Below are 72,089 nucleotides of genomic sequence, written 5' to 3'. Positions count from 1 at the left end.
AAATCTTGCCATCAAATCAGTGGCGTAGATGTAGATGTGCTTTTTTGATAGACAGACAGAGAGATAAATAGACAGATAGACAGACAAACAGGCAGATAGACAAACAAACAGATAGTTATACAGATAGATGTGAAATCAAATATGGACAAACCCCCACACCTGCTAGGAGAAAGCCCAGCGAGCTCAAACCTGGCTGTGTGATGTCCTGTCACGACGAAAGAGCCTCCAGCGGGACAGAGCTACCAACACACTCACTATACGCCTAGAGACACTGATATAAATATTAGAAGATTAAACATTTTTATTGCTATGTTTATTTTCATGTAAAAAAAAAAAAAAAAAAAAAATCTTTTTTATTGTTTTATTATTATTAATTTATTAATTTATTTTTTATTGTATAGTGTTACTAATGTTTTGGCAATGTAACGATTTCTTTCACCATGCCAATAAAGCTATTTGAATCTTTGAATCAGACAGACACAGAGACAGACAGACAGATAGTTAGACAGATAGATAGATAGATAGATAGATAGATAGATAGATAGATAGATAGATAGACAGACAGACAGACAGACAGACAGACAGACAGACAGACAGACAGACAGACAGACAGACAGACAGATAGATAGATAGATAGATAGATAGATAGATAGATAGATAGATAGATAGATAGACAGACAGACAGACAGACAGACAGACAGAGAGACAGACAGACAGATAGAAGGACAGGCAGACGGATAGAACGATAGAACGATAGAACGATAGATAGATAGATAGATAGATAGATAGATAGATAGATAGATAGATAGATAGATAGATAGATAGACAGACAGATAGATAGACAGACAGATAGACAGACAGACAGACAGACAGACAGATAGAAGGACAGGCAGACGGATAGATAGATAGATAGATAGATAGATAGATAGATAGATAGATAGATAGATAGATAGATAGACAGACAGACAGACAGACAGACAGACAGATAGAAGGACAGGCAGACAGATAGATAGATAGATTTAAAGATAGATAGATAGATAGATAGATAGATAGATAGATAGATAGATAGATAGATAGATAGATAGATAGATAGATAGATAGTGGATCTCTGTGTTTGTCTTTGTTTGTGTTTCAGTTGTTTTTTTTTATGTTGTATACATGCGGATTGAGTCGTAGCCTTATGCTAGCGATGCCCTCTTGTGTGGCCATGTGTTGTTTTGTGTAGCGCGGTTGTGTTTAGAGCTGTTGTTGTGTAGTCACTCCATGTGGGAGGGGGTCTTTGGTGGTGGTAGTTTGTGGTGCCATTTGCCTCCTCCTTGAAGCCTTGGCTCCATCCCATTCCCTAATGGGATTAAAGAATGGATGATGAAAGAGCGAAAGAAACGAGGAAGAGGAGGGAATAGCAGTCTGCACAGCAGAGAGGGTTAAAGCAGGGCTTTGCCTGGGAGCGAGGCGCCCGCGTCTGGGTTACAGCGAGGCTCTGGATGTTGGCAGACTGTCCCGGGCAGCTGGGGTCCCGTTTGGCTGGAGGAGACAAGACCCCTCACCCTTCCACTCGCCAGTCGCACTGTTACTCTTCATGCAAATGAGAGCGTGTCATGACTTCACATTAGGGTTGTGCTGATACTTATTTTATATTCTCGTGCAACTTAATTTCAGATCCTTGTACCAATGTTTTATTAATTTATGTGCCTTCATACCATTTCCTACTATCCAATTAATGAAGAAGGAGGTCATCTAAAAATCTGGAAGTGATATTTCACAGTGCGCCTCTATGAGGTGCCGTATTGGACAGAGTTGAAGCAACAACAACAAAAAAACACGCAGTCTCTCTTACTTGTGGCCGATAGACAGACGGATAGTTTGGGGGCTCTCTTGGCAATTAAAAATTGATACATCATCTGTGACGAAATCTTATGTTAAAATAAAGGCAATTAAGAGGCTTTTCACTTGGATAGCGTGTTTGTGTGTCTGCATAATAAATTTGAGTTTCAGAGAGAGGCTAAAATTGAGTGTGAGAAAGAAAGAGTGGACCACGTTTATTTTTTTTTTTTCTGCAGCACAGTGTTCAATTTAGTGTGATCACTTTATGATTCATACAGCACTGATGCAATGTGATACACACACACACACACTTAGATTGATTGTTTTTATATAAAGCTAACTGAAGTCTACAGAATAAAGGCTTAACCTAAATCCTTAATCCAACTAGAAGAAACCTTTAAGCATTTTGGGATTTAAAAATTAGATTATATAATGATGTATATTTCATATATATTCATATATTTGTGAATCATTTTTACCTATCAAGACATCGCCTGGGATCCTAAGAGAGGGTTTTGTCCGATTTAGCTCTGTTCTGGGAACAGTTTTGTCCCCAATTATAGTGTACACACACACACACACACACACACACACACACACACACACACACACACACACACACACACACACATTTTTCCTGAACTGCTTTCCATCACTTCCATCTCATGTCATCTGTTGTATCCTTGTGTGTCAGTCTTGCTTGTACTAATTATTAATATACTACTGTACTTGTATAATATCTGTCACTAACCTCTCTCTTTGTGTGTGTGTGTGTGTCTGTCAGCAGGAAGTCCCCGTGCCTCAGCTTCTTCCCTGCACTTCCCCTCGCCATCCATCATCCAGCAGTCCAGCCCGTATTTCACCCATCCCACCATCCGATACCACCACCACCCGGGACAGGACCCGCTCAAGGAGTTTGTGCAGTTCGTGTGCGCCGACGGATCAGGACAGGCTAGCGGTCAGGTAAGAGGAAATGAGTGTTGGTGTGAACGTCTGAATTTAACTCGTCATGCAGCTGTTCTCTGAACAAACACACACTGGTTTAATAGTGAATTTTGGGAGTGCCGTCCTACAGTATCATACTACTCATACTATACAGTATACATTATACAAGAGAGAAGAACGCATGAAATACTCTATCCCATAATGCAATGTGTTCAACTTGATCTTTTAGGACACTTTATACTAATACTCCATTTTGAATGCAGCCATTGTCACAATCCACTGTATAAAACATTTATCATTGCTTACTGCATATTGTTTCACATGCTGTTTGTTAAAATGTTTGGAAATATGGAGTATATAATGTGCAGTATGCAATTGTTTAATGATAAGTCATTCATCCTTCCAAACCAAATGTTGATGAAACAGAACTTAGTTTTCATTTTAAGCAAAAATACTTTATTAATTGATATTGAATGTATTATTTTTCTCTGTGAAACTAACATTATCAAGCATTTAAAGTAATGTGTGAAGACACAGGGCTCCAGACAAAAAAAAAAAATCAATTAAGGACCCTTTGGCTCCTATAAGGGAAAGAATTAGGCGCCAAAGTAATTTTTTTTAAGTGCCACAAAAGAATAAACGTATTGTAATTTTGTCATGTGTTGTCACGTCTGCCCTCCTTTTACAGCATCAGCATTTTCATCCATCTTGTGGATGTCCTCGGAACTAAGATTCACTTAAAGTAGGAACTGAATTGTTTTTCCAACTTGACAGTCACAAAGAATCGTTCTTTAAGCAGAATCTGAACCAGTCACAGACCATAACAATGTCATATAAACATTGTTGTATATCTTGCACAAACCCAATCTAGTTTTCTTCATGAGTAATATCTGAGAGGTAAATTTGGTGAAAGGCAGCTCTTCATATGAAATTATACGGGCGGTGTTGAATTTCATTTTTAGCATTTTAGTCTTTCTTATGTAGACAACAGGTTAAGTAAAAAGTATTGTGTGATATAGTGCATATATTTAGCAAAATGCCCTTTTCTATAGTTATTTTTCTTGCTGACTACTGAGTTTGAGGATTGAATGGCTTTTCTGAGGAAAATTTGACGTTACGTGACATGATTGTTCTCAAGCTGTTTTGTACAAGCTCTTTCCAAGGTCGAAATGCTGGTTGAGCGATCTGTCTGTCAGGCCACATTAAAAAGCGCCAAAACGACATTTATTGCTTGTATTTCGTGACAAAATTGACAGAATTTGAAAGCTGAAAGTTTGTTAATTGTTTACTAAAATTAAAAAACACATTACAGGTGACAATTAAGTACAAATCTTACTGTGATTATGGATGGCTGCGTGGCAAATACTGTGAAGTTCAGGCAGTAACAGAAAAACAGCAAAGATGAAAAGATATTGAGAATAAGAATCCATATCAGTATCAATTAAAAACAAGAATTGTTAACATTTAGTCCACACAGCTGACATGTTTATCTTTAGTAGTTTATCCACGAAATAGACACTGCCTTCCTGAATTTTTACTGTACTTGCATGGTTCAGTCATTGACACGTTTCCGTCGTTTTCTCTCTCACAGCCGTCAGCGTTGTTGCTCGATAGAGATGAGGGCTTTAAAAAGGCAGATATTTTTCATTTTGACATGCGTTTCTGACGCAGAAAGCTGATCCTCGCTGTCCCTGTGCATATATTTTTTTTTTTCCACTTCAACTTTGCTGCGCGTTGTCTCATTTTATTACGGCAACACAACAAAAGATGTGATGGATCACAGAACATGCAGGTCAAAAGGCATGAATTTTTTAACCATAACATATAAGTTTATATTGTCGCCAGTGGCAATCTCGGCAAAAATATCACTCGCAAATTAAATTGTGACCATTTTATTCGCAGTCTGGAGCCCTGAGACATCTGTCGCAATTAACAGACCAGCTAAGATTGAAGTTTGCTGTTATCAAGCATCCAAAAACTTTTTAAATAATTCACAAATGTAGACAATGTATGTACTTTTTTACTATATACACACAGTAACTGCATACTGTCTTTTCCGATGGAAACAAAAGTGTGCGTTCCTTCCTTGTCTTTGAGGCCGACTAATCGGTCACTGTTATGTATCTTGTGCTTGTCTAGACAATCTTGAGTTAATCTCTCCTTCTCTGTCCACTTCCACGTTAAAACCCATCTGAGCAACAGCTGACGACCTCTGCGCATTACAGCGTAGCGCATCCCTCCTCAGTTCTGCTTCTGCCATTTTCAGGGTTTTGAACGTGGCTTTTTTTTTTTTTTTGCGCCCAGATTTTGATTTGGAATCATTCCATGGACCAAAGCTCACCTCACCATTCGTGCGCCCATTTCTTCTTCTTCCTCACCTTCTACCTAAAGTCCTCCATTTTTGTTTTTTTCCAGCTCCTCCACTGCTCCTGTCTATGCCTGTGGTGAAGTCGACACACAAACACGCACACAAACACACCCTTTCATAAACAAAAGCAAACAGACATTCACCATCCTTTTGGTTGTTTCCCTCTCAACTCTTTCCACTACCAGCCACCCGCCATTCCTTTATTTTTGTTTTTTTTTAAACGAGTCTGCGTTGTTTTTTCCATTTGTGGGGTGTCGGGCGTGTCCGTACTCCTCACCCTGTTTGTGTCGTCTGCAGCCGAACGGGAGCGGCCAGAGCAAAATGCCGGGCTCCTTCTTGCTGCCTCCACCCCCCCCTGTGGCGCGTCCAGTGCCCCTCCCAATGCCAGACTCTAAACCCAGCAGCACGCCCCCCGATGGCGGACTCACCTCACCCACATCTCCGTGTAAGTGACCCGAACCCCCCCCATTCCACCAAACCCCTCGAAGGCTGGGAGAAAGCCAGTTGTCTGGCCACAGCTGGGCCGATTTTTGCCATCTAGTTTGTGTTTCTTGAGTTAACATCTACTGCCCATTATTCGTAACTATCGTGTTAGCACTAACTGTTGGGTCAGACCTAGTCCTTACTACTTTTATTTTATTTTTTCAATCTGAATGAAACCAATGCAATTTTCATGCAGGTCTTTTTTTATGCATCCTAATTTTCAGGCATGAATTTTAGTGGTTTTTAGTGGTTTAACAAAATGTCACTAAAGTACGGAGCCCATAAAGGGAAATAACAAAGGGGGAAAAATGAGTTGGGAGTAAAATATATATTTCAATGGTTTTGCGTTCTCTCTCAAAACTTTTGCGTGTCCCTGAGAAACTTTTGCATTCACTCTGAAAACTTTTGTGTTCTCTTGCGAAACTTTTACGAGCATTTGCCCATATAAATTTTGCATTCAATCACAAAACTCTTCCTTGAGAAACTACTTTATCTTGCAAAACATTTGCGTTCCCCCGAGAAACTGCGTTCTCTCACAAAATGTTTGCGTTCCCCTGAGAAACTTTGCGTTTGATCACAAAATTCTGCCCCAAGAAACTGCGTTCTCTCACAAAACGTTTGTGTTCCCCTGACAAACTTGGTGTTCTCTCAAAAAATGTTTGTTCCTCTGAGAAACTTTGCGTTTGATCACACAATTCTCCCCCAAGAAACTGCGTTCTCTCACAAAACGTCTGCGTTCCCCTGAGAAACTTGGTGTTCTCTCAAAAAACTCTCCCCCGAGAAACTGCGTTCTCTCAAATATTATTTGCGCTACTCTGAAAAACTTTGCGTTCAATCACAAAACTCTCTCCCGAGAAACTGCGTTCTCTCAAAAAACGTTTGCATCCCCCTGAGAAACTCTGCGTTCTCACAAAACGTTTGTGTTCCCCTGAGAACTTTTGCATTCTCACAAAATGTTTGCGTTCCCCTGAGAAACTGCGTTCTCTCAATAAACATTTGCGTTCCTCTGATAAACTTTGCGTTCTCTCACAAAACGTTTGTGGTCCATTGAGAAACTTTTCGTTCGATCACAAAATTCTCCCCCGAGAAACTGCGTTCTCTCAAAAAATGATTGCGTTCTTCTGAGAAACTTTGCGTTTGATCACAAAATTCTGCCCCAAGAAACTGCGTTCTCTCACAAAACGTTTGTGTTCCCCTGAGAAACTTGGTGTTCTCTCAAAAAATGTTTGTTCCCCTGAGAAACTTTGCGTTTGATCACACAATTCTCCCCCAAGAAACTGCGTTCTCTCACAAAACGTCTGCGTTCCCCTGAGAAACTTGGTGTTCTCTCAAAAAACTCTCCCCCGAGAAACTGCGTTCTCTCAAATATTATTTGCGCTACTCTGATAAACTTTGCGTTCAATCACAAAACTCTCTCCCGAGAAACTGCGTTCTCTCAAAAAAACGTTTGCATCCCCCTGATAAACTTTGTGTTCTCACAAAACGTTTGTGTTCCCCTGAGAAACTGCGTTCTCTCAATAAACGTTTGCGTTCCTCTGATAAACTTTGCGTTCTCTCACAAAACGTTTGTGGTCCATTGAGAAACTTTTCGTTCGATCACAAAATTCTCCCCCGAGAAAATGCGTTTTCTCAAAAAAATATTGCGTTCCTCTGAGAAACTTTTCGTTCGATCACAAAGCTCTCCCCCCAAAAAACAGTGTTCTCTCAAAAAACGTTTGCGTTCCTGTGAGAAACTTAGTGTTTGATCACAAAACTCTCCCCTGAGAAACTTTGCGTTCTCACACAAAACGTTTGCGTTCCTCTGAGAAACTTTGCGTTTGATCACAAAACTCTCCCCCAAAAAAACGTGTTCTCCCACAAAACGTTTGCGTTCATCTGAGAAACTTTGCGTTCTTTCACAAAACTCTACTCGAGAAACTGCGTTCTCTCAAATAACGTTTGCGGTCCAATGAGAAACTTTGCGTTCTCCCACAAAACCTTTGTGTTCCCCGGAGAAACTTTTCGTTTGATCACAAAACTCTCCCCCAAAAAACTGCATTCTCTCAAAAAACGTTTGCGTTCACCTGAGAAACTTTGCGTTCTCCCACAAAACGTTTGCGTTCATCTGAGAAACTTTGCGTTCTTTCACAAAACTCTACTCGAGAAACTGCGTTCTCTCAAATAACGTTTGCGGTCCAATGAGAAACTTTGCGTTCTCCCACAAAACCTTTGTGTTCCCCGGAGAAACTTTTCGTTTGATCACAAAACTCTCCCCCAAAAAACTGCATTCTCTCAAAAAACGTTTGCGTTCACCTGAGAAACTTTGCGTTCTCCCACAAAACGTTTGCGTTCATCTGAGAAACTTTGCGTTCTTTCACAAAACTCTACTCGAGAAACTGCGTTCTCTCAAATAACGTTTGCGGTCCAATGAGAAACTTTGCGTTCTCCCACAAAACCTTTGTGTTCCCCGGAGAAACTTTGCGTTCTCTCACAAAACTCTCCCCCGAGAAACTGCATTCTCTCAAAAAACGTTTGCGTTCACCTGAGAAACTTTGCGTTCTCTCACAAAACTCTCCCCCGAGAAACTGCATTCTCTCACAAAACGTTTGCGTTCCCCTGAGAAACTTTTCGTTCGATTACAATACTCTCCCCCAAAAAACTGCAATCTCTTTCAAAATTTTGCGTTCCCCTGAGAAACTTTGCATTCAATCAGAAAACTGTCCTCCGAGAAACTGCGTTCTCCCAAAAAACGTTTGCGTTCCCCTGAGAAACTTTGCAAATGCTCGTAAAACCTTTGTGTTTTCTTCTAAGAAACTTTGTTCACTTACAAAAACCTTTGTGTTCTTTTGCAAAACTCTAGTGTCCTCCCGAGACTCTTTGCATTTGCTCTTTTTGTGATGAAAACAATATGAAGTGGGAGGAAAACTATAATTTAGAGCTTTTGCAAGCGAATGCAAAATTTCTTGGAGGGAAAGCAATTATTTTACTTGAGAACGCAAAAAGCGCTCAAACATAGATTTCCTCCCATCTCATATTTTTCCCTTCAAATGTCCCCTTAGGGCCTCCGTACTGAAAGGTGCAAATTTAGGGCAGTAAAAGTGGACTCCGAATTGTTTTTAAATTTTTTTATGCATTTTAGTTCAAACAATTTTTGCTGACTTTTTGTAATGCAGCCTCTGATTATTGGTCAGTGCTGGCGTGAAAATCAAAACAACATAGAAGAGTGTGTATCCACCCGACTAAAAAGACCAGCTTAGACCATCTTGAACTTTCATTTTGGTCCAGGTTGATTTGTGCTGGTCAGTGTGTTGAAGAGTCGATTGTGAGACACGGAACTCATGCTTTGTAATTTTACGTTGGTTTGATTTGAGTTTGTTTTGGTTACATTCACATTGCTGGTTAGCTTTTGGCTTGTGGAAATGTGATAGTTGAGCTCCAGTGCTGGTCTAAAGGTCAGTTTGTCCCGTACTCAAACCAAATTTAGGCCGTTCAGAAAGGAGGTGGCGTATCGGGGTGGAGAATCAGACAAAATATTTTCACTCACCACAGACGGGGCACTGGACGGAGCACTTGCATTTCTTTTCCTCTTTTCTTTCATGTTTCTTATTTTTCCTTCCGTTTCATTTTTTTTTTTTTTTTTTTTTTGGGCTCCATTGTTTTTTTTTATGTTGTTTGTGTGTGTTGTCTTTTTATGTGTTTATATGTTGCTGATTCTCCAGAATGCACTTACCACACCTGCTTACAAATATATAGAATGGTTATTGCTTATGTTAAAGCATTAAGCATATAGTGGTCATGCATTACAATAAGTTCACTGCGGTTAATGCGGATTATTAAGGGTAAATATACAAAACGAATGGCCTAAAACCCCTTTAGTTTCTTTTAGCAAAGTAAATCCTAATCATTTAGTGCTTAGCTTAACATGTAATCTCCAAAATAAATTGTGTATTATATAATGTCTCTCATTAAACAAATGGCATCTAATTGCAATAATAAAAAATAAAAAAATTAATGAATGAACAGATCAGCATTTCATATCTTTTTGACTGTTTGCTAATGAAAGCGCTAACAAATACGGCTCTTTGGCTTTGATTTTTTTCTTGTTTTAGATATCCATATTTGATGAACGGTTTCAGAGTCCATCAAATAAATCCGAAACCCAAAACTGCCCTAAATTTCATAATGACTTCAAACCTGCAGATTCAAATTCAATTTTAATCGATTGATCTTCAACTGTGTGAACCAATGACAATCAAGCATAGTATATCTTTGATGATAAGTTCTTGCAGTACATTCAGTACAGGAGTTAATAAATATTCCATGAAATTCACTCAAAGCATCTGCTGAGAATATTTTTTTTGTTCAGATTGCTCTTTAAATAAATAAAAGATTTTATATTGTATAGGGTCATTCATGAAAATGCTAAATGTCGTGCTTTTCTGATGATTTTCTGAAATCTTTGTTTTTTATTTATATTTTCTGTCTCTCTTCTTCTTTCTTTCTTTCTCAGCATACTCCACGCCAGGCTCCACAGCTCCCAACAGGTTTGTCAGCATCGGATCACGGGACAACAACTTTCTGAACATACCCCAGCAGACGCAGGTGATTGTTATAATCAAAACAAACCTTGTTTCTTGTGTTCGAGCGTTTAAAATCCTCTTTCTTAGCATGTTAGCCTGCTCCTCCCCTCCTTTCCCATGATGCTCTCTGCTATGCGGTGACGGGCCCATCTGGAGCAGGCCTGCGATAACTCAAGCTGATCGGCGCGGTGTAGTTGATTTGAGCGTTGCGAATGTGCGGCCACCACACTGCGCCTCCTCCATCATCCAGTACACTTTACTCATTAATGTGTAAACCACACCCGCCCCGGGCCGGCTCCCTGCTCCTCAACACATGGTGACCATCTGAAGTCGCTAACTCGCCCGCTCTCACCTCCTCCCTCTGCTGGACGGCCTCTCTGGATTTGACCATTCATTTCCCTCTCTTTCTGCCTAACCTTTCCTCAATTCTCAGTGTTTTTTTCACCTTCTTTAACTTGTTTCTCAACTCGCTATCACCCTCTGCTGGTGATTTTTTTTTCTCTTCTCTCCCACCGTGACTTCTTGGCTGTGACTTCGCTTTGTCTGATTTTTCACATTTTCTAGTGTGTTCACCCTAAATTTTTTAAGGGTAGAGGAACCACTTTCCTTTTGTCCTCAAAGACTTAAACAACTTTAGTGTGCAAAATAGCATAGCTGGGTATTATAAGTAAATGTTTTGCTTTGTTGTTCTTGGTGAATGTATATATATGATTATTATTATAAATAGTATTGCACTTTTCTGGGTGCAATAATTCATTTATATAAAATTATTAAATGTAATGTAGACAATGACCGTGACAATGAAAATAGCTGGTCATTATAAGTAAATGCTTTGCGAAGTTTCATTATTTGCAGATGAATATATATATATATATATATATATATATATATATATATATATATATATATATAGGATATATTTCTATGCTATGCAATGCAAGTAAAGAAATAAGTATACAGTGCAATAATAAAATATTAAATGTAATATAGACATTTATAAAAGATAAAGAGGCAGTGAGACAATAGTGAAATAATACTTTATAAGTAATAAATAATACATTTATTATTAATAAAAAAATCAATTCAATGTAATACAAACTTTGATAACAGCTAAAAGAGGAAGAGATACAATGCCGAAATAAATTAATTTATTTTGTTTTTATTTATTAATTTTTAAGTAAATGTGCATTGAGAATGTGCATTAATAATTATAATTCAGTGTAATTTACTTCAAAGAGCTGTTTCTTGAAGGATTCAGTGAACTTTCAAGTGGCCTAAAGGGTATTTCAGCAGTTAAGTTAAACTTTAAAATGTTTGTTGACAGAATATCAAAGCAAGTTGCATGTATTTTGAAGAAACAGCAAAAGAACACTTTTCAAACATTCCACAAAAAGTACTTTGTGAGGTTTTCAAAGATAAATCAAAAGAACTAGAGTTTTTGTTTTAGGTGATAGAAGCTTTATGTCAGTGTATCATGTTCATAGTCGATGAGATTTTCTTCACCTGAGTGAACTGACTTCATACATCCAAGAAAAATCACCACAACTCTTGTCAAAAGACTCAAAAGAAAAGTGACGTGATTGAAGAGAAAAGATCCAGTAGCGTTTCAGACGCACAGATACAGACAGATCATCTCATGTAGTGCCATTCAAACCTGTGCCTCTTAAGTGTTTGAAAACCTTTTGGGCCCACTGTATGTCCATACATCTCCGTATGGGGAAGTTCTCTCCGTTCTCTCCATTCCCATCCTAAGGAACAAGGAAATAACTGCGGAAAAGTGAGACAGGCCCGGAGGAAAGAGAGGCAAAGTTTAAGCACGGCCCCTAAACTGAAAAGTCACGTCCCAACTGTCTGGTTGCCCGCAGCAACGAGACATGATGTCACAGGCAGTTGAACTTGAGAGGTGTGTGTGTGTGTGTGTGTGTGTGTTTGAGTAGAGCTGGTCACTGCCAAGGATTACAGGGGGAAGATGGGATTGCGAGAGGGAGGAGTACAGCTTAGACGGGAAGAGTTACTTTGCCCGAGTGGCTGTTGGGCTTTAGCCAGGGGCGAGCAAGCCGTGGTGGGGGGTGGGGGGGGGGGGGGGGGGGGGTGGGGGGGGGGGGGTGGGGTAGACGGGATGTGCCGGGGGTGTTTGTGTGACCTGCAAGAGTCACCCAGAACAAAAGTTACCCACAGCCCCTCCTCCCAGACCCTCTCAGCCAAAGTGTTTCCAGGATTTGACTTCTAGAGGGTTTTGTTAAAGCCAATCAGGAGAAACAATCCCGCTCTCTCTCACTGAGCTCTTACTGTAATCCGGAGCGGCATCTCTCCTTCTCCATCTCTCTTCACCCTGATGGAGCCGAGCTCTCGCCGTAATCCAGAGCAGCATCTCTCCTTCTCCATCTCTCCTTCTCCATCTCTCTTCACACTGATGGAGCCGAGCTCTCGCCGTAATCCAGAGCGGCATCTCTCCTTCTCCATCTCTCTTCACACTGATGGAGCCGAGCTCTCACTGTAATCCAGAGCAGCATCTCTCCTTCTCCATCTCTCTTCACACTGATGAAGTCGAGCTCTCACTGTAATCCAGAGCGGCATCTCTCCTTCTCCATCTCTCTTCACACTGATGGAGCCGAGCTCTCGCCGTAATCCAGAGCGGCATCTCTCCTTCTCCATCTCTCTTCACACTGATGGAGCCGAGCTCTCACTGTAATCCAGAGCAGCATCTCTCCTTCTCCATCTCTCTTCACACTGATGGAGCCGAGCTCTCGCCGTAATCCAGAGCGGCATCTCTCCTTCTCCATCTCTCTTCATACTGATGGAGCCGAGCTCTCGCCGTAATCCAGAGCAGCATCTCTCCTTCTCCATCTCTCTTCACACTGATGGAGCCGAGCTCTCGCCGTAATCCAGAGCAGCATCTCTCCTTCTCCATCTCTCCTTCTCCATCTCTCTTCACACTGATGGAGCCGAGCTCTCGCCGTAATCCAGAGCGGCATCTCTCCTTCTCCATCTCTCTTCACACTGATGGAGCCGAGCTCTCGCCGTAATCCAGAGCGGCATCTCTCCTTCTCCATCTCTCTTCACACTGATGGAGCCGAGCTCTCGCCGTAATCCAGAGCAGCATCTCTCCTTCTCCATCTCTCTTCACACTGATGGAGTCGAGCTCTCGCCGTAATCCAGAGCAGCATCTCTCCTTCTCCATCTCTCCTTCTCCATCTCTCTTCATACTGATGGAGCCGAGCTCTCGCCGTAATCCAGAGCAGCATCTCTCCTTCTCCATCTCTCTTCACACTGATGGAGTCGAGCTCTCGCCGTAATCCAGAGCAGCATCTCTCCTTCTCCATCTCTCTTCACACTGATGGAGCCGAGCTCTCGCCGTAATCCAGAGCGGCATCTCTCCTTCTCCATCTCTCTTCACACTGATGGAGTCGAGCTCTCGCCGTAATCCAGAGCGGCATCTCTCCTTCTCCATCTCTCTTCACACTGATGGAGCCGAGCTCTCACTGTAATCCAGAGCAGCATCTCTCCTTCTCCATCTCTCTTCACACTGATGGAGCCGAGCTCTCGCCGTAATCCAGAGCAGCATCTCTCCTTCTCCATCTCTCTTCACACTGATGGAGCCGAGCTCTCGCCGTAATCCAGAGCAGCATCTCTCCTTCTCCATCTCTCTTCACACTGATGGAGCCGAGCTCTCGCCGTAATCCAGAGCGGCATCTCTCCTTCTCCATCTCTCTTCACACTGATGGAGTCGAGCTCTCGCCGTAATCCAGAGCGGCATCTCTCCTTCTCCATCTCTCTTCACACTGATGGAGCCGAGCTCTCACTGTAATCCAGAGCAGCATCTCTCCTTCTCCATCTCTCTTCACACTGATGGAGCCGAGCTCTCGCCGTAATCCAGAGCAGCATCTCTCCTTCTCCATCTCTCTTCACACTGATGGAGCCGAGCTCTCACTGTAATCCAGAGCAGCATCTCTCCTTCTCCATCTCTCTTCACACTGATGAAGTCGAGCTCTCGCCGTAATCCAGAGAAGCATCTCTCCTTCTCCATCTCTCTTCACACTGATGGAGCCGAGCTCTCACCGTAATCCAGAGCGGCATCTCTCCTTCTCCATCTCTCTTCACACTGATGGAGCCGAGCTCTCACTGTAATCCAGAGCAGCATCTCTCCTTCTCCATCTCTCTTCACACTGATGAAGTCGAGCTCTCACTGTAATCCAGAGCAGCATCTCTCCTTCTCCATCTCTCTTCACACTGATGGAGCCGAGCTCTCGCTGTAGTCCAGAGCAGCATCTCTCCTTCTCCATCTCTCTTCACACTGATGAAGTCGAGCTCTCACTGTAATCCAGAGCAGCATCTCTCCTTCTCCATCTCTCTTCACACTGATGGAGCCGAGCTCTCGCTGTAATCCAGAGCAGCATCTCTCCTTCTCCATCTCTCTTCACACTGATGGAGCCGAGCTCTCACTGTAATCCAGAGCAGCATCTCTCCTTCTCCATCTCTCTTCACACTGATGAAGTCGAGCTCTCGCCGTAATCCAGAGAAGCATCTCTCCTTCTCCATCTCTCTTCACACTGATGGAGCCGAGCTCTCACCGTAATCCAGAGCAGCATCTCTCCTTCTCCATCTCTCTTCACACTGATGAAGTCGAGCTCTCGCCGTAATCCAGAGCAGCATCTCTCCTTCTCCATCTCTCCTTCTCCATCTCTCTTCATACTGATGGAGCCGAGCTCTCGCCGTAATCCAGAGCAGCATCTCTCCTTCTCCATCTCTCTTCACACTGATGGAGCCGAGCTCTCGCTGTAATCCAGAGCAGCATCTCTCCTTCTCCATCTCTCTTCACACTGATGGAGCCGAGCTCTCGCCGTAATCCAGAGCGGCATCTCTCCTTCTCCATCTCTCTTCACACTGATGGAGCCGAGCTCTCGCCGTAATCCAGAGCGGCATCTCTCCTTCTCCATCTCTCTTCACACTGATGGAGCCGAGCTCTCACTGTAATCCAGAGCAGCATCTCTCCTTCTCCATCTCTCCTTCTCCATCTCTCTTCACACTGATGGAGCCGAGCTCTCGCCGTAATCCAGAGCGGCATCTCTCCTTCTCCATCTCTCTTCACACTGATGGAGCCGAGCTTTTACTGTAATCCAGAGCAGCATCTCTCCTTCTCCATCTCTCTTCACACTGATGGAGTCGAGCTCTCGCCGTAATCCAGAGCGGCATCTCTCCTTCTCCATCTCTCTTCACACTGATGGAGCCGAGCTCTCGCCGTAATCCAGAGCGGCATCTCTCCTTCTCCATCTCTCTTCACACTGATGGAGCCGAGCTCTCGCCGTAATCCAGAGCGGCATCTCTCCTTCTCCATCTCTCTTCACACTGATGGAGCCGAGCTCTCACTGTAATCCAGAGCAGCATCTCTCCTTCTCCATCTCTCTTCACACTGATGGAGCCGAGCTCTCGCTGTAATCCAGAGCAGCATCTCTCCTTCTCCATCTCTCTTCACACTGATGGAGCCGAGCTCTCGCTGTAATCCAGAGCAGCATCTCTCCTTCTCCATCTCTCTTCACACTGATGAAGTCGAGCTCTCGCTGTAATCCAGAGCGGCATCTCTCCTTCTCCATCTCTCTTCACACTGATGGAGTCGAGCTCTCGCCGTAATCCAGAGTGGCATCTCTCCTTCTCCATCTCTCTTCACACTGATGGAGCCGAGCTCTCGCCGTAATCCAGAGCAGCATCTCTCCTTCTCCATCTCTCTTCACACTGATGGAGTCGAGCTCTCGCCGTAATCCAGAGCGGCATCTCTCCTTCTCCATCTCTCTTCACACTGATGGAGCCGAGCTCTCGCCGTAATCCAGAGCGGCATCTCTCCTTCTCCATCTCTCTTCACACTGATGAAGTCGAGCTCTCGCCGTAATCCAGAGCAGCATCTCTCCTTCTCCATCTCTCTTCACACTGATGGAGCCGAGCTCTCACTGTAATCCAGAGCGGCATCTCTCCTTCTCCATCTCTCTTCACACTGATGGAGCGCTGCGTCACTGTCACGTGTCAAACACTCAAGCACTTCCTGATTAGTCAACGCAAGGGTGTTTCAGTAAATCTCTGAACAAGAGCTCTTGAGCGGATTGTAGAACAGTATTGTTTTAGAGCTATTATAATATTTATTTGATTTAAAACAATAATTTTATATATTAGTTTAAATATATATTTATATATTAAATATATATTTATATATTATTTTATTTATAAATAATATAATTAGTGCTGTCAAATCGATAAATCGCATCTAACAAAAGTTTGTTTTCATAATATGTCTGCATATATTATTAAAAAATATATATTTACATATTATATATAAATGTGTGTGTATGTGTATATTATAAATGAAATATTAAGGACATAAACCTTCATGAAAATATTAATCACAGTAATAAAGGACTGTCCTTCCTCTATTTACAGAAAAATGTGTATGTTTAATCTAACAAATTTTATTCTGCTGCCATTTTTCTTTTTCTTTTTTACAACACTATAAAGGTTAAATGAGTTTCCTAATTAAAATTAAAAGTTTGACAAGTCGTAAAGTATTTTTACTGGGAAACACAGTAATTCCAAGATAACGAGAACGCACTATAAACTTTGTCTAAATATTTCTCTTTGTAAGAATGTCTGTCCATTGGCGTTATCAGTGTGATATTTGAACTTTATGAGCTGAACTCCTGAGATGCATTAACAGAACGTCTGTTGATGTTAATAAAGTCAATGTGTTGGTATGTAGAGATGCGTCAGAGCTCTCTTGACATGACATTCCCAGAAGGGAGGTTTGCTGGTTTAGTTCAGGTCAAACTGTGGCGTAAAGGCCCATATGGTGAGCAGGTCAGACTGAGCGCTCTGTGAGAGTCAAGCCTGACCTCTAGTGGTGTCGTCTGTAACAGCAGTCTTCACACAATCGAGGATTAATGGTGCTGGATCAAGTCATTTCGGAAAGATTGTACTTACGAGTTGAACGCATATGAACGCCACCACAAAGTCACAAATACGAGTTGGAAGCTCAGGAATTTCTTTAAGCTCCAATCTTCACGAGTTGAGGGAGTTTCAGTGAGAAAAGTGGTGAAATACCACAATATTAATAGGTATTTAGAAGTGGCATTGTCAGGCTTTTTTGTTTAAAATAAAATAAGATAATTGTATGCACAAAATGTAATAGCATTGTAATATAGCAATATAAAATGTAACACTAAAGTTGACAGTGGCTTCATGAATTAATTAAAAACATAAAAACCGGATGCACATTATTTGTTTTATAGAAGTAGAGTTTAAAAACCTTGCTGTATTTTTGTGTAATTAATTAAGAGAAAGTACACTACCATCTTGATCTGACCAAAGTGACTTATACACACCTGACGTCGTAAGCACGACTTCCCGACTCGTAAATACCAACTTCCCAGGAGGACTGGAACGCATCAATATTTTACAATAGATTAAATTATAATATGGTATATGTTATAATATCTATGGTATATATGGCAATAAAATGCATTTAATTTAGTTTAAAGTTTAAATAATACAAGTTCAATTTATTTTATTCAATTTAATTAAAAAGATTATAAACAAATTATGAAATTATAATAGGTTTATGTGACGTTTATTATGCTTATCTGAAATAATAAACGTATGTTTTGTAATTGTTGTTTATGACTGATAAACAAAAATGGATATGTGAGATGTTAGTTTAGTCCTGTGTTATGTTTATTTTGGCTTTCACATATAATCTTTATAAAATTAAATACTCAATATAATGATTCAAATTAGTTAGAAGAATTTTTTTTTTTTTTTTTTTGTATCCTCAGAAATTGTAAGAATCTATATGAGCAATATTGGCCTTGATAGTACTTGTTATTGGATCAAAAAGAAGTCTGCGCAAATAGTTTTATAATAATACAGTATTCTCACTGAGCTGGTGTATTTTCAGATTGAACACTAACAGTGCTTTTTTATGTTTTTACAGTCATGGTTCCTTTGACGAGGTCCTGCCTGCAACCTGTCGACACAATTTGGAAGTTTTATGAAAAAAAAAAATCCTGTTTGAAAATCCCCTCCGACCTGAAATGCACCCTAAGAAACATGAGCAGAATATGATTGGGAAACGTTCGACCCTGTATTTGCCAACCGTCAGACGCCCTTCAAGCCCGCTCCTCCACCTCCGTTACAGACGTTCAGATCACAGCAGGAGGTGACGGACTGACACACACCTACAGCATCTCGCAAGAACCGTCAGAAAAACAACGGCAACATAGAGGAAGAACCTGATGAACTGAGACAGAAACAAGGATGTAGTGTACAATGGCTGGGATTATCAACAGTTTCAGTGGTGAGGATTCAGACACAACTAAATCGAAGATCTTTACTAATTAAACTTCAGTTTTTTGTTCTCTAAACACTTAAACATGTCATTTCACATCATAAGACGTTTTGCAGCATTTGTAGCTAAATAGCATGCGGTAGAAACGTCTTTTTCGGTCAATTACTAAACTAATTATGAACAGCAGAAGTATTGCACTACAAATATGCGAAGAACACTAGTTTGATGTGCACTATTGAAAATGGGATCGACAGCGGACATTATTTGCACATTTTATTGCGGAGAAAACAAACCCCTCACACTACAGCTACGCAGAGACGCATCTCAGAGGAAGTCCTCGTTTTCAGGCCTCAAACAGAAGCGTTTTAATGAAACAAACGTCCAATTCAGGCCCTTAGTGCCAACTAGACAGCACCAGATTTTAGTTAGTACTCCTATAGGATGAAAAATGCCAATCAGAACACACACACACTTTAGGCACTGTCACTTGCGCAAAATTTCGTGGACGAAGAAGGTCCGTTGTGCATCGCTACACTATTGACTATGTACAAAGTACAGAATTTGCTGGTCAACGCAGCGGATTTGTGTGACCATCTTGAACTTAATGCGAAATCTGTCCGAGATAATCATTGCATTCTTTTATTATTTTAACCTCGTATCCTTTTTTTATTATTAAAGCCACATGTCTGAAATATAAGTTTTCTTGCACAAAAAAACTAGCACAGATTTATCATTTGGTAGAATATAAAATATTTCAATACAAGCATAAATTATATTTATTCTTTGTAAAACCCAATTCCCACAGACTTGGCAACCCTGGTGAACGTTACTTCACAGCCATGTGACCGAGCTAGAATTTTAAAAGTCAGAGATAATCATTGCATTATTTTTTTCTATTTTTTTTTTTATTAAAGCCATATGTCTGAAATATAAGTTTTAAATTCAATGTTAAAAATTTTAAGTAAAATCTCCTTGGGGATATTTTTCACCCCCATTATTCATTGCGTAGATTCCTATTTAAATGATGGTATTTCGTCCGCGAAATTTCGCTGAGCAACTATAAATGTGACGGCACCTTAACAGCCATGTGACCGAGCTACAGTTTTAAAATCCTTTTGTTTAAAAAAAAAAAACTGCGATAATCATTGCATTCTTTTTACTTCAAACTCAATTTTTTAATTAAAGCCATATGTCTGAAATATAAGTTTTAAATTGTTTGTTTAAAAACATAAAGCTCTTAATTAGAAGTTGGAGACTTAAAACAAAATTCTAGTCAAGCAAGGCATAATAAAAGTCCCCAGTTCATTAGCGCTAATAAAAACGGCCCTAGAGACACGCCCACTTCTGTGTTTTGTTTACGTACCTGTTTACACTCCCAGAAGTCCTTGTTCCAAGAACACGCGACCTCACTGCGGAGCAAAAGAATGTGTGACATATCATAGCCGTGCTCAGAGGGAGGTGGGCCGCTCGGGGGCCGCTTTTATTAGGCGCCGCGCTTTACCATTCACTTCAACAGCAACATTTGGGTAACGTTTCGGCATGGCCGTCATAAAAGTACGCGCATACACGCACTGTCCTCCGCAGGTTGACTACAAAGGGAAGCCTTTAGGGTGAATTACAGTAGCTTCATCCGCTGATAAAAACAAACGTTTAGCTTTCAACGCAGCTGTAATGGACAACCTCACTAAATAACTGGACTGCCTGACCATGTATCTCACTGCAGGGAAGCATTGTTGCCGGACGGCGGCCGTGTCATCGCTTTGCTAGAAAACTAACACGGTCTTTTCTTTTCTAATCAAAGGAAGTGCCTCTGTATTCCCATTATGCAATTTGTTAAAACATGAATTCAGGTTATTTTCTTGCATATAAGCTATAGAGGAGCGTGAAATTTTTATGAGAAGAAAAAAAAAAAATACAAGCGTCAGCTCACTAGTTACAAACATCTTTATATATACAGGATATATCCATATATATTTATATATACATTTTTTTTTCTTATTTGCCTAATAAGCTCAATGGCAGTCTAGTTATTTTTTGAAGTATGACATGATCATGAGTTATCATATATCAGAAATCAGAAGTTCCAGTCCCGAAACCCAGTTCTGCACTTAATAAATTAGAGTGAAAAAATAAACTGGCGGAAATCAGATTTCCGTGGAAAACGTTATTGATAGCGTAGGGAGAGAAAAAAAAATGCACGGCTTTTGATTTCTTTTGTGTTTTGGACAGGAAGTATTTGTTATTGCAAAATAAAGTGTGTTGATTGAGCCATGTGCAATGCCTTGGGTAGAAACTGTGTTTGTCTCATTGTTAGGGTGTACAGGAAAGCGTAGAGGTGAAAATCCTTCTATTATAGTAAAGTCCACGCTGTCCGGGACTCTAAACTACAGGGCGGAGAGAGAGAGAGCGATTGAGAGAGATAAAAACGGTCTTTGTAAGTTTTGGGAATTTGTTTTGTAATCTTTCCTTTTTTTCTGCTTTTTTTATTGTTCATTTGTAATGATTTGTTCTCAAAACTTAGGAGGGCTGAAGCAGCTGTTTTTTTGCGACACGTAAGAATATATCACTAAATAAAACAGGTGCTTTTTATGGATCCAAGTACGATCAATCTCTATTATACATAAGAAGACAAAAAAATAAGTGTTATCAAGACAAACTTTAGGAGGGGGGGGGGGGGGACACACGTACATTACTCTTTTTCCTTTTTATATTTACTAAAGGGGGGAGGGGGTTCATTGTGGTCAAGGTTGTGACAAAAGGCATTTTTCCTCCAACCTTTTCTCCGAAGCGATCGAGGAATGACGACGTCCTAAGAGGTTTTACGGTTTTTACCAAGCTAAAATGCGGTATTTTTGACTTCACGCTATGCATTCCAGTTTTGTAGGCCTTCCATACTTTGGGTCGCCCGAACCGCCGTAGTCCTTAACCAACTTCCCGCCGGAAATTTGCTGGCTTTTTGTATGTAGAAAATTTCGAATTCGTTTGAAAGTTATGACAAGATCTTCCCTGTTTATGGGAGAGGCTTTAACGCAGCAGGAATAAACTAAAATGTCCGTCGTAAGCTAGAAACTATGAAGAGACGGGAGATGTGATGTGAATTTGTTGTTTTTTATATTTTGATAAACTGGTGAATCTTACAAAAACATGTCATATTTCACTCCAAAATCAAAAGAATAAAAAGATCTTTGGTCAAAAACAGTGCAGAAACATCTTAATGGTCCTAAACAAATAGGCTTAATTTTTATACTTTATACACAATATCATTTATTTTGATTTGGGAGTGAAAAAAAAAAATCTATATTTCTTAATAAGCTTCACCCAAACAGACACCCAAACAGACCCCCAAACAACGTCGGCGACCAATCAGAACGAGAGAGTTGAAACTGAACCCCTCCCCCTCCGAACTCGCAGCGCCCTCTCCTGGCCCTCCATGTAAATGACTCTAAATATTTGTTTTGTGATCTAGTGTTAGACTCAGAGCATCATAAAGGTTGTCCCTAAAAAGTGCCTTTTGTTCACAGACACCATCTTGTAATCCTGAGTGCCCATCTCAAAAAAAAAAAAAAAAAAAACTTAAAAAAACAAAACAAAAAAGTCCCCTCCTTCAAACTTCTGTATTTCTCCTTCCGCGACTTCTTCAAAGCAGTATATATAGTACTAAAGGAAATCGGTGTGACTTAGTTCCTCTTTTTATTGTTGAATAATTAAGAAAACTGTAAAAAATGACAAAAAAAAAAAAAGACCAAAAAAAAAAAACTTTCTGTCTTGCTTTTCCTTCCTCTGTAATCTTGTCTTCTGCCTCTTTTGGACACTGGAGTAGTCTATAGTTGCAAAACCATCGCCCTAACCCCTTGCCCCTTTTCTCTGAACGGAGGGGTTTTAAAATAATAAAAAAAAAAGAGTAAGAAAAAAATGTTGTCTGAGCAGAATGCAGTTAGCTCACATGTTATTCTTGTCTGTACGCTTCACGTTGTATTCATACCGATCTCTTCAGCTTCTCCATTGAACAGTTAATGTACGTGAACAAGTTACGCCGGTGAGCTCTGGTGGGCCGTCCGACGGACAGACGGGCGTTTCGGCTGCGAGAACGATAGAGGCCGACCGCTGGGGTAGACTAGGCGAGTTTTTGATCTATTTATTTCTTTTTTTGTTACCAAATTCATTTGATTTGCTATGATCTGTTTGTATTGATATTGCATTGAGAATCTGTATTGATGATGCACCTTTTGAATGGTTGTACGTGACCAGATATTTAATTTAAATAATAATAAAAAAAGTTCCTGTCTAGACAAAGCACCTTAAAAACGGAGTGGTTTCAGCCCAGGGAAAGCGACAGACAGTTTCGAAGCCCAGCGTTACGAGCCAAACCCTTTAGACCAAAGTGACGCACGCCACAAAAAAACCTAAAAATTAACTTGAAAACTCACCAGCAAAAGCCGATGTGGGCTTAAAGACAACTTGCTTCCTCCCACAAACAAAATATGCAATTGTTTCACTTTCCCGAGTCCGTGAAGCCGGCGTCCGCGTTGGCTGCGATTTATTAATAACTGTAATAAGTGAAAGCCATAGCGACGGACACGTGTTTGGCGCTCTCATCGTCCCTCCCTGGTACTGACCGTCCATTTTCTTTCTTTCTTTGGTATTTACTTTTGTACTCTTTTGTTGAGCGGGGCATTGGAATGCGTTTAGAGTAGCATGAGCCCTCGGCGGCTTCGGCCCTGGTTTGAACTCCTCGAGCGGCGCCCGTCTCAGTCCCACACGCCTTCCAGAGCTCATGGTGAAATGCATGTGTTGATTACAATTTCTTTTCCATAATAAGAAAAACAAGAAAGAGCAGCACCTTTAACTGATTGAATAAAAGGATGTTCTTGACTGTAAAGACGTCTCGGTGTGGTTATTTTCATCTTCAGATCCAGTTAAGCCTCAGCGAACTTCCAAAGGGCCTCCAAGACAAAACAAGCATTAAAATAAGCTAAAAATCAAGGTATTTCTTCATTCACCCCATAACTAATATTTTCTCATTTTCCAGGGTTCCCACGGTCTTGTGAAATATGAAGTTGCCTTATCTAGATCTGGAGATGTCATGTAAATAAATAGTATTTTATAACTCCATGTGTGTTTTTATACATTGTGCTCTCAAATGTTTTATTGGATAGAAATTGAAGGGAAATCTTCAGTCCTTATCCAGAAAATCACAAACAACTGAAGTCAAGCGGTCTTCGTCTGTTGTTGGACAATGTGAGGCCAAAAGATGGGAAGTCAAAAAGTTTGAGAACCGTAGAAATGCATACATAGAAGCCACATTCGGCCGCTCCAGACATGTCGATGTGTCCGCCATCTTTATGAAACTGTTCATTACAAATCAATGCACAAAATGTCACAGCATTGTGCGGCCACCGGCTGTTAAAACCAACACTGGTTTGGTAACATATTGATCATGCACTGATGTAATATGTAAATATATTCACAAACAAACCATTTTTAAGTTACAGCAAGTATTTATTTCATGTTAAATTAATAGTCTATAAATAATTATTTAATGAATTTCCCCCAGGGGATTGTGTTAGGATCATAAACATCTGCAAAAAGGCAAGTAGTCATCTATTTGATTTTTCTTTTCTTTTTTTTTTCTTTTTTTTTTTTTAAGTATTAAAGTATATTGTTTACAGAAGTTAGTTAAATCACTGTGTGTGTGGTCACTGGTTAAAGAATGTAACCAATTAAAATTGTAACAATAATTGCTTTTTAGAAACAATTATGAACTATTAAAACTTTTGTTTTGACTAGTACTTGTGCAGCAAAGCAAAGATAATTCATTTTTAAAATATTCAAGGCCACCTTTTGTAAACATTTTCTCCAAAAGGTTTTTTTTTTCCTTCTATTTGTAAAAATATTTATAATATATAACATTTCAATTTATTTACATTCAACAATTTTACATCATTTGTGCACTTCAGCATCAGCATTTATGTGCTATTGAGGAAATTGACCTGAAATCGTCCCAGCTGAGGGTGATCAGGCAAGTACAGTCGCCGGCCCCTCTTAAATGTGGTAAATGCTTTTCTGATCGCATCCCTCCCAGTCGACGAGCTCTGAGGAATGAAACCACAGCGAGATCTCCCGCTCCGCTCCTTCCACAGAATCAGAGGCATGCACCACATTTCTGAAGGAATTCAACAGTCATGAAAGTCAGTGCATCCATGCCACTCATTTAGGGTTTGAACACATAATTACAGCTGAGATTCCTGGTAACGCTTTATAATAAGGTCCCATTAATGCATTAAGTAGCTTTAACTAACACAATTGTTACAGAATTATTTATTCATCTTTGTTAGAGTAAAACTACTGTTCATTGTTAGTTCATGTCCGCTCATGCCGCATGTCCATTAGTTCATATTAACAGATACAACTTTTGTTTGTGCCCCTATTATGCTTTTTTGAATATTAATTTTCATGTAGTGAATAATATTGCTGTTTGTCAGTTTCAAAGGTCAAAGTGCATGACAAATAAAGTTAATGTCTCCTAAAAATAAAATCAATTCTGAACTGCCAAAATGAGTCGTCAGTAATTCCACAATAAGGCTCACTTACTGTTACATGTCTACGTAACAATGTAACACATTTGCATGATGTCAGCCGATGGTCTTCATTGGCTGCTCGTGAACAACATTTACTTTGACCCTCAAACACTGTAGATGAAGCTGAGGCTGGAAGAGTTTGGTTCATGTTGTCAACAAGACGCTGTTTTCTGCTCTGTGGAAGCAAATCCACTTTACATATATTTCCAAAGGATGAGGACTCGAATCGATACGGTAAAACCGACGCCATTGTTACTGTTCCCTTCACTGTGTATCCTGTGCTGAGGAAGATCTAGAGCTGACCAATCACAGACTCTGCTAGATAAAAAGGCAGTTGTGCTGTATCAGCTCCACCTCCATTCATAAATCCTCTCCTGTGGCCTCATGGGACAGTAAAGTGTCCATCGTATGCGAACTTCAGAATCACGCCAGAAGTAGTTGGTCATCCGGGCACTTAAACCTATGTAAAAATGTACATATGTACAAATGTACCTACTTAAATGTAAACCTATTGTAGGAGACTTCCAAAACTAAATTAGGAAACTTTAAAATAGCATTATAGGGGCACTTTAATAATGAGTTTGCAAATGTTTAAATAAACATTAATAGATGCTTTAGAAGTAACTTTAAATGTTAGTTCATGTTAACTAATCGTAATGTTAACAAATGGAACCTTACTGTAAAGTGTTGCAATGTTGTTGGTTTTTTTTTGTTTTTTTGTTTTTTAATGTTACTACCAAGAGTTTTTGCAAAAAAAATTTTAATCTCAAAACAACCATTTCTGAGATGATAATCAGATGCAACTCGGTCAATTTAACAACATGATATGTGGTGAGCTCATGAGGCAAAAATATAGTATACTACTGTTTGAATATCTATTTTTTTTTCCTTTTTTTATATTTCCTTTTGTTTATTTTTTCTTTAAACAAATTTAAAAAACAGTTTATTATTGAACGTAACATTTGAACATTTAAAAAATATATAATCACTATAAATATATAGTGTGCAGTATGCAGTACACTAGTACTCATAATGAGTGTGTGTGTGTGTGTAAGCACCTGCTGATGTGAACGCTGAAATCTCCTCTAATAGTTCCAGGTGAAGCTTCAGCAGGGTCAGTGTCTCCCACCAGCATACGGGACGACCTCACCACATTATGCCCCTCCCACACCTGAAAACAAGCCAATGAGAACTCCTCAATCTTTATGACAGAATGTGATGTGTGTAACTGAAGAACACAGTTTCTGACAGTAGTAAGCTATACCTTTTTCTTCATTGCATATTTAATTAGGTTAGTGGCATCTACTTTTCATTTTAAATGTAATTTTGCATTTTGAATAAATTGTGTAAAACTTACTTTTGGATGTTCATTTATCACATTGGAAATCAAAGTGCTCTTATTTGCATACTGTAGTATTATAGTATTACAGCTGTATGATATTCATAACTGGTGGTTACTCTACCATGGCGACTACAGGGCCAGAGGTCATGTAATACAGCAGGCTGGAGTAGAAGGGTTTCTTCCGCAGCGAGATGTAATGCTGAGCTAAAAGCTTGTCAGAAGCCTGAAAAACACACACAGACACATGACGTACAAACTCGTCACACACACTCATGAACATCTTGTGTGTGAATCACGCACCTGCAGCATCTTCAGACCCACCAATCGGAATCCTCGCTGCTCGAAGCGCTTGATGACATCACCGATCAGACGCCTCTGAACGCCATCAGGTTTCACAGCAACCAAAGTGCGCTCTCTAATGCCCGACAAATCTAAAGCAGTTCAAGAACATGTCAATACATGTCAGTTTTCATGGTGATTACACACATTATTTTTTCAGATTAATGATAAATTTGTTAAGCAAACAGAGCCATCTACTGCCCAAGAGTGAGACAATAGTATAGTATATATATTGAGCCCCTGAGGAACTCTCTACACGTCCCTGCTAAAAGCTTCCTGCCATTAACATTGTCATTGTCTCTCAATATTGGTCATTTATCAGCATTTTGAATATTCATTGCAGGAACAGAGTGATATTTCATCTGATATCATCAGGAAAATGGCGTGTATCACCTGACCATCTCTTACAGGAATAATAACAGTCTTTATAAAGAAAAGTTCCTGCAAACGTGACAGACACGCGATCACTTACAGTCGTTCCTTGAAGCTTGATCAAATTAAGTTGGTTCCACACACACACACACACACACACACACACACACACACACACACACACAGAGACACTCACTCTCTCAGACACACACTGACTCACATTGGCCTTCAGACGGACCAATCACACACACTGTGAAGAGGGAGTTGGAGGTCACCACAGTTAGTCAGGTCTAACCAGTACCAGTCTGTAGCAGTACCATAGTACAGTGATGTATACCATGGTAATACTGTGGTACCTTTAGGCCTATGTATTAATTAAATATAATATTATTTATAATATAATGCCATTTTAGTTTTATTATAGTTTTATCATTTTGAATTAGCTTTTACTTGTACAGTTTCCATGTTCATTTTAGTTTAATTGTTAGTAATTCCCCTATGTGCTTTTTATTTTATTAGGTTTTTTAAATACTACTATTTAGGTTTAAGATTTATATTTAAGTTTTAGTTAAGATTTAGATGTATTTACAGTAGTCAACATCTGAAGTGGATCAAAAAAGTTCATCAAAGTTGTCCTAAGACAAGAACGGGTTTGTTCAAAATTCCTGTATAACTTTGAAGAAAGGTTTTGATCCACTTCAAATGTTGACTTGTATTTCTATTTAATAATTTTAGTTTTTTTACCAAGGCAGCATTTCTTGTTTTCATTTAGTTTTAGTTTTTTCCCCCAGCTTTATTTCATTTAACTGAAATGTAGTAATATGTGCACACATTTTGGTGGATTACAGTTGAAGGAGTTTGAAGTTTGAGATGTGAGTATTTTTATGCTCATGTGTAGTTTTTGTCTTTGATTTCAGTTTCAGTGTGTGATACAGAAAGCCAGTGCAATTTTGACCTGTGCAACTAAATCTATTACGTGTGGAGACGACACCACTTGCACGAGCTCCTAATGTAGTCAGCACTCACCCACGTGAGGACGCAATAACACAATTAACCAATCACTGATCGCCTGAGGACAGAGCACATATACACTTATATCCTATAGATAAAACTGGATTAAAAAATATATAGCCTAGCCTAATTCGATATATTTTTGTAATGGCTGTAACAAAATACTGGTATCATGGTTCTGGTACATTCGTTTAGGCCTATAGGCTTATACAGCGTGGCATAATATTAAAATTATTAAATTCATGGCGTCGAGGTATTTCAATGGATAAGTTAGGCCTACCATGAAATGTTTCCAAAATCAGCCTTACAAAAAGTAGGCTACCATGGAAGAGCAATGTGATTCAAATCTAATACAATCTTACTAAAAAAAATTACCCGCGTGGTTTTACTCGCGTGGTGTGTACAAAACTCATCGTAGTCCAGTCTTTTTTACTCGTTGTTAGTGAAGCATTACTGGTACACATCCTTGAATATGTTATTTCCACGCTAAAAGGTCAATAAAATGCTACTGTCATGGTACTTTTAATTTCCCCTGTCCTAAAACTTCTCAATAAAGAGCACTTTTACCACTAAACCTGTTTGTTCTCCACACAGAGAGAGATGGATGTAAACAGACCTGTGTCACTGCTGAGGCTGCGCGCGTGCCCGTGTCCCAAAACGCGCGTGGTGGAGCTCAGTGTGGCCGCTCGCGCTCCGTGGACGCCGAGGGCAAATCTCACAAACATCATCTTCATTTCCAGGTCAAGCCCTTCTCAAAACTTCACCGAGCAGCGCTTTTACAACTCCGAAACTTAAGAGCGGTCCGATACTTTTAACCCCCGGACCGTTACACACACACGCGCGCGCGCGGTCATTCACCTGACAGGACAAAGTCAAGCGACCAGTCACAGTATATGTACAGATGAGGAGCGCGTGTGTGTGTGCTTGTGTCATGGGAAGAAGAGAGCCGCAAACTACAGTGTAATTACTGCTCATCACGTGCACAAACAGGACCTCTTAATTAACACCATTTCCTGTTTGGAGAGGCATGAAAGATAGACGCACAAAAATGCATAAACCATATGAAAAAGACAGCTAAACAAAAAACGGAACTGAATTAACAGTTTGTTATTTAAATTATTTTTATTCTCTAGAAAGAATATTTTGTCAGATTTTATTTTAACTTCAGGGGACATTTTGTTTCAGCTATTCTGTCCCAAAAGTGAAGTGAGGTCAAAAGACAAGCACACATTAATCGATTGCTGGCAGGGAGACAACACAATAAATGTTAGCCTTTGGAGAACAAACACAAATAGAGCTGACTACTTTTGATCATTTCAAACAGAGGATTCAATCCCATTAACTGATCACTGACAGTAGAGATGTAGGCTACGAGTGAATAATTCTACTAGCCTTGATCACTGATAATGTGAGAAAGACAGCAGAGAAAAGGTATTACAAATGATTCAGTTAGTGTTATTAAGAGACTTCAACGTTCAGCTAAACTTAGCATTTTTATTCCAGTAATCTTAAATCTTTATAAATGACTTGAGGGAATGTAAATATACATCATCATTGAACACTAGAGGTCGCGGTTTACACACTTTACTAGTAGTAACAATCCACTTCATTTAATCTCATTCGTTTTAAGTGATATTCAAGGTGCATGTGTAATTAACATGGCTATATGACTGGTTTTATGATTAGATGTGTTATTTTAAACGAGGTAAAAATTTATTGTAATATAAATTCCAGAAACACACACACACACACACACACACACACACACACACAAGAAAAGAAAAAAAGTCTTTTCTCCCAAGAACTGGCCTCAACGTGCCTCACATGAAGGCGATGTAAACAGAGACATCACACTGGAATGAGAAGTTTAAAAGGATTCCTGGTAACACTTTACTACAAGATCTCGTTACTTAACGTTAGGCAGGGTAGGCGATCTGGTCCAGATTTAGTTTTTAGTTATGCTGGTTGAAAGTCTCTTCACATCCTGATACAACCCCTGGCAAAAAGTATGGAATCACCCCTCTCAGAAGATGTTCATTCAAATGTTTAATTGTGTAGAAAAAAAAAACAAGCACATATATGCCACAAAACAATTTTCACTGAACAATCCAAACTTCTGGCTGTATAAAACACTTTTTAAAAAAAAAAAAAAAAAAAAAACTATAGTCAATTACAACTGTTTTTACAGATCACACAGAGGAAAAAAATATGGAATCACACAAATCTGAGGAAAATTATATGGAATCACCATGCACTTTGCATTTCTAAAACAAACACCTGTATCTGATTACAACTGCTAATTAGTCTGCAGTTAAAAAAGAGTGCTTGCACACATTAGTGATGTGTTGAACCAAGATGATTGACATAACTCATGGCTCCAACACGAGAGATGTCAGTTGAAACAAAGGAGAGGATTATCAAACTTCTCGAAGAAGGTAAATCTTCACGGAATGTTGCAAAAGATGTTGGTTGTTCCCAGTCAGCTGTGTCTAAAATCTGGACCAAGTACAAATCAAATGGAAAGGTTGTAAAAGGGAAGCGTACTGGTAGACCAAGAAAGACATCAAAGCGCCAAGACAGAAAACTTAAAGCAATATGCCTTGAAAACAGAAAATGCACAACAAAACAAATGAGGAACAAATGGGCAGAAAGTGGAGTCAATGTCTGTGACCGGACTGTAAGACATCTCCTAAAAGAAATGGGATTTACATACAGAAAAGCCAAACGAAAACCATCATTAACATCTAAACAGAAAAAAACAAGGTTTCAGTGGGCTAAAGAAAGACAATCTTGGACTGTGGATGACTGGATGAGAGTTATATTCAGTGATGAATCACGAATCTGCATTGGGCAGGGTGATGATGCTGGAACTTTTGTTTGGTGCCGTTCCAATGAAATTTATAAAGACAACTGCCTGAAGAAAACATGCAAATTTCCACAATCATTAATGATATGGGGTTGTATGTCAGGTAAAGGTATGGGAGAGATGACAGTCATTACATCTTCTATAAATGCACAAGTTTATGTTGAGATTTTGAACACTTTTCTTATTCCATCAATTGAAAGGATGTTTGGTGATGGTAGCATCATTTTTCAGGATGATAATGCATCGTGCCATAGGGCAAAATCTGTGAAAACATTCCTACAGGAAAGACATATAATGTCAATGGCATGGCCTGCAAATAGTCCGGACCACAATCCAATTGAAAATCTGTGGTGGAAATTAAAGAAAATGGTCCACGACAAGGCTCCAACCTGCAAAGCTGATCTGGCAACTGCAGTAAGACAAAGCTGGAGACAGATTGAAGAAGTATACTGTTTGTCATTAGTTAAATCCATGCCTCAGAGAATTCAAGCTGTTATAAAAGCCAGAGGTGGTGCAACAAAGTACTAGTAGTGTTTTTATTTGGTGATTCCATATAATTTTCCTCAGATTTGTGTGATTCCATATTTTTTTCCTCTGTGTGATCTGTAAAAAACAGTTGTAATTGACTATAGGTTTTTTTTTTTTTTGTTTGTTTTTTTAAGTGTTTTATACAGCCAGAACTTTGGATTGTTCAGTGAAAATTGTTTTGTGGCATAAATGTGCTTGTTTTTTTTTTTCTACACAATTCTACACATTTGAATGAACATCTTCTGAGAGGGGTGATTCCATACTTTTTGCCAGGGGTTGTAGCAATCACTAAGTTAAGTGTTCTAAATGTATTTATGTGTATATTTATATCGTCTTACGTCTTTGTAGGAAGGTGTAGGACCATAAAATGTTCGGTCCGAATGCAATGATATGATGTCCTACCTGCCTGTCAACCTCTGCGCACCTGCTCGCGCAGACATCACCTGTCATCAGCGCGTTTCATGAAGAGAGACAGAAGTTAGACAGACGTCAGTCACAGGGTGCCGCAACCAAAACAGCAGCCGCCTTTTACAGTTCCTCCTGAACTAAAACAACAAGCTTATGCTGCGTTCACGCCATAAATACTGTCATTTGGAAGAGATGGAAACCTGTGACTTTTGAGCAGTTTGTGAGTCACTTGAATGTATGCGTTTCTATATCAACACTATCAACGGCAATATGAATCCGCAGCAGTCAGATGGTACAGGTCAGAGCTCTTTAAGTTATTTTCATTATTATTGTAATGTAATGTGCTTTGAGACACATGGTAGAGATAAGGTTTAACAGTGTCTCTGTGATGCTGTTGTTTGCTCTCTGCTGTGTGTGTTCATGTGTTTTGAAGGAGGCGTGTATGGAGACGCTCTGAAGGGAGGGTGGGATCTAATCCTTTCAATATAGCTTGTTATTGCTAGCCTCTCTGAAAATTGCAGTAGTTATTAATCTTAGTTAATGTTAGTTAATAACATTCCTACGGGAGCCTGCAGTTTACATTAAACGGGTACAAGCACCGCCGGCAGGCGAACGGGGCATTGAATTAAGTTACAAAAATAAAATGTTGTCCCTTGTACACAAAAAGTGGCCTCAAACCTCCAGCACTGAGCCCAAAATCAAGTGGTGCTGCAGAGCCAAATGAAGTCCAGCTCCCCCTCTCTGAACGTAAGGGGTGGAGTTTGACCTAGTCCAGCTGACCTGCTCTACCTCTGTGGATCTAATGGTGGAGTTATATTCAGTGATTGGGGTTAGGGTAGAGTTAGGGTTTGGTTGAACCGTCTAGCTGGACATCAAGCTCCACCATTAGCTCTGCAGTGAGCAGCCTCTTGCCCAAAATCAAGGTGTGTTTCTGCTGTTGGGCCGGTAGCCCCGCAGCACTACCCTAAAACTCGCCCTTAACACGCCACCATAGAACAACCACACAAACTCACCATTTCACCAGTTGACTGAAAACTAGCTAGATCACAAAATCAGCATGACAGAAGTGAATGGTATTTACTTAAAGACTAAAAATATTAGTTCACTTCAGAATTAAAATTTCCTGATAATTTACTCTCCCCCACGTCATCCAAGATGTTCATGTCCTCCTTTCTTCAGTCAAAAATAAATTAACATTTTTGAGGAAAACATTCCAGGACTTTTCTCCATATAGTGACTTCAACGGGGTCCAATGGTTGAAGGCCCAAATTGCAGTTTCAGTGCAGCTTTAAAGGGCTTTACACGATCCCAGCCGAGGAATAAGGGTCTTATCTAGCGAAACAGTCTGTCATTTCTAAAAAAAAATAATAATAAAAAAAACAATAATAAAAAAAAACATTTATATACTTTTTAACCACAAATGCTCGTCTTACACTATACTCTGCGATGCGTCACGCATTTTATAATCACATTGAAAGGTCACGCGTGTTCTGGGTCAAAAATGTAGGGTAGGGTAAAAAAACCCTCTCTTTTTCTCCTCCAACTTCAAAATCGTCCGACACCGTTATTTTACCATTTATTTATTTATTTATTGTAAATGGCGTCTTAGTCGGCACAAACTTAGTCTTTGTACATTCGCTGTGTAAATACTATAGGTCTGTACTTCCACCTACCTTTCAACATGATAACGTAATGTGTGGCGCATCGCAGAGCTAGTGCAAGACAAGCATTTGTGGTTAAAAAGTATATAAATGTTTATTTTTTTTAGAAAATGACAGACTGTTTCACCAGATAAGACCCTTATTTCTGATTAACACACCATGAGTTGCATCGCAGCGCTGACAGCAAATCAAGCCAATGACAAACACAAGGAAAACACGCAAAAATGAACACACAGACCCATATACCGAAACAGATTCTTTGACTCACTTATTAAGACTTGCCGCCACTACTGGCAAAATTTTAGATCACTAAGTAATCACATAACATTATTCATGCAACTGTACAGTAGGCTATATAAACATCTAAATAATAATAGTATAGCAATAGTAAACATATATAGTAATTTCTGTCAGTAATGATTTTGTTCGTTTACCAATTCCAGCGTAATGTCAAAACAATGAAAAATGTGTGAATTTTTTTTTTTTAACATTCAAACATAAACACCAATTCTAATAGACCAACTTTGGAAAAGATGATACTAGGTCTCCTTTAAACATGAATTTGTTAAGATTATGCTTTAAATAAGAAAATAAAACTGTATGTTTTGCCATCATCACATACGACTCACCACATGATATTCCACTGGTTTTTGAAGTATTTGAGGCCAAAAGTTATGATGTGAGAAAGACCAATGAGAAAAAGCAAATACCATATGGCTCCAGCAAACTAGTGTAATAAATACACTAAACTTATGGGACGATTCGCAAACTAATGACTTTTGATTAATTAATTTTGATGAATATCTAAAACTTTGTGATACTTTGTCTCCTTTTTTTCTATTATCTAAACTTATTTTATTTTAAATTTACACAACATTTTATATGAGATTTATATTATAATGATGTTTTTGATGTTTTTTTTTTATTTCCAGAATAAATTTTATATGTGATAAACTGTCTTTTGACATTTATTTCTGGTCACAGTTCTCCCTATATTTGTGGATGCGTATACACATGTCGTCATCCACATCTGTGTTCACTTGATTGTGTTTTCTTTTGATTAACATGTCTGCCATATTTCAAATCAGAATAAATCGAGGAGTGTCAGTGTGTGTGACAGAAGAAACTACAGCAGGTTATCAGCCTGAATGATGGGAGGGACTGTGTCTGATCAGGTGTTACAAGAGAAAGTGGAAATAAACCAGGAAGGATCTCCTTACGATCGTACTAAACTTTCATCTGGACAAAATTTATTAAGACTCTCTTGAGAACACAGTGAATGTTGAGTTGAAGGTAAGTCATGGAAGAATCAGAAACACATTTACCTGAAGTCTGGCATGAGTGTGACTTGAGGACCATGTTTGAGTTCAACAGGTTTAATGCATATAATACTTAATCATGTAAATAAATGAAAGTTTTTTGAATCACAATTATAGATATATTTGCATTTTTGAAAAAGAAATCCTGATTCAACAACCTTCAACATGTGTTTATATGTATTTATAAGTGCTACATGTAGATACACGTTGTGTATTTATATCCTGTTTTGTCTTGATCCGGTTAAACCAGTTTTCTTCCAACAGAGAGTGATTGTAAATGTGTTTCTCGCTTTTGGACAGAAGGTTTAGTGTAAGTATTATTCTCAGGCAAAAAGCATGTATGCTGACAGTTTTCTGTAATGTTTTCTCTTTTTTCATATTTTATTTTTAGCGTCTGTGTCTCAGAGATGAAGTTCATTTGTTTGACTCTCCTGCTTGTAAGTGGAATTACAGATTCAAGATCAGGTAATTTATTCATCATTGTAAATAATACTTAATACTTTTACTGTTTGTCTGGAACAACATTAGAGTAAAAACGTTTAGGCTGTGTAGTTCAGATCTGCTCTTTCTCTTGTAACAGAGCAGTATGAAGTAGTGGGACCTGCAGATCCTTTATTTGCTGTATCTGGTGAAGAAGTGACTCTGCCCTGTTCAGTCAAACCCAGCATCAGTGTTGTGGACATGAGAGTGGAGTGGTTTAGACCTGATCTGAAAGACTCGCCACTAGTGCATCTCTATGAGGATCATGAAGACAGAAACACAGATCAGATTCAGTCTTACAGAGGAAGAACAAAACTGATCCATCAAGAACTACAGAGAGGAAACGCATCACTCAAACTCTCAACAGTCCGAGTCTCTGATGAAGGACATTATATGTGTTTAATTCAGTCCAAATTCTTGTATGATGACGCCACTGTTGATGTCAGAGTTGAAGGTGAGGAAACCAGTGAGAACTAGCATGGTCTTTTCACTGAAAAAAATAAATCAAAAACGCCAGAATAACAACAGAATGTTCTTGTTGATCTGCAGCTGTAGGACGTCCTCCAGTGATCACTGTAGATGGGTTTGATCGTTCAGGAGGGCTTCATCTACAGTGTGAATCTGAAGGTTGGTATCCTGAACCTGATCTTGAGTGGCTGGACAGTGAAGGAGTCAGTTTGAGTTCAGAAACTAATGAGACACACAGAAACTCAGACAGATTCAGTGTCAAACACACCATCATTGTTTATCACAGTGGCAAGATTCACTGCAGAGTCAAACTGAGACATCACATGCTGGAGACACTGATTATCAGCTCAAGTGAGTAGATGCATCTGTTACTGTAATTGTTTATCACGTTCTCATTATATTTTTGATGCAGCAAAAATGAATGAAAAGTGAAAATAATGAATGATTATCAGCTTATTGTGTGAAGCTAAGTAAAAGCAGCATTAGGTTTATAATAGAGTTTTGTATCAACATTTACTGTGTCATTCAGATCTGAACATTATGTAAACTACACAATGTGCTTATTTACTGATTTGTTTTGCAGATAATAGGTTTAATTCTTGGAGGATGTCAGTCATGATTTCAGTTATAGTTGTGCTCGTTGTGATTGCTGGAATACTGATAGCTGTGTTCGCTCTAAGAAACAGAGGTAAAGTTCTCGTTTTCTTGCTATTGTATGTTTTATGTAAATAAATATGGCAAGATTATAATCATCTGCATAACTTAAACACACACAGACATCAACAATCAGCACATGAATCTCAACAATGGTGACAATCCATAGTTTCATGTCGCAGTGCATGCTGGGTGCCAGCATAGTACAAAACTCCCAGCATGCATTGGAGCATAAATAAATTATACAGCTGAATGGTCTTACCATTTTCTGTGTTTGCGTTGACTTTTTTTGTAGCCTGTTTTGTGATGTTCAGAGTATTATTATTGTTTTGATTGTCACCATTGTTGAGATTCATGGGCTGATTTTTGATTTCAGTGATATCTAAGTCTTAGTTGATTCACAGTGGTATAAATGTAAAGTTTAAGTGTGTTAATAATGTAACACTTTTGATAAAGGATTGGACACTGGATGAGATCAAGACACTCATCCAACGCTCTTGTTTTCTTGTTATTTTATGTTTTATGTAAATAAATATGGCAGCCTGGGGATAGTTTTTTTTTTTTTTTACATTTCTTATTTCTATTTATGAACATCAGACATACATCAACAATGAATCAAGAGACCACAAGATGAATATGTCCAGGCCAGCTGACAGTCTTGCCTGGGCCCGGGACGAGATAATCTTAGATGGGCCCCCCGCCCCCCGCGCCCAGATCTCTCCTTTTCCCTTGCTCTTCCTATCCTCTGCATTAACTATGTTAACAAATACAACTTTTGATTTCAATAATGTAGGCTATTAATAGCCTAAATATTAAAATGAAAATTAACAATGCTGTAGAAGTGCAGTTTATTAATAGTAGCCTATGTTAACTAATGTAGTTAACTATAGTTTAAAGGTGCTCTAAGTGATGTTGGGTGACCTCACTTCTAGTTGACGTTTAAAGTATTGTCAAACAAAATGGAGGCTAGCTGGACCCTCCCTCCTCCTCATCCCCGCACTAACCCCCCAAACCCCACCCCAGATCCTTCTTGTCGGTTATTGGCTGGAGCAGTTTGTTATGTTTCGTGGTGCGGATGAGCCCAGTTGGTTTTTCTTGTTGTTTGTGGAGCTTGGGTTGTCTACAGAGACCGCGTTTTTTTTTTATACAGTGTGTTCAGGGGACAGGCAGCTAGCGGATGGTGAGGAGATGTTTGCTGTATGTGACAAAAAAAAATGGCCTAAAAAACGCTTAGACATCGCTTAGAGCACCTTTAATAAATGAAACATTATTGTAAAGTGTGACCGATTTTTTTATACACCAATTCAGTGTTGGACAGATCAGTTGTTTTAACCATTCATTAAAGTGAATGGTTCAAAGGAGTCATTCGTTTGCGTATACGGCACGCATTGTGTGATTATCTCGGGTGTTTAGGACATCGCACAAGATTTGTGTCAACACAGAAAACATTTCATCACTGGATAGGTTTTTTCGTTTACTGAAATTGTGGTTATGTCAGCTGAATGGGCGGAACGCTTTTTGGAAAAGATAAGGCAAAGTTTTTTTTAGCACAATTCACACCCAGCGTAATTCAAGAGGAAAAATCTCCCAATGCTCCACGTGCAACTGCGGTCTTCCGACCTTTTACTATCGTGTCAGTTGACTGATTAATATGCACGAGGGAGAGAGCGCAAGACAGCGCTGGTGTTGTTTGAAGACGTTAGTGCGCGCGCGCGGCCGGGGCTCTCTCTGCTCGTTATCGCCCTGTCAAGCGCAGCAGTCGAATTCATTCTATTCTACATAACTCACCGATCAAATAAGGCTTTGGCAGGACAAAAAAAAATTGCTTAAAAAAAAAATTCAATGCAGGAAAACCCCTAACAAGTCTCGTAAACGTTGGCTGCGCTGTTTCTTACCTTGCTCTATGTTGACTTTACTAGTTACAGCTTCACCGTCACCACCTTTTTTTAAATATTTGTTTAGAAAATCTCCCAGGGCTCTATTTTCTTCTTCTCTTCTTCTCCTCTTTTCTTTCCTTTTCTGAGCACCGGACTTGAGCTGATCGGACATTTTGAACTGAACTGAACTGAACTTCAAATCAAATGACAACATCAAATTTTGATCAGTGGCCAAACCATTTTTGTGTTGGGGGGTGGAGGGGTTCTTGACCACTATTTCAAGGACAATAAGGAAGAAAACAAATAAAAAGCTTTTATGTAACTCAAATATTACATATTTATTTCCACAAATAGGCCTATTTAAACAAAATAATTTTCAATTATTCCATAATTTAATGAGGCCCAGTTCTGGGCCCCCCCTCTAACCCCGGGACAACAGACCCGTTTGTCCCCCCCTGTCGGCGGGCGTGAATATGTCATTATCATTACATAACAATCAGCATTCACTGATCACATTTTCTGATTCACATTCACTGATCTCTCTTTTCTATAAAAGTCCCTTATAAACACAGTTAAAGCAGCCAGAGGAAAAAATATGTTAAAGTCAAGGGTCACGAGCTGAAACATTTTCAAAACGTCAATATTTAAACCTCTGCTTTTTCTCAATAAGAGCTTCTGATGTAAAACAGAAAGTCAAACTGGGGTGTGTTTCCCGAAAGCATCGTTAGCCAACTATGGTCGCAAGTTCCGTCGTTATCAGCATAGTTCAACGATTTGGTGTTTCCCGAAACCATCGTTCCAACGAACGTTCGCAAACAGCATCACAAACTTGTGTAGTTGGAACGACAGCTCTCGAGCTGTGGTTAGAAGCATAGTTTCTAGTTTACATGAGATGTAGACTGAACAAATCCTTATCTTTAGCAAAATAAGCAAGCTGACATTCAGTACAACCCGTGTTATTTATTTAGAATACATACAAATGTAATTTACGTCTTTTAGTTTGTCAAGAGATTTAAAGCACCGTTTTTGAAGAGTGTGCATGTGCGAACGTGCTCTACTATGTAAGAACCTTTCTTTTACTGTAAGAACGAGCCAAATATTGAGTCTGGTAATAAAGCAAAATAACTGAGAAAAATTAGAAATGGTTTTCAGATGCCATGTCTGTAACTTATATGACAAAATCTAGCGTCAAAATCTATATGACAAAATTTTAATTAATCTCAAACAGATTAATTAAAATAAGTTATTAGTCCACGTGCGAGACGTCATAAACCAACGTGGTTGAACGATACTTTGCGACGGTTTCGGGAAACAGTCGTGACTAGCTAGTTGATTTCTCCAACGATGCATCGTACTATGGTAGTTAAGCAGCGATATAGCTATAAAGTTGTACGGGAAACACACCCCTGGTTAGTAATAAATGTAATGATGTGTAATGGCTGGAAGTCAGTTGTAGTTCTTGTGTTTCTGCTCGTCTCTTCTCTTTTTTCTGATCTTGTTGTTTCTCTTTCCTTCAGTGATTCTGCTTGGTTCTGCTTCAGAACACTTCATTATCTCATTTACTCATTAATGTTCTGTTGGGATTTAAAGGGTTTCTGTTGTCTGAGTTGTTGTGGGTCATTGTGTTTAAGAGTAGAGTCTGTGCTTCAGTCCAGCAGAAGATCATGAAACACTGATGTTATTCTGCTGTTGCTTTATTTAAAACCAGTAACTGTGTAGTTGAAGTGATAAGCTGTTTGCTAATTATATTAGTTCATGCATGTGTGCTGTTATCTGAAATAGATTAGAGTTAAATTGATTGTTTTAATGTTTTTGTTTAATTTGGTTCACTTTACTATAATAATTTTTTTGTGGATTCAAAAGATTTCATTGATTTGATTGATTTGCAGTTTATATGGCTGACATCAGATAGCTTATTATTTGCTGTTAGAAATTAATTTAAATGGTACACTGTAAAAAAAATTAAGTTATGACAACATATGTATATTATATATTATACAACAATTTTTTTCAAGTCAGTTTAATGTAATTTAAGGTAAACATCCAAGTTGATTGTACTTACATTTTTAAGTCAGCATATTTTTTTTTACAGTGTAATAAAAAAGTTGTCAACTGAAACATTTAAAATAAAATAATCATTTACAATTTAAATAAAAAAACAACTGAAATAAAATAATTATTTATTTGGTTGAACTATGAAAATAAGCCAAATTAGGCGAAATGAACATGAACTTTGGTATAGAAAACTTAAAAAGTTCACTTTACTTTCATAGTTATTTAAACTAAATTTATAAGTTCAAAAAACATTTTATGTTCAAGTTGAAAATACTATGTAAATACAGTTTAACTGAGTCCATGTAAAAAGATAACGCCAAAAGTAAAGTGTTAACAGTGCATGTAAGACAAGTATTGGCTCACGCATAATTTTCACTGATGTGAAATACTGAGGAAAATGTCTTTGTCTCAAACACTATGGAAGGAAATATAAGTATATAAGCTTTATATTTAATACTGTTTTCTCTTCTTCATATCTTTATCCTGAATTTTCTTCAGCACACAAACAACTACAGGATGAGCACAGGAAAATACAACACGGTGAATCAGTCTTTATTAACTCATTTAATTCAGTATTAATGTCAAGTCTGTTTTTTTTATCCACAGAATATTTAATTAACAGTCATTATGCATTCACACACTTGTATATCTCCTGCAATTTGTAGTTGTTGTTCCTCAATCAGAAATTATATGTTATTAATGCTCATGTTGTCTGAATTGTGTTTTCTCTTGTCTTTATTCTGAATTTTCTTCAGCACACGATCAACTACAGGATGAGAAGAGCAGAATACAACATGGTGAATCTGTCTTTGATAAGTTATTAATTAATTTTTCATTTAAAGTCTGTTTACAGCCATAAAATATCTACTCAACAGACTGTGTGCATTCATTTAGTTTGTGTATATATTGGGTCCTATAAATGGTTATCAGTTGTATATAATGTATATTTATTCAGTCACTGATGTACTTATGATTCTTTGATCTGTGTGTGTCTAAATAATACTTCAAAACTTAAACACCAATAATCATAATGAATTAAAAAAAAAAATATATATATATATATATATATATATATATATATATATATTATTTTCAAGAAAAAAAAAATCAACATATATAGAGCTCAGTCTGTTAATCATCAGAAACAGCTATTATAAACTTGTCAAAATAAATAAAGGCAGTCTGGTTATTAATAAGTCAAGTCAAGTCACCTGTATTTATATATCGCTTTTTACAATACAGATTGTATCAAAGCAGCTTCACAGTGATAACATGAAAATAATACAACAAAGTTTGTTTCTAAAAGAAAATTGCATCATCATCCACCTTAAATAAGGCAGATCAATAATAAGTGAAGCTGGTAATGCTGTTTGTGGAGTTGTTTAATCCTCCTCTGCTGAGATCTTCACAGATTTCATTGATTTGATTTGTAGTTTATATGTTTCAATGGCTGACATCAGATTGCTTATTATTTGCTGTAGAAATTAATTTTAAATGGGAATGAAAAAAGTTGTCAACCGAAACATGACTGAAAACATTTTAAATAAAATAATCATTTATTTGGTCGAACTAAGAAATTAAGCAAAATTATGTGAAATGAACATGAATTTTAGTATTGAAAATGTAAAAAGTAAGTTCACTTTCATAAAATTATTTAAACTAAATGTATAAGTTAAAATAACTAAATTTGTCATGTTTAAAATATTAAGTAAATACAACTTAACTTTTTGAGTTATCTTTTAAACAACTAAATGATTTGTTTGTCAGAGTTATAAAAATTATGTAATTTCAATGTTATTTTCACATATTTTTCACTATTTTTCAGATTTTTCTTTAGAACGTGATCAACTTTTACAAAGTCAGAAGATTATTGTAACACAAGGTGAATTTGTTTATAGCTTTATTAAAATATGAATTACTTTTTATTTTTTTAGCAAAACAATTAATGAATATACTGTGCATTCATATGTCTACACTATTCATTATATTTTATTATAAGATACATTTATTATAAGATATAAAGTCTTCTTGGATTTTGTTGCTCTTCATGTGGTGATTAAAATTATTGATCTCATTATTGATCTAGAGATTAATTCTGTTATGGGCATATAATTTCATAATTTCTGTTTTTAGCTGTCCCACATTTGAGAAAACACATGGGTGAGTAAAATCTATGCATGTTCTTTGACATAATTATTTATTTTAATAATTGTATTTTCCCAAATCATCATGTCAAATATGTATTAATATATGTATTCAATGTTTTTGAGAGTTTGGTATAATGCACTGCATAAATGCAATCAAATGTCTCAGGCTCTTTGACTCACAAGCAGAACTTACAACACATGCTACACATGCTAGCAGTGAGTAGTTACATGCTAATAGGGATTAAGTGTTAAAACATGCTAAAACACTAACTAATTATGAAAACATGATAAAAACAACTCAAAATATGCTAGCATAAAGTTAACAACATGCTAACTCATGTTAGTATCGCCTAGTTTTGTGTTAAAACTATAAAAACATGTTAAAAACTATAAAAACTCCATAGTAACCATCTGTGACAACTAGCAACTGTCTAGCAACACCATAATACCACAGGGAACACCATAGCAACCACCCACAATACCATAACAACCACTTAGAATTGCACTAGAAACAAACCTGAACACCCATTTTCCATTAAAACAGTAATATACCGTAGAAAACAATGTATATTTGAAGTTTTCACGAAAGTAGCCTACAGGAATATACTGTGAATTAACAGCGCTCAAAGTCGACACACAGACTGTGTTCCAAATCACACCCTATACCCTCATTCACTATTCCCTACATTAGTTCACTAACATAGTCCAGTGTTTCCCAAACTTTTTTTCAGGGGACCCAAATTTTAAAGTCGATAAATCCTTGTGACCCAATAAACATTAGGCCCATATATTGTAGTTCATACATCACGAAGAGAATTTATGCATTAACAAAATATGTATGACCATTTTTAAGGTCAGTTAAGCTTCCACTTAACTATTTAAAAGAGATACAGATATTTGACAAAGCACAATTTTTTTTTTATTTACCTGTTGTTGACATTAAGTAAAATGCAGAGGTGAAATGAGAAAGGAAGAGTTGACAGGGCATCTCAATGTTTTCATATTCTCATCATTACAGTGTACACAATTTATACTTAATGAGACAAAGTCCCAAGGCGTCATATACTGACGCTTTTGACATTTCGTCCACATGCAACGCACATGGCACCCTTTAGCGTCAATATGAGACGCAGATAGATATGGGCCAGAAGGCACCTCCTAGCGGTCTAACCCTAACCCTACACTGTAAAAAAAAATCCCGTAAAAAAACGGTAAATCTCTGGCAGCAAAGTTTCCAGACGGGTTCTGTTAAATTACAGCAAATTACCATTTCACAAAATTACAGGCAAAAACCGTAAAAATACAGAATTGACTTTACGTTCAAAATTAATTAAATTACAGTACATTACTGTTAATAATGGCTTATTAAACCGTGGAAAAACAGATAAATTATGTCAAATTACATAAAAAGAACATTTAACTTTAAGGTTAAACTGTAAATTTAGGGTTTTATAAAGTTATTTTATAATAATGCTCTGTCTATCTACAGTAATTATCTTTTAATATATAGTTTTTCTGTGTAAAATAACTATGAAGTTATGTATAAAAATGTAATAAGTCCATAAATTCAAATACAAAGTTTGTATATTTACAGTTTTTATTTTTTTGCAGATCCAGTTTCACAACTTTGACCAATCTCTAATTAAGTACTTAATAATAGCAAATGTACAGTAAATTTCTGTTAAATTAACTAAAGGTACAAGTACGGAATACCGGCACATTTACAGTATTACTCATTAAACAAACACTGAACATCAATATACGTGAATGATAGGAAATACAGGCTTAGTATATCATTTAGAACATGTAAAAATTTCAACATTAAAAGACTTTATATTTATATTAAGAGAACAATAGAAGCAACAAGTGCAGTGACAAGTGAGTCCCAGTTAGTGTAGCACAGTGCACAATTTTTTTTTTTTTTATTAAAACAAAGATTTAGTATTATTGGGTCAAGTGTTTATGAAAAGATGGATCTTTAGCAGTTTCTTGAAAATGTGTTGAGTTGGGCAGGTCATCCCACCAGCAGGGAACAGTCCAGGGAAAGGTCAGTGAAAGTGATTGTGTGTCTCTTTGGGATGATGGCACCACAAGGCGCCGTTCACTTGCAGAACACAAGCTTCTGGAGACACATAGATCTGAAGCAGTGAGTTTAGGTCTTGCTGCAGCATCTGAATCTGTTGCAGAGGTTTGACTGATGCTGGAAGAGCTGCCAGGAGAGCATTACAATAGTCCAGTCTGGATAGAACAAGAGCTTAGACAAGGAGTTGTGTGGCTCCGATAGGAAGGGCCGGATCTTTCTGATGTTGTATAAGGCAAATCAGCAGGATCACACAGCAAGGATGGTTTGGCTGAAACCATAAGCAGGTCTGTCTTGGCAAGGTTGAGTTGAAGGTGAAGGTCATTCATCCAGCAAGAATTTTCCATCAGGTAGGCTGAGATGCGAGCAGCCAACCATCAGATCCTCTGGCTGGAATGAAAGGTAGAGATATGTGTCATTAAGTGATAGGAAAAGTCATGTTTCTAAATGACAGAACCTAGTTACACTACAAAAAAAATAAAAAAATAATAATAATAAATAAATAGATGGGTGGAATCTAACACAATCGTGGTCTTACTGTAGTAAAACCAAACCTTGTGCAGCTACAGTGGCCTCACAAGGATCAAATGAATATTCACATGGGAAAATACAGTATAAAACAAATTAAATGTTCTGCCACTTTTAGTGCAATCATATGGAATCAGATGACTCAGCCATAACAATATTTTAAATTACTTCTTCCCATACCTTGTTTGCCATGATCATTCTGCTTTCCACTTGACCTGAAATCACAAAAAAAAAAAAAAAAAAAATTTAACAACTCAGTATTACATTTACACATGTCAGAATATGTTCCACTGGGACAAATGCAAAACCTCAACTGACTATGATCTGGAAGCTGAGCAGGAAAGGCTAATAGTGAAGGTTTGAGCTGAGACACCTAGGGGTGTAAGTTAACTTTCTGTTCATCTGGATCAATGCAATTTTCATAACCAATGATCAAAAGTATCCTATGAAAAAGGCTACTATGATGAACCCAGTTCATCCAAAATGTAGATAAGTTAATTTCTTCATCAGAACACAAACATTCTATCAACTTTTATTTTATAAGCCTAATATATGCACATGTATGCATTCTATAGCTAACGTTACGTGTTGGCAAGCAGATGCAGCCAGAATATGCAATTTATCATGTTGTGTTCATATTCTAGTCTCATGTGCTTTCCTGTATCAAGTAAGTTACAGTATTTACTGAATTCGTTTTCTTAACAGTCTTGATAGCCACGTTAACGTTAACCCTTACGAAAATTAACTATGGTTTAACCACAAAGAAACAAAAAAACAAACAAACATGGTAAGCCTATTTGTAGTATAACTGTGGTTATTAAAAATAGTAATAAAAATCCGCCAAAAACGTGGTTACTATAATTTTACTATAATTAAAACCAAGGATATTTTTTAAGAGAAGAGTTTTCAGCTTCCAGGCAGTGTTTCAAAATGTCCCGCCATTTAAGAGATTGCTTTTCTAACAGATACTATCGCGTATTAACGAAGATTTTATATACAATTAAACGGACTTTGATATGTATAACAAGTTTGCGAAAGCTCGTTTTAGGTCTTTTGAGGTGTGGATTCAACTGATCGTTCTTAAAACAGATGGAAAATGTAAAGACGCATGCTACATTTTTAGTGTTATGCCCTCCAGCTCTCGCCAGTTAACTGAACATCATTTAAGTATGCTAACGTTAGCTTGAAAACTGTAAACTTAACACAAATGTAATATAAAATATCGTTCACATGTAACTTAGTATAATGAGACTCTTAACGTTACCTCAGCCGGTGATCGGTTGGCATGATGTCCGCTCGCTGTGACGAACAAGGCTCACAGAAAAGGGCGTTATTTCCGAAGAATCCAAACGGACTGACTGAAAACAGCTCCTGCTCACGCGCATGAATACGAATAAACTCTTGACGAATACGATTGCTTTGAACCACTGTTGATCTCACAATCCACTTCACGAGAGTAGACTGAATTCAAATCTCCCGCTTGCCCAAACTCGACTGATCAGCTACAGCTAACGTTAACCGTTGTGGGCGGGAGTAAACAGCGGAAATGAATTTGAACCTGCGTCATCGCGCGCGCGCACTCAAACACACACACACACACACACACACACACACAAACACACAAAGCCCTGAATGTGAAGCAACGGAGATTTGGAAAAATATTCATGAAATATGAAATTATGGGAGAATAAGACAATGAAATAATGATCAAAATGAGTATAAAATAAAATGTGAAATAAAAAATAATTCAGGCCTACTGTAGTCTATGTAGGGTACTGTATGTACAAATCACTGTCTATGGTACAAATACTTTTATTTAACCTTAAAAAAACTCACTTTAGCCCCCACATGCTTAATAATCTGTTAGGAAAACATATTGAATAGATGCTGATTTCCGCAGTTATACCTTCTTTACTTTGTTTTCTAATTTCACAGAAAAAATCCGTAAAATATTACTTATAATTTCTGTAAAATTACACATAACTCTGTAAAAATACAGACAAGTTCCTTTTAAAAAACGTAAAATTGCTGTAAAACCAAAATACAAGCAATTACCTGTAAATTTAACAATGGACCTTTAAATTACAGCAAATGCCTTTTATTTTACAGATATTTGCTGTATAATGACAAAACGGTAAAATTCTGTAAAAAAATACAGACAATTACCTGTAAAATTACACTTTTTTTTTTACAGTGTACCCCAGACCTAAACCTACCCATAACCTGTGCGTCTCATATTGACGCTAAAGGGTGCCATGTACGTTGCATGTGGACGAAATGTCAAAAGCGTCAGTATATGACGCCCTAGGATGAGAACGCGTTTATAGCACACTGAAAAATAGTGCTCGACTTGGCGACCCATACAAAATCTCCCGCGACCCACTTGTGAAACAGTGAGTGAATTCACACACTGATGAACATGCTGAACCCATGCTGGGTTTCAGGATAGTATAAAATTCCCAGTATGAAAAAAAAAAAGACAGAAATAAAGTCATACTGGTTAATAATAAGTGTAATAATGTGTAACGGCTGGAAGTAAGTTGTAGTTCTTGTGTTTCTCTCGTTTTGTGTTCTAGTGTTCCTCTTTCTTTCAGTGATTCTGCTTGTTAACAGCAGGTGTTCATCACTAATGCTCAACAATCACTTACATATTCTCTTAATTATCTCACTGCAACACTGCGTCAATGCTACTTTTACTCTTTGTAGTGTGGATTTCCCAGTGGAGTTGAAAGTGTAAGATAAAAAGTCACACCCACAAAATGTAGTTTAACAGTAAACTGTAAGTTACAAAACAGGTATATACTGGCAACACTTTTGCCAGTAGTTTACTGTAAAAAAATTTTTTTTGTTTGGGTCACTATTGTGCTGAAGAGTAGAGCCTGTGCTTCAGTCCAGGGGAATATCTACATTGATGATATGCTGCATGTTGCTTTACTTAACAGGCAATGATTGTGTAGTTGCAGGTCTAGTGGAAATCTCTTTATTTATTATTTATCTCAAATCAAATAATTGCTCACATTATTAGTGCATTATACATTATAGTTAATACATTTAAACGACACTTGGTCAATTAAAGGCAGTCGGTTTCTGCAAGTGAAATTAGTTAACTTTTTACAGTAATTGCCTAGCCTGGGTTTCCCCATGCTGCCTTGAGCGCAGCGCGATTTTATACTAGGCAGTCTGGATACCATGGACCAGATTTTCCCCTCAGCTAGGGAACCAATCACAGAACGGGGAGGGAGCAGCAAGACGATGACGACATCTATGCGACACACCGAAGCAGTTTGTTTATATCTATGGATCCAACATGACAGACGTAAAAATATATGCATATTTTTAGGAACAAATCTACAAAAATATGCCTGTATTTCAAGTTGATAAAATAATTTAAAATCCACATCAGTTTATTATTTACCACGCCCTCCCAGGATCTATAACGTTACCTAGGCTACTTTCACTTTTAAAAATTCATCATAACCGCGCGCGCGATCTGCTTGCAGTCGTCGAGATAGATGCTGAGGAGTTGAAGAAAAGAATATCTAGTGGAGATTGTAAAGTTGTCGACAATACGTCATCAAAAATCAAGTCCAGTGTGTGGGAGAAATTTGGAGTTATCTGAAGAAAATATTGTGAAAGGCTTTGCTGCAAACATTTTCGTGTTGGATAGCCGCAAATGTGGAACTTCATCCCTGAGGAAGCACGCAGATAACTGGTAACAAAGCAGCTCTATCGAACGGTATTTTTCATATTTAACACTGTTAAGTATGTGTGGTGTGCAGGGCGTGTTTGAACCCAAAATGGTCAGATGTAGGCTAGACGAAATTGCGTGGCAGATAGTTGTAGCCGCGTCTGTTCGATTGGTAAAATGTTATAAGGCTACTCAGTTTTGTGCTAACGTGAGCCATGTTCTTCATGTACCGGCCTTTTGACAGCTTCGGCTGAAGTTGTCCTTGTGTTAATTGTCGTGTAATAACTTATGTATGACCTGGCAATAAACATTTTTGTAAGTGTGTCTATAATGTGATAGTCTAAACTGATTTTATTTCGGGTGCGGGTCGGGTGAAGATTTTAATTAGTGCTGCTGTCGGAAAACTGGTCGGGTGCTGTTTTAAGCACTGCGGGTACGGGCGGGTGCGGATTTACAAAATCGGACCCGTGCAGGACTCTGGTGTACACATAAATCTCTGACCCATCGTCGTCTTCTTCGTTGAATATCTGTCGCTCTACGTCATCTGGTATAGTTGAAACGATTGGCTATGAGCTGCGTACAGGCGCATTTGATAGACATTTGTAGCGCCCAATAAACGGCTCTGGGCATTCGTAAACCACGCCTCAAATACGAGAAAATGAACATGTAGTTCCCAGACCACGTCTCAAAGAGAAAGTGGTCTGACGTTAGCCAGGCAAGTAATTGCCAGTATTTGACTGTAAAAAAAGCCTGGTAACAATGCCCAAGAAACCAACGAGAATACCCCATAGCAACCACCTGGAACACCCTAGCAACCACCTTGAAACACACTAGCAACCACCCATAGCAATCGCACAGCAACCAGCTCAAGTACCCTAGCAACCACATAGATAAAAACCCTGAACACCCTAGCAACTTCAAACCTTTTAAACTACTTCAGACTTTCTGTTCAGGTTTTCTCAAGCCAACTTCAAAGTTGGCTTAAACTTTTTAATCTAGTTTACAATTAATACAGTATTTTTTTATTTTATTATCTTGTTCTAAAGTTACCATGATTCTTATACAAATAAATAATTGTCTTTATTTTATCATTTACTTATCTGTAAAGCAGACTTTTCAATATTTTCAACAGTGAAGGTGACTCTGGATGCTGATACGGCTCATCCACATCTCATCGTGTCTCATCATGGAAAACAAGTGAGAGATGGAAAGAAAGAACTGAATGGAGTGGATGGGAAAAAATACATGTTTGATGAATATCTTGGTGTTCTCGGGAAGGACGGATTCTCCTCAGGGAGTTTTTACTATGAGGTGAAGGTGAAGGATCAAACTCAGTGGGATTTAGGAGTGGCCAGAGAATCCAGTAACAGGAAGGGCGTGTTCAGTCTGAGTCCTGATGTTGGATACTGGACTGTGAGACGGTTTAATGAGAGTTATTGGGCTCGTGATTCTTCACCTGTCTCTCTTTCTCTGAGAGTGGAGCCTCAGAGGATCGGGGTGTTTGTGGATTATGAGGAGGGTCTCGTCTCCTTTTATGATGTGAAGTCCATGTCTCATATCTACTCTTACACTGATCAGTCTTTTAATGAAAAACTTTATCCATTTGTTTGTTTGGGGCAATGGGGGAATGAAAACTCCACACCACTGATTATCTGTGATGATTATTAATGACTTCAGTGAATGAATTTACATGATCAAGTAAAATAAAAGGAAATACAATAAGTGTAACAGCCACAAATATGAACTATTATTCACAAATGTGGACACAGAAGTGTGTGTGAGGGGTTCATCTGATCACTGATCACCTGTTCTCCATCAGCACCTCCTCATCTCCACTAGATAGTGAATGAAAGTCATCATGAAGTGCTGATCGCACAGTTCACTGTTTCTCCCTCAATAGTGTTTGGTGTTTGTTGATGAATGTCCAGATTGAGTAAAGCTGGAATCAAAGAACAAGCTCAAATATAAGACATTTTCATGTGTGTAACGTTTTGCTCACTACATCATTCCCACAATATTTTGAAAATATTTTTGAAATATCTTTTTTGAAATATTTAAATATTTTCATGTCTTTTCAACCCTGTTTTTATTTTTCTATTAAACAGAATCTTGAGATGTTATCAGTGTGTCAGTGAGTATCATAGTGAGTCTTTGTGTTTTATACACAGTAGATTTTTATTGTTAAAGGCAGGGTAGGCGATTTGTTCCAGAAAAAAATGTGTTATGCTGGTTGAAAGTCTCTTCATATCCTGATAGCAATAATAAGTTAAGTGTTCTAATGTATTTATATAGCCGCGTTTCCACCGAAATTACCCGGAACAATTTGTCCCAGGAACTTTTTTCCCAGTAACTTTTTTTGCCCCAGACCGGTTGCTTTCTGCATTTACACCGCGGTCTAAAGTACCGGGAAGATTATGTAAACTGTGCGCAACTGCTCCTCCCAGTCTGCGACGGACAGTAATCAGTTTTGAGCGCCACATTTATAATAAGCATGGAGGAGATTCAAACTGTGCTGCAGTGAGGTGTTTGACCTATATTGGTTTAGGTAATTAACAAAACGTCAGAAAGGAGATGAGCACTGATACTAAAGCGTATTCAGAAAGATCGTAATGCTAGATATAAAACGTATGTTATTAGCTATTGCGGACATTGACCGCGAGATGACTGAGACGAACGCACAGAAAATGTCCGCAAATACGCTTAATAAAGCCTGAACTTTGTCGTCGGTCCAGCAGCCGTTTTGCAGACAGACAACTCTTACTGCATGAAGCCACGAACCGCAATAGATTTTTAAAAATGGCGGTTAAAATAAAATGCTGCGTGGAGTCATCCAATCAAAATGCAGCGTGAACACAACCAATCAGCATGTTCGGCGCACAAGTCCCACCCCCGAAAGTTCCTGGACTTTGAAAAAGTACTACCTCGCGAGCAGTGACTTTTGGATGGGGAAATATTTACCCGGAACTTCATTTAGACCCTGGTTCCTGCGGTGTAAACACATCGAGTACCACCCCAAAGTTCCTAGTTCCTGGGGAAAGTTCCTGCGGTGGAAACGCGACTTATGTATATATAGCGATATATTGATACAATGTTCTATCTGCCATTCAACATATGTATTTTCACACCTCTGCACACCTGTTCACGAAGACATCACACGTCATCAGCGCGTTTCACGAAGAGTTAGACAGACGTCAGTCACAGGTAGGGTTGGGTATTGGTTGGGCTTTATCCGATACCAGTACCTACTTGGTATATTTTAAATGGTTTTGGTGCTTAAACGGTTTCTGAACCGGTACTTAAGAAAACGAAACCGCACACACTTTGTCAAAAAATAATACCCTTTTATTTACAGGGCCAAACTGGACACAATATTAACTTAAATATTGAAAGATTTTCTGATTTCTGATTAAATGAAAAATTGCGCCATTTAATAGGCTACTGATGTAAAACACTTAAGTTAAGATCAACATTTTGTCTTCACATATTATGACTTTTACTTTAAGCAGAGAAATATCTGACACTGAGCAGAAATATTTAACACACACAGTATAGCCTCGTATAAAGAAGTGTTGGAAGTTGGAACTTTGTTAAAACATTTTGCACACGTTGTCACACTCGCTGTTGAATGGCAACGGTGTTTGCTAGCCTTGAACTTGAAGTCAAGCGTGTCAGAGGTTCTGGGTTCTAATCCACATTCGTACAGTTTTTTTTTATCTCATCAAAACCGATTATGCTCATCAGTGGTTGTATATCAAGCAGGGACACATTTGTGTGCATTATATTTTGGGATTTCACCGGAATGAGTCTTATTCGAGTTTGTGACTCGAATGTATGCGTTTCCTTATCAACACTAACAATACCGAGATGAATACATCAGTCAGGTGGTACAGGTCAGAGCTCTTTAAGTTATTTATGTTTATTATTATTGTAATGTAATGTGCTTTGAGACATGAGGTAGTTTAACACCATCTCTTGTGATGCTTTTGTTTTACTCACTGCTGTGTGTGTTCATGTGTATTGGAGGAGTTGTGTCTGGAGACGCTCTGAAGGGAGGGTGGGATTTTTTTGGGAGCTTTTATGCTTCCAAAGCTAGCTTGTTATTGCTAGCCTCTCTGAAAATTGCCTACCCTACCTTACAGTAGTTACTAATCTTAGTTAATGTTAGTTAGCTAATGTTAGGAGCCTGCAGCTCACAGATGGGTAAGCACTGCTGGGGCTTGACGCTTACTTTTTTTTCCCAAGGAGCACATGTGTTTGTGAGTTGAATAATTTAGAAGCACATTAAAAACACTTTAGGAGTGCAATGCAAATTTATCAAATAATGTTTCTTACCTAAATAAAGGGATACAAGGAGACATTACAAGCAAAATGATGATACATGTCACAATAATTGCTGAAGCTTTTGTCATATTATATGGTTTTATCACAGTATTGAATTCAATTACAAAAATAAAAATATGTCCTTTATACACAAAAAGTGGCCTCAGACCAAAATCAAGTGAGTCCAGCTCCACCTCTCTGAACGTAATGGGTGGAGTTTGACCTAGGTTAGCTGACCAGCTCTACCTCTGTGGATCTAATGAGTGGAGTTAAGTTTAGTGATTGGGGTTATGGTTATGGTTAGAGTTTGGTTGAACCTTCTAGCTCCACCCATTGGCTCTGCAGCGTCTCTCCCAAAATCAAGGTGCATTTCCAGGTATGTCCCTCTTTGGCGAATGTATTTTCAAGAAGGAGGCGCAACATGGCTGCCGCCATTCGAGCGACTCACTCGTATGTATTATAAATGGCAGATTCTACGCTTACGAGAATACTTTATTAGTTGGTGGAAGTAATTACACATGAATGAGCACATATACCTTTGATAGAACAAAGTGTTTTTTGCTAAGAATCAAATAAAAAAGTTACACAGTGTAGTTTTAAATAAGAAAATAAAAAACATTTTTATGGATGTTTTGACATCATCACATCAACTGTATTTTGAAGTATTTGAGGCAAAAAGTTATGATGTGAGATTGAAAGACCAATGAGAAACAGAAAGTGCCATATGTTAGTACTGATAATAATTTTGGAAACTATTGTGCATAAGCAGAGATATTTGTAACGGTCACCAGCTGGAGTGCCCTTGATAGCCACCAGAGGGCACTCCACATCAGCCTCTTGTCATTCCCTCACAAACTGCATTGTATCACTCACTGCCCGGACTCATCATCACTGATTGCATTCACCTGTGTCCCATTACCCTGTTAGTCTCAGCCTATTTATACCATGTTCATTCATTCACTCACTGCGAAGTTTTGTATGTTGTTGCACTGCAGTTCTGAGCGTTTTCCCTGGTTTCCTGTTTCCTGTTTCTTGTTTTTTTGGGGGGATTTCTTGCCTGTTCACAATGTTATATGAGATTTTTATTATGATTATGTTTTTTATTTCAAGAATAAATTTTAAATGTGATAAACTGTCTTTTGACATTTATTTCTGGTTTATTGTCAGTAGTGGGGTCACAGTCCCTATATTTGTGGATGCGTATATTGTGTCATCATCCACATCTGTGTTCACTTGATTGTGTTTTCTTTTGATTAACATGTCTGCCATATTTCAAATCAGATTAAAGTGAGGAGTGTCAGTCTGTGTGACAGAAGAAACTACAGCAGGTTTATCAGCCTGAATGATGGGAGGGACTGGGTCTGTTCAGGTGTTACAAGAGAAAGTGGAAATAAACCAGGAAGGATCTCCTTACGATCGTACAAACTTTCATATGGACACAATTTATTAAGACACTCTTGAGAACACAGTGAATGTTGAGCTGAAGGTAAGTCATGGAAGAATCTGAAACACATTTACCTGAAGTCTGGCATGAGTGTGACTTGAGGACCATGTTTGAGTTCAACAGTGAATATAATTAATAATGAATATAATACTTAATCTTGTAAATAAATGAAAGGTTTTTGAATCAAATTATAGATTTGCATTTTTGAAAATGAAAAATCCTGATTCAACAACATTCAACATGTGTTTATATGTATTTATAAGTGCTACATGTAGATTCACATTTATATCCTGCTTTGTCTTGATCCGGTTAAACCAGTTTTCTTTGAACAGACAGAGATTGTAAATATTTATCTCGCTTTTAGACAGGAGGTTAAGTGTAAGTATTATTCTAAGGCAAAAAGCATGTATGCTGACACACTTTTCTGTAATGTTTTCTCTTTTTTCATTTTTTATTTTTAGCATCTGTGTCTCAGAGATGAAGTTCATTTGTTTGACTCTCCTGCTTGTTAGTGGAATTACAGATTCAAGATCAGGGGCCGTATTCACAAAGCATTTTATTTTACCACTAGGAGTACTCCTAAATCACACTAAAAGATTTTAGCTAGGAGTTTTCTCTTAAAAGTTATTCACAACGCCTTTCAGATCTACTCTTAGTAAAGAAAAATGACAACTCCTAAACTAAGAGTGAGTCTTCGTTGCTATGGATGACGTCATTACTCATGCACGAGCTTGACTGAAGTGACCACCTTGATTGGCTGATGATTGTAACGCGGGAATGATTCCAAACACCTCCCCAAGATGATGAGTGACAGGTGACAGGTCTGAGAATGCGTGCGCTACACAAGTAGTGCGAAGGACGGAAGATGATGAATAACTGAATAAATAGCCTAAATGAATAAAGAGTAAGGCTAAACAAATAGCCTATAGTAGCCTAATGAAACATATGGATTGATGCAATATCTTTGCAACATTATTGAATTAATCTGTCACTATATGCCTCTGCCTACGTTTGCAAAGAGAAGAACATTTTAATTTGATTCTCAATGAAACGTTACAATTAGTTTACATGCAATGAGTAGCCTAGTTTTGGTTGTTGTTGTTGGCGTTATTGCATCCCTAGTTATGCCTACAATGCAAAATTGTTCCCTCGCGATTGGAAGCTCCTGTAGCCGCCGCATGCGCATTTCAAAACATCGCAGCGTGAAATGCCACAAAAAGCGGTTTGTGAATAGGTCTTAGTGAGTTAGGAGTCCTCTCGACTTCTTTTAAGCTGTCCCAGGCTTAGGTGCTACTTTTAGGGCTAAAATGCTTCGTGAATTACTCTTAGTGAAAAAAATTAGGAGTCCTAAAGTTAGGAGTGACACGCCCATTATTTTTAGGAGTTGCTCCTAAATTCGCCAGTTAGGAGCTACTTTTAGCCTTAAAATTCTTTGTGAATACGGCCCCTGAACATTATGTAAACTACACGATGTGCTTATTTACTGTTTTGTTTTACAGGTAATATTTTTATTTCTTGGAGGATGTCAGTCATCCTGATTTTAGTTATAGTTGTGCTCGTTGTGATTGCTGGAATACTGATAGCTGTGTTCGCTTATAAAAACAGAGGTAAAGTTCTTGTTTTCTTACTATTTTATATGTTTTATGTAAATAAATATGGCAAGATTATAATCATCTGCATAACTGAAACACACACAGACATCAACAATCAGCACATGAATCTCAACAATTTTGACAATCAAAAGTTTCATGTCGCAGTGCATGCTGGGTGACAGCATAGTACAAAACTCCCAGCATGCATTGGAGCATAAATAAATTATACAGCTGAATGGTCTTACCATATTTTTTTTGTAGACTTTTCCTGTAGCCTGTTTTGTGATGTTCAGAGTATTATTATTTTTTTGATTGTCACCATTGTTCATGGGCTAATATTTGATGTCAGTGATGTTATAACTCTGTTTTTGTTCATGATGTGTTTTTAATATCTTCATTATAACTGAATGCTGTTGGAACTCTTGCTGTTGATTCACAGTGGTATACATGTAAAGTTTAAGTGTGTTAATAATGTAACACTTGTGATAAAGGATTGGACACTGGATGAGATCAAGAGACTCATCCGAGGTTCTTGTTTTCTTGTTATTTTATGTTTTATGTAAATAAATATGGCAGCCTGGGGATAGTTTTTTTTTTACATGTTTCTTAGTCACTTAGAGACATACATCAACAATGAATCAAGAGACCACAAGATGAATATGTCATTATCAATACATAACAATCAGCATTCACTGATCACATTTTCTCTCTTTTCTGCCATAAATGTCCCTTTTAAACACACAGTTAAAGCAGCCAGAGAAAAAAATATGTTAAAAAAGTCAAGGGTCACGAGCTGAACTAAACAGTTTCAACTAAACGTCAATATTTAAACCTCTGCTTTTTCTCAATAAGAGCTTCTGTCGTAAAACAGAAATAAAGTCAAACTGGTTAGTCAAGTCAAGTCAAGTTTATTTATATAGCGCTTTTCACAACATAGGTTGTATCAAAGCAGCTTCACAGTAATAAATTAAAACAATACATCAATGTTTGTTTCTAGTGGAACGTCCACGTTTGGTAATGCTGATCAATAGTATCGTTGATTGATTAATTAAATTAAATATTCCCAAATATCCCCAACTGAGCAAGCCAAAGGCAACAGTGGCAAGGAACCGAAAAACTCCATCAGGTGACCTAATGGAGAAAAAAAAACCTTGGGAGAACCCGGGCTCAGTCGGGGGCCAGTTCTCCTCTGGCGTTTATGAACTAGAGGTCGGATTTAACTGTAAGATTAAAAGTACTATATGAATGCCTGGCTGAAGAGATGCGTCTTTAATCTAGTTTTAAACTGGGAGAGCGAGTCTGAGCAACGAACAGTATCAGGAAGGCTATTCCAGAGTTTTGGAGCTAAATGTGAAAATGCTCTCCCTCCTTTGGTGGATCTGGATATCCTAGGTATGACCAAAAGCCTCGAATTTACTGACCTTAAAGAGCGCGATGGATTATAGGGCGATAGAAGATCCGTTAAATAGACTGGAGCTAAGCCGTTTAGGGCTTTATAAGTCAGTAGCAATACCTTGTAATTGATACGGAACTTCATAGGTAACCAATGTAGTGATGATAAAATTGGTGTTATATGATCATATTTTCTTGATCTAGTTAGAACTCTAGCGGCGGCATTTTGGACTAACTGTAGCTTGTTTATTGAGGATGCAGGACAACTAGCTAATAAAGCATTACAGTAATCTAGTCTCGAGGTCATGAATGCATGAACTAACTTTTCTGCATCAGAAACAGATAGGATATTACGTAGCTTAGCAATGTTTCTAAGGTGGAAAAAGGCTGTTCTTGTAACATATGAAATATGATTTTCAAAAGACAGGTTGCAGTCTAATATAACACCCAGGTCTTTTACTGTAGAGGATGAAGTAACAGGACATCCTACTATGTTAAAGTTGTATTGTGAGAGGTTTTGTGGGTGGTTTTTTGAACCGATGATTAGTACCTCTGTCTTGTCTGGATTTAATAAAAGAAAATTGCGCGTCATCCAACCTTTTATATCTTTAACACACTCTGTCAATTTGGATAATTTAGCGTTTTCATCTGGCCGTGATGAAATATAGATTTGAGTGTCATCAGCATAACAATGGAAACTAATTCCATGTTTCCTTATAATATTTCCAAGTGGCAGCATATATATTGAGAATAATAGAGGGCCTAACACAGATCCCTGCGGCACTCCATAGTTTACTGGAGTTATGATCGATTTTTCTCCATTTAAATAAACAAAATAGTAGCGGTCAGATAAATACGATCTAAACCAGCTTAATGCTTGTCCTTGAACACCAGTATAATTTTGTAGTCGATCTAAGAGTATTGTGTGATCTATAGTATCGAACGCAGCACTAAGATCAAGTAAAACTAGTATTGAGATACAGCCTTGGTCAGAAGCTAAAAGTAAATCATTTGTAATTTTAACAAGCGCAGTTTCAGTGCTATGATGCGGCCTGAACCCAGACTGAAACTTTTCACAGATGTCATTTTCTTGCAAGAAAGAGCCCAGTTGAGCGGACACAGCTTTTTCTAGTATTTTAGACATAAAAGGTAGATTTGAAATGGGTCTATAATTTGCTAGATTATTTGGGTCTAATTGTGGTTTCTTAATGAGAGGTTTTATAACTGCCAGTTTAAATGTTCTTGGAACATGACCTAAAGATAAAGACGAGTTAATAATATTGAGGAGAGGCTCTTCCACTATAGGTAACACTTCTTTCAATAGTTTAGTTGGTATAGGATCTAGTAAATATGTTGTTGTTTTAGATGAAGTGATAAGTTTATTTAACTCTTTTTGTTCTATAGTTGTAAAGCATTGTAATTGTTCTTGCGGGGTGATAATTGAGGCTGAATTATAAGACGCAATTGAGGATTGAACGTTTACAATTGTGGTTCTGATGTTTTCTATTTTCTCAGTGAAGAACTTCATGAAATCATTACTACTAAACTGTAACGGAATATTTTGTTCAGGAGACATCTGTTTATTTGTTAGTCTAGCCACGGTGTTAAATAAGAACCTAGGATTGTTTTGGTTGTTTTCTATTAGTTTGCGGAGATGCTCAGCCCTGGCCTCTTTTAGGGCCTTTTTATAACGTGACATACTGTCTTTCCATGCGATTCTAAAGACCTCTAAGTTAGTTTTTTTCCATTTACGCTCTAAATTACGGGTTTCTCTCTTTAGAACATGCGTAGTATTGTTGTACCATGGTGCTTTACTTTTCTCTCTGACCTTTCTTAATCTAATGGGTGCAACAATATCCAATGTCCCAGAGAGAATGTTGCTCATAGTGCTAGTTAATTCCTCAAGTTCATCTGTTTGTTTAGGTTCACTGAGCAGCTGAGACAGATCAGATAAGCTATTTGAAAAATTATCTATGGTGGATGGAAGGATTGTTCTGCCTAATCGATAACGCGGCGCAGCATGACATATTACAGGAGTACGTAATATGCAAGTTACCATATAATGGTCAGTGACATCATCACTTTGTGGAATGATATCTATATCGGTTGGATCGGTTCCATGTGATATAATTAAATCGAGTGTATGATTAAAACGATGAGTTGGTCCGGTAACGTTTTGCTTGACCCCAAAGGAGTTTAATAAATCTGTAAACGCAGCCCCTAGCGCATCATTTGAATTATCTACGTGGATATTAAAGTCTCCAACAATTAATGCTTTATCGAAATTAACTAATAGGTCTGAGAGAAAATCTGCAAACTCTTTTAGGAAATCAGCGTAAGGCCCAGGCGGTCTATATACGGTAGCCAAGGCTAGAGATAATAGGGATGTTTTTCTAGCATCTAAGAGCGTAACATTTAGTACAAGTACTTCAAACGAAATAAACTTATAGCCCGTTTTCTGAGTAACATTGAGAATATCTCTATAGATTGTTGCAACACCGCCGCCACGACCAATCAGACGGGGCTCGTGCTTATAGGAGTATCCTGATGGAGTAGACTCATTTAGACCGAAATAATCATTTGGTTTAAGCCAGGTTTCAGTAAGGCAAAGTACATCAAAGCTATTATCTGTGACTATTTCATTTACAATAACTGCCTTAGGTGTGAGTGATCTAATGTTTAGAAGACCTAGCTTTAGAAATTGTTTTTGATTACTAATAGCAACATTTTCTGGTTTAATAACAATTAGATTTTTTCTAGATCCTGCAGTAGATTTATTATTTAATCTCACTAAACGAGGAATAGACACAGTTTCTATGCAATGTTCTACACTATTTATATCAGTTAAATTGGTGCAGCAGAGACTATGATTTGGACTTTTGGTTACTAGTCAAAAGGTATTTAACATTTTGGAGATGTTATCTGACAGAAGATCCGATCCGAATCTGCTTGGGTGTGAGCCATCAGCACGGTAAAGCCAAGGACGCTGCCAAAACAGATTCCAGTTATTTACAAAGAGCAGTTTCTGCTCATTGCACCATGACATTAACCATTTGTTTAGCGCGAATAATCTACTAAACTTTTCATGACCTAGACGGTACGTGGGAAGCGGTCCTGACACAATGATCGTTATATCAGGCGATGTGCTGCGTACCGTATCGATCAGATTCCTGAAGTCTTTCTTCAGAACCTCCGTCTGGCGCAGCCTGATGTCGTTCACTCCCGCATGCAGGACCACAGTTCCGACGCGCTCGTTATCGTTCAGAATCTCGGGAACGCGAGCAGCGATTTCAGAAACACGAGCACCAGGAAAGCAGTGACTATGCACCTTACTTTTATTAGTAATAAATGTAATGATGTATAATGGCTGGAAGTCAGTTGTAGTTCTTGTGTTTCTGCTCATCTCTTCTCTTTTCTGTTCTTGTTTCTCTTTCCTTCAGTGATTCTGCTTGTTAACAGCACTTTATTATCTCATTTACTCATTAATGTTCAGGGCTGGGTTTCCCGATAACGTTGTCTCTTAGCGCGCTACGAAGACTCGTAAGGTATAACTTAACTAAAGGTATACCATTACTAGGCGTGTTCCCCGAACTATACCTTAGAAAGCTGCTTAAGATATACCTTCTTACGTGTGACGTTACCCGCCGGTGCTGTCCGTGGCGATGCTGCTGAATTGGTTGATATCGATGGCTCGAGAATCAATTATTCTCTTGTCCATGGGCTGTTTCACTGCTTTATGCTAGAAAGTGGTGTTCTTTATAATAGAAGCACTTAAGAAATAGTTGAAATTACATTTATTAGGACTACATTGGATATTATAAAAAATAATCCAAACTATAATAGCCTATAATTGCCACAATAACCATTTCAAAAAATGTACGTGCTTTCATCTCTTTCCCATTTTTGTTCACTGAGGTGGAGCTGCGATGAAATATTGTTCTTGTACTTTCTAGCATTTCAGTAATAAAAGTTTACATCTTACGTAAGGTGCTTGGCAGTGATCAAAAAGGATTTAAACAGTGAATTTTGAATCTCTTCCTGTAAACTCAGAGATGTGGATTCAGACGGCAATTAAATTACCGTACGACCTGTTTGTCAAAAAACAATAGGTACTAATTTGGACAGGGATTTTTACGTGGGTTGGGTGAGAAAAAACACTGATGTTATGGATTCGGACGGCACTAAAATCTGCGCATCTGCGCATGCGTCGCGTCTGAACGCGTTGTTGTGTTTGGAGCTCCACCGATTTGATTCATAATCCATGATTTTTCTCTTTAAACTCACTTACAACAAACATTTTCTACTTTTCCTCACTGAGAAGCACTGCTGCTTAAACCTCATAGTTACAACGCGGACTGTTGAGCAGACGCGTCTCAAGCCGATTTGTGACCCAACACCGGTTTTCACCTGTGGGTCACGGCTGAGCGCGTCTTCTTTACACTCACAAACGAACATTTTCTCGCCTATCGTGCGTCTACATTACGCCCGTACCACTAAAAAGACGGATTATATCCAAGACTTCAGTCATAAATTAGTATTAATATTGATAGCATCACTGGTAGCGTCGTTGCTAACTTACTGTCCATCTGTTAAAATGGCGAATATATCACCGCAGATGTATGTTGTCTACTTTTTGGTGACATTCGAGCTGCATGCGGTGCAGTCTGAGCTGGAAGCTGTAGAGAAGCAGATCCGTGATTTAGCTCTTGAAACATCACACACCGATGCGTCGATGAGAGACCAGCGTTTAGCTCTTGAAACATCATGCGCCGATGCACACAAATCAGTGATTAACTTTAGTAACCCGCTGACTCCGACCTGCGACCTCGTCTACTCCGTGCGTTTCTCAGCATTGGTCCCGAGCGCCCAGGTCACGGTCAGCCATGGTTTCGTTCACTCCGGCTCTGACACACCACCACGGAGCCTGGGTGGTTCCGCACTGGGTGGAAGACGCGGGCCAGGACCAGAGCAAGAATCTCTCCGCCCTTCCCGGTTTTCGAGATCTCCACCCAGAACCGCTTCTCCCCTCTTCGCGAAACGGAACGTGATGCTGTGATCATCGGCGATTCCATCGTCCGGCACGTCCACGCTACGTTAGGTAAAAGTAAGGTGCAAAGTCACTGCTTTCCTGGTGCTCGCGTTTTCGATATCGCTGCGCGGGTACCCGAGATCTTGAACGTTGACGAGCACGTCGGAGCTGTCGTGTTGCACGCGGGAGTGAACGATATCAGGCTGCGGCAGACGGAGGTTCTGAAGAAAGACTTCAGGAGCCTGATCGAGACGGTACGCAGCACATCGCCTGAAACAACGATCATTGTGTCTGGACCGCTTCCCACGTACCGACAAGGGCATGAAAAGTTCAGTAGATTATTCGCGCTAAATAAATGGTTAATGTCATGGTGCAATGAGCAGAGACCGCTCTTTGTAAATAATTGGAATCTGTTTTGGGAGCGTCCTAGGCTCTTCCGCGCTGATGGCTTACACCCAAGTAGAATCGGAGTGGATCTTCTGTCTAATAACATCTCCAAGATGTTAAATACCATTTGACTAGTAACAAAAAGTCCTAATTACAGTCTCTGAAGTACTTGTACTAAATGTTACGTTAAATGTTAAGAAAAAATCCCTATTATCTCTAGCCTTGGCTACCATATATAGACCGCCAGGGCCTTAAGCTGATTTCCTAAAAGAGTTTGCAGATTTTCTCTCAGATCTATTGGTCAACGTCGATAAAGCATTAATTGTTGGAGATGTTAACATACACGTAGATAATTCAAATGATGCGTTAGGGGCTGCGTTTACAGATTTATTAATCTCCTTTGGGGTCAAGCAAAACGTCACTGGTCCCACTCATTGTCTTAATCATACACTCGATTTAATTATATCTTATGGAACCAATCCAACCGATATAGATATCATTCCACAAAGTAATGGTGTCACTGACCATTACATGGTAACTTGTATATTACGTACTGCTGTAATATGTCATGCTGCGCCACGTTATCGACCAGGCAGAACAATCCTTCCATCCACCATAGATAATTTCTCAAATTGCTTATCTAATCTGTCTCAGCTGCTGCCTGAACCCAAACAAACAGATGAATTAGAAGAACTAACTAGCACTATGAGCACCATTCTCTCTAGAACATTGGATATTGTTGCACCCATTAGATTAAAAAAGGTCAGAGAGAAAAGTAAAGCACCATGGTACAACAATACTACGCATGTTCTAAAGAGAGAAACCCATATTTTAGAGCGTAAATGGAAACAAACTAATTTAGAGGTCTTTAGAATCGCGTGGAAAGACAGTATGTCACATTATAAAAAGGCCCTAAAAGCAGCCAGGGCTGAGCATCTCCGCAAACTAATAGAAAACAACCAAAACAATCCAAGGTTTTTATTTAACACCGTGGCTAGACTAACAAATAAACAAGCCTCACCTGAACAAAATATCCTGTTACAGTGTAATGATTTCATGAACTTCTTCACTGAGAAAATAGAAAGTATCAGAACCACAATTGTAAACGTTCAATCTTCAATCGTGCCTTATAATTCAGCCTCAATTATCACCCCGCAAGAACAACTACAGCGCTTTACAACTATAGAACAAAAAGAGTTAAATAAACTTATCACTTCATCTAAAACAACAACATTTAGCTCCAAAACTCTGGAATAGCCTTCCTGATACTGTTCGTTGCTCAGACTCGCTCTCCCAGTTTAAAACTAGATTAAAGACGCATCTCTTCAGCCAGGCATTCATATAATATTTTTAATCTTACAGTTAAATCCGGTCTCTAGTTCATAAACGCCAGAGGAGAACTGGCCCCTGACTGAGCCTGGGTTCTCCCAAGGTTTTTTTTTCTCCATTAGGTCACCTGATGGAGTTTCAGGTCACCATTAGGGCACTTGATGGAGTTTTTCAGTTCCTTGCTACTGTTGCCTTTGGCTTGCTCAGTTGGGGATATTTTGGGGATATTTAATTTTATTTTATTAATCAATAAATTCCACTAGAAACAAACCTTGTTGTATTATTTTAATTTAATACTGTGAAGCTGCTTTGATACAATTTGTATTGTGAAAAGCGCTATACAAATATACCTGACTTGACTTAGTAATACGATGTAAATACAGTTTAACTGAGTCCATGTAAAAAGATAACCCCAAAAGTAAAGTGTTGACAGTGTAGTGCATGTATGACAGGTATCGGCTCAAGCTTCATCTTCACTGATGTGAAGAACTGAGGAAAATGTCTTTGTCTCAAACACTATGGAAGGAAATATATAAGCTTTATATGTAATACTGTTTTCTCTTCTTCATATCTTTATCCTGAATTTTCTTCAGCACACAAACAACTACAGGATAAGCACAGGAAAATACAACACGGTGAATCTGTCTTTATTAAATCATTTATTTCAGTATTAATGTCAAGTCTGTTTTTTTTATCCACAGAATATTTAATTAACAGTCATTATGCATTCACACACTTGTATATTTCCTGCAATTTGTAGTTATTGTTCCTCAATCAGAAATTATATCTTATTAATGCTCATGTTGTCTGAATTGTTTTCTCTTGTCTTTATTCTGAATTTTCTTCAGCACACGATCAATTGCAGGATGAGAAGAGCCGAATACAACATGGTGAATCTGTCTTTATTAACTCATTTAATTCAGTATTAATGTCAAGTCTGTTTTTTTTTTATCCACAGAATATTTAATTAACAGTCATTATGCATTCACACACTTGTATATCTCCTGCAATTTGTAGTTATTGTTCCTCAATCAGAAATTATATCTTATTAATGCTCATGTTGTCTGAATTGTTTTCTCTTGTCTTTATTCTGAATTTTCTTCAGCACACGATCAACTGCAGGATGAGAAGAGCCGAATACAACATGGTGAATCTGTCTTTATTAACTCATTTAATTCAGTATTAATGTCAAGTCTGTTTTTTTTATCCACAGAATATTTAATTAACAGTCATTATGCATTCACACACTTGTATATCTCCTGCAATTTGTAGTTATTGTTCCTCAATCAGAAATTATATCTTATTAATGCTCATGTTGTCTGAATTGTTTTCTCTTGTCTTTATCCTGAATTTTCTTCAGCACACGATCAACTGCAGGATGAGAAGAGCCGAATACAACATGGTGAATCTGTCTTTAATAAGTTATTAATTCATTGTTTATTTAAAGTCTGTTTTCAGCCATAAAATATCTTCTTAACAGACGAATGTGTGTTCATTTAGTTTGTGTATATCTTGGGTCCTGTAAATGGTTACCAGTTGTTTATATAATGAATATTTATTCAGTCCCAGATGTACTTGTGTGATGTTAACACATCCCATAAACAACTAAATTATTTGTTTGTCAGAGTTATAAAAATGATGTAATTTCAATGTTATTTTCACATATTTTTCACTATTTTTCAGATTTTTCTTTAGAACGTGATCAACTTTTACAAAGTCAGAAGATTATTGTAACACAAGGTGAATTTGTTTATAGCTTTATTAAAATATGAATTACTTTTTAATTATTTAGCAAAACAATTAATGAATATAACTGTGCATTCATATGTCTACACTATTCATTATATTTTATTATAAGATACATTTATTATAAGATATAAAGTCTTCTTGGATTTTGTTGCTTTTCATGTGGTGATTAAAATTATTGATCTCATTATTGATCTAGAGATTAATTCTGTTATGAGCATATAATTTCATAATTTCTGTTTTTAGCTGTCCCACATTTGAGAGAACACATGGGTGAGTAAAATCTATGCATGTTCTTTGACATAATTATTTATTTTAATAATTGTATTTTCCCAAATCATCATGCCAAATATGTATTAATATATGTATTCAATGTTTTTGAGAGTTTGATATAATGCACTGCATAAATGCAATCAAACGTCTCAGGCTCTTTGACTCACAAGCAGAACTTACAACACATGCTACACATGCTAGCAGTGAGTAGTTACATGCTAATAGGGATTAGTGTTAAAACATGCTAAAACACTAACTAATTATGAAAACATGATAAAAAAAACTCAAAATATGCTAGCATAAAGCTAACAACATGCTAACTCCTAACTCATGTTAGTATCGCCTAGCTTTGTGTTAAAACAATAAAAACATGTTAAAAACTATAAAAACTCCATAGTAACCATCTGTGACAACTAGCAACTGTCTAGCAACACCATAATACCACAGGGAACACCATAGCAACCACCCACAACACCAGAACAACCACCTAGAATTGCACTAGAAACAAACCTGAACACCCTCATACCATTTTCCATTAAAACAGTAATATACCGTAGAAAACAATGTATTTTGGGTTATATTTGTAGTTTTTGCGAAACTAGCCTACAGGAATATACAGTGAATTAACAGCGCTCAAAGTCGACACACAGACTGTGTTCCAAATCACACCCTATACCCTCATTCACTATTCCCTACATTAGTTCACTAATATAGTCCACTTGAATGAAAAAAAAAGTGAGTGAATTCACAAACTGATGAACATGCTGAACCCATGCTGGGTTCCAGGATAGTATACAATTCCCATTATGAAAAAAAAAGACAGAAATAAAGTCATACTGGTTAATAATATGTGCAATAATGTGTAATGGCTAGAAGTCAGTTGTAGTTCTTGTGTTTCTCTCGTTTTGTGTTCTAGTGTTCCTCTTTCTTTCAGTGATTCTGCTTGTTAACAGCAGATGTTCATCACTAATGCTCAACAATCACTTACATATTCTCTTAATTATCTCACTGCAACACTGCGTCAATGCTCCTTTTACTCTTTGTAGTGTGGATTTTCCAGTGAAGTTGAAAGGGTTAACAGTGTAAGATAAAAAGACACCCACAAAATGTATTTTAACAGTAATAAACTGTAAGTTATAAAACAGGTATAGTTTACTGTAAATTTTTGTTTTTTTTGGGTCACTATTGTGCTGAAGAGTAGTCTGTGCTTCAGTCCAGGGTAGGGTTGCACCAGCCGTTCGTAAGTTCTTTCTTAAATTGGAATGTAAAGTCCACTCTAGAGGCTTATTAACTTCTAGCTAGTTTGTAACTAACTCTGAAATTTATTCAGTTGCACCATTTGTTCGTAAGGCAGAACAAGAACGTAGAACGTAGCTAGTAGGTAAACCGTAAGCTCTCCGTAAAGTAATGCGTAGTCACATAATATGACTTTTAGCCTCGATGATCCAATAGCAGCCTTCAAAAACGTGAGCAGATGTTGTGTTGAAATGCTGTGAATTTCAGTTTATCCTTCATTCTTTTGCCTCGCGTTACTAACGGTAAAAGTTACTAAGTTTCAATTAAATACGATAGCCTGATCATTAATAACATAAGTGTTTTTATATGTAAATAACATTCAGAAACTGTATTTGAAATGAGATGAATAAGGATCAATAAATAAATCTTGATACAAAAAACATAAGAAATTACGTTTATTGATGATGACTGATATTTGACATGCACAACATGGACCGATGCACACAGCGGCGTGCTGTTTAGGATGGGTTCGTGTTAAAGATAGCCGCTAACAAATCTTTTCACATAATGTTCTCTCTCTTAAAATGTAAGCGAGTGTAAATGTCAACATAATCATATATGTCTAAAGAATTGAAGTCTGTCAGGTAAAAGAAGAGCTTATTGATGCAGTTCAGTCTGTCTGATATTTTATTCCATCCGTTACTCCTGATCGGAGGCTTCCGTAAATATTTAGTTTGTCAATGTCAATGTCAATGTCAAATTTATTTATATAGCACCATTTATCCCAACCGAGGTTGTCCAATGTGCTGCACATATTGTAATAGACAATTGCACAAAACAAATAAGCAATAAAAACATCATAATAAAACAAACATTTCAATACAACTTCCTCACTAAGTATATGCTAATTCAAAAAGATGCGTTTTTAGCATAGTTTTAAAAACAGATAGGGATGATACAGAGCGAATACACAGAGGTAAAGCATTCCATAATCTTTATACGTAGAGTTACGCTTCAACTAAGTTTAATGGTGCAACGCAAAAATATTTAGAAGTGCGTAAGTCGTTACTTAGTGTCCATTTACGTCAAAACTAGGCTAAGTTATAACTTACGCACAGCTGGTGCAACCGGCCCCTGGAGAAGATCTACATTGATGATATGCTGCATGTTGCTTTATTTAACAGGCGATGATTGTGTAGTTGCTGATCTAGTGGAAATCTCTTTATTTATTATTTATCTCAAATCAAATAATTGCTCACATTATTAGTGCATTATACATTTTAGTTAATACATTTAAACGACACTTGGTCAATTAAAGGCAGTCGGTTTCTGAAAGTGAAATTAGTTAACTTTTTACAGTAATTGCCAGTATTTGACTGTAAAAAAAGCCTGGTAACAATGCCCAAGAAACCAACGAGAATACCCCATAGCAACCACCTGGAACACCATAGCAACCACCCATAGCAATCGCACAGCAACCAGCTCAAGTACCCTAGCAAACACATAGATAAAAACCCTGAACACCCTAGCAACTTCAAACCTTTTAAACTACTTCAGACTTTCTGTTCAGGTTTTCTCAAGCCAACTTCAAAGTTGGCTTAAACTTTTTAATCTAGTTTACAATTAATGCAGTATTTTTTTATTTTATTATCTTGTTCTAAAGTTACCATGATTCTTATACAAATAAATAATTGTCTTTATTTTATCATTTACTCATCTGTAAAGCAGACTTTTCAATATTTTCAACAGTGAAGGTGACTCTGGATGCTGATACGGCTCATCCACGTCTCATTGTGTCTCATCATGGAAAACAAGTGAGAGATGGAAACAGACAGAACGCAGTGGATGGGGGAAAAGACAGGTTTGATGAATATCTTGGTGTTCTCGGGAAGGACGGATTCTCCTCAGGGAGACATTTTTACTATGAGGTGAAGGTGAAGGATCAAACTCAGTGGGATTTAGGAGTGGCCAGAGAATCCAGTAACAGGAAGGGCTTGTTCAGTCTGAGTCCTGATGATGGATACTGGACTGTGAGACGGTTTAATGAGAGTTATTGGGCTCGTGACTCTTCACCTGTCTCTCTTTCTCTGAGAGTGGAGCCTCAGAGGATCGGGGTGTTTGTCAATTATGAGGAGGGTCTCGTCTCCTTTTATGATGTGAAGTCCATGTCTCATATCTACTCTTACACTGATCAGTCTTTTAATGAAAAACTCTATCCATTTGTTTGTTTGGGGCAATGGGGGAATGAAAACTCCACACCACTGATTATCTGTGATGATTATTAATGACTTCAGTGAATGAGTTTACATGATCAAGTGAAATAGAAGGACATACAATACAATAAGTGTAACAGCCACAAATATGAACTATTATTCACAAATGTGGACACAGAAGTGTGTGTGAGGGGTTCATCTGATCACTGATCACCTGTTCTCCATCAGCACCTCCTCATCTCCACTAGATAGTGAATGAAAGTCATCATGAAGTGCTGATCGCACAGTTAACTGTTCCTCCCTCAATAGTGTTTGGTGTTTGTTGATGAATGTCCAGATTGAGTAAAGCTGGAATCAAAGAACAAGCTCAAATATAAGACATTTTCAAGTGTGTAACGTTTTGCTCACTACATCATTCCCACAATGCCATTTGTGTTATTCAGATTTCATGACTTATATGTGGATAGCATAAATAATTAGTAGAGTCCAAACTTCTTCTGATCCTACTCATTTTGGACACAGATGAATACATGAGTTTAAGTTTATTCATATAGTCATATATATTCATAAGTACTCATTTATATCTTAATTTTTTATTCTTTTATTATTCTTTTAATTTCATTTTGTCAAGGAAATAGTTCACCCATAAAGAAAATATTTTCATGTCTTTTCAACCCTGTTTTTATTTTTCTATTAAACAGAATCTTGAGATGTTATCAGTGTGTCAGTGAGTATCATAGTGAGTCTTTGTGTTTTATACACAGTAGATTTTTATTGTTAAAGGCAGGGTAGGCGATTTGTTCCAGAAAGAAATGTGTTATGCTGGTTAAAAGTCTCTTCATATCCTAATAGCAATAATAAGTTAAGTGTTCTAATGTATTTATATAGCCGCGTTTCCACCGAGATTACCCGGAACAATTTGTCCCAGGAACTTTTTTCCCAGTAACTTTTTTTGCCCCAGACCGGTTGCTTTCTGCATTTACACCGCGGTCTAAAGTACCGGGAAGATTATGTAAACTGTGCGCAACTGCTCCTCCCAGTCTGCGACGGACAGTAATCAGTTTTGAGCGCCACATTTATAATAAGTATGGAGGAGATTCAAACTGTGCTGCAGTTGTTTGTGATATATTGGTTTAGGTAATTAACAAAACGTCAGAAAGGAGACGAGCACTGATACTAAAGAGTATTCAGAAAGCTCGTAATGCTAGATATAAAACGTATGTTATTAGCTATTGCGGACATGACCGCGAGATGACTGAGACGAACGCACAGAAAATGTCCTCTTCCGCAAATACTTGTCGTCAGTCCAGCAGCTGTTTTGCAGACAGACAACTCTTACTGCATATGTGTCGTTTCACTCTGTCGTTGCTGCGTCGTTTCCCTCTGTCATTTCGATGGTCGTTACTATGTGTCGTCTTCTTAGTCCATGAGCCAGGGCCCCAAATTTGGTCCATCGGTATCAACGGGGGGGCAAATGCTATCATTGTTTTTTGGCAAGGTATACACCCCTAGTATTAGAAAAATCACGATAGCAGTGCAGCGGTGGTAGCGAAATCACTTTTTTGAGCTCATGAAGTTACTAACCCCCTAAAATAAATTCCGTTTTTGAAATCTGGTGTATATCTGGTTTAGGCTCATGCTAGGGATATTGTCAATATTCTATAATATGGTGCTTGGTATCGTTGGAAAGGGGACCTTTTAGGCTTTCATTTAAGCCCAGTACTGAATCTGTCTGACAAACACAGAGGTCACAAGACTTCTTTAAACCAGAAATAACACACATTTTTTTCACAATTTCCGCCTAAACTGTATGCTTTCTTTTATCCCTGTGGCATGAAAGAACACCATGGACACAAAACTCAACAACTTCAATACTCAAGGCACTCTGATGACTCAGAAAATGTACAATATACCCATACTATTTATTTGTGAGAGCCTTAAATTAGACTTGTGCAGCCAGCACAAGTCTTCAAAATAGAATAGAGCCAATAGAATGGACAAATAGAATACCCTATTAGTCCAGGGCCAAATGGCCTATTTATTCATGTACAGTTGTAATAAAAAGTAATTGTTTCAATAGTGTAGTCAATGGTGTTGTAAACATAACACTTGTACGTGGTTTAACAAAATGTTTATATCATGTATTTTGATATTCAGATATGATGTCAGAAAGTAGCTCATTTTGACAGTTTGACGAGGTTTTGTCAGTTTTGTGAAAAGAT

The 72,089-nt window shown here is 38.0% G+C and overlaps 4 protein-coding genes across 51 annotated transcripts in view; 3 read left to right on the top strand and 1 right to left on the bottom strand.

Moving 5' to 3' along the window:
* Positions 1 to 19,399, top strand: part of nfixb (nuclear factor I/Xb) — a 174,522-nt gene extending 155,123 nt beyond the window's left edge. For 17 of the 47 annotated variants that reach the window (XM_079869971.1, XM_079869960.1, XM_079869967.1 and 14 more), the window contains 3 exons: positions 2,612 to 2,787; positions 10,110 to 10,201; positions 18,152 to 19,399. In XM_079869971.1, the coding sequence (XP_079726097.1) occupies positions 2,612 to 2,787; positions 10,110 to 10,181 (248 nt within the window). In that variant the 3' untranslated portion in view covers positions 10,182 to 10,201; positions 18,152 to 19,399. Of the gene's footprint in view, positions 1 to 2,608; positions 2,788 to 5,434; positions 5,583 to 10,109; positions 10,202 to 18,151 lie in introns of all 47 variants that reach the window. The other 30 variants (XM_079869972.1, XM_079869952.1, XM_079869983.1 and 27 more) reach the window with 3 other exon arrangements.
* Positions 19,400 to 23,025: 3,626 nt separating this feature from the next.
* On the bottom strand, positions 23,026 to 29,075 carry nme4 (NME/NM23 nucleoside diphosphate kinase 4). The gene is made up of 5 exons (XM_079870584.1): positions 28,764 to 29,075; positions 26,726 to 26,856; positions 26,547 to 26,648; positions 26,142 to 26,254; positions 23,026 to 24,668 (listed from the first exon to the last, which is right to left on the bottom strand). The coding sequence occupies exons 1-5, from the start codon at positions 28,879 to 28,881 to the stop codon at positions 24,548 to 24,550; spliced, it is 585 nt and encodes a 194-aa protein (XP_079726710.1). The 5' UTR covers positions 28,882 to 29,075; the 3' UTR covers positions 23,026 to 24,547.
* A 5,700-nt stretch (positions 29,076 to 34,775) lies between these two features.
* LOC307158121 (butyrophilin subfamily 1 member A1-like) lies at positions 34,776 to 53,378 on the top strand. 2 transcript variants are annotated; one of them, XM_079870426.1, is made up of 11 exons: positions 34,776 to 34,903; positions 35,194 to 35,239; positions 35,321 to 35,394; positions 35,510 to 35,863; positions 35,959 to 36,228; positions 36,461 to 36,565; positions 40,962 to 41,003; positions 41,219 to 41,260; positions 42,289 to 42,345; positions 42,597 to 42,623; positions 50,039 to 51,025. In XM_079870426.1, the coding sequence occupies exons 3-11, from the start codon at positions 35,337 to 35,339 to the stop codon at positions 50,572 to 50,574; spliced, it is 1,491 nt and encodes a 496-aa protein (XP_079726552.1). In that variant the 5' UTR covers positions 34,776 to 34,903; positions 35,194 to 35,239; positions 35,321 to 35,336; the 3' UTR covers positions 50,575 to 51,025. The 2 variants fall into 2 exon arrangements, with proteins under 2 accessions (XP_079726552.1, XP_079726551.1); XM_079870425.1 differs by lacking the exon at positions 35,194 to 35,239 and having other exon boundaries at positions 50,039 to 53,378.
* A 1,156-nt stretch (positions 53,379 to 54,534) lies between these two features.
* On the top strand, positions 54,535 to 70,589 carry LOC307158157 (butyrophilin subfamily 1 member A1-like). Its single transcript, XM_079870489.1, has 9 exons — positions 54,535 to 54,712; positions 56,170 to 56,277; positions 64,993 to 65,034; positions 65,248 to 65,289; positions 65,505 to 65,546; positions 65,760 to 65,801; positions 66,083 to 66,139; positions 66,392 to 66,418; positions 69,404 to 70,589. The coding sequence occupies exons 2-9, from the start codon at positions 56,193 to 56,195 to the stop codon at positions 69,937 to 69,939; spliced, it is 873 nt and encodes a 290-aa protein (XP_079726615.1). The 5' UTR covers positions 54,535 to 54,712; positions 56,170 to 56,192; the 3' UTR covers positions 69,940 to 70,589.
* The last annotated feature ends 1,500 nt before the right edge of the window (positions 70,590 to 72,089 follow it).

This window comes from Squalius cephalus (assembly GCF_949319135.1).
Source record: "Squalius cephalus genome assembly, chromosome: 1".
NCBI classification, from domain to species: domain Eukaryota; kingdom Metazoa; phylum Chordata; class Actinopteri; order Cypriniformes; family Leuciscidae; genus Squalius; species Squalius cephalus.
The sequence above is the reverse complement of the archived record's forward strand: the minus strand, read 5'-3'. Positions and strand labels throughout refer to the sequence as shown.

What these genes read in the sequence shown, in the direction of transcription:
- nme4 (XM_079870584.1), bottom strand. Translation starts at nt 28,881, where the DNA reads ATGAAGATGATGTTTGTGAGATTTGCCCTCGGCGTCCACGGAGCGCGA. An exon ending in TGGGTCTGAAGATGCTGCAG is followed by an intron (nt 26,649 to 26,725) that starts GTGCGTGATTCA and finishes TGTGTTTTTCAG; the next exon opens with GCTTCTGACAAGCTTTTAGC. An exon ending in TTCAGCGTTCACATCAGCAG is followed by an intron (nt 24,669 to 26,141) that starts GTGCTTACACAC and finishes GAATTCCTTCAG; the next exon opens with AAATGTGGTGCATGCCTCTG.
- LOC307158121 (XM_079870425.1), top strand. Translation starts at nt 35,337, where the DNA reads ATGAAGTTCATTTGTTTGACTCTCCTGCTTGTAAGTGGAATTACAGAT. An exon ending in GACACTGATTATCAGCTCAA is followed by an intron (nt 36,229 to 36,460) that starts GTGAGTAGATGC and finishes TTTGTTTTGCAG; the next exon opens with ATAATAGGTTTAATTCTTGG. An exon ending in ACATTTGAGAAAACACATGG is followed by an intron (nt 42,624 to 50,038) that starts GTGAGTAAAATC and finishes TATTTTCAACAG; the next exon opens with TGAAGGTGACTCTGGATGCT.
- LOC307158157 (XM_079870489.1), top strand. Translation starts at nt 56,193, where the DNA reads ATGTCAGTCATCCTGATTTTAGTTATAGTTGTGCTCGTTGTGATTGCT. An exon ending in GTTCGCTTATAAAAACAGAG is followed by an intron (nt 56,278 to 64,992) that starts GTAAAGTTCTTG and finishes AATTTTCTTCAG; the next exon opens with CACACAAACAACTACAGGAT. An exon ending in GAAGAGCCGAATACAACATG is followed by an intron (nt 65,290 to 65,504) that starts GTGAATCTGTCT and finishes AATTTTCTTCAG; the next exon opens with CACACGATCAACTGCAGGAT.